This window comes from Panthera uncia, chromosome D2, assembly GCF_023721935.1.
Source record: "Panthera uncia isolate 11264 chromosome D2, Puncia_PCG_1.0, whole genome shotgun sequence".
NCBI classification, from domain to species: domain Eukaryota; kingdom Metazoa; phylum Chordata; class Mammalia; order Carnivora; family Felidae; genus Panthera; species Panthera uncia.
Genome location: NC_064818.1, coordinates 1,333,480 through 1,399,017, shown reverse-complemented (window position 1 = coordinate 1,399,017; position 65,538 = coordinate 1,333,480). Strand labels below are relative to the sequence as shown.

The following is a 65,538-nucleotide window of genomic DNA, read 5'->3' as shown; positions in this document are numbered from 1 at the left end:
TAACCAGCACCCCACCCCATGATGATCCCCTGTAACCACCACCCCACGCCATGATGATCCCTTTTAACCAGCACCCCACCTGATGATGACCTCCTTTAACCAGCACCACACCCCATGATGAACCCCTTTAACCAGCACCCCACCCCATGATGATACCTTTAACTGGGACCAACCCCATGATCCCCTTTAACCAGGACTTACCCCATGATGATCCCTTTTAACCAGAACCCACCCCATGATGATCCCCCTCCTCAGCTAGTTATCCTCTCCCCAGTGCTGTATTTTTATTCTCAGCACTTTTTGCTGCTATGTTTTATTTATCAGTCTGTTCAACACCTGCACTGAAGTGTAAGCAGCAGAATAGGGTAGAGGAAAAAAGAAGTCCTGAGCACACAACTACCACGCAGGGACGTAGGGAATTTAGTGCAATGGGCTCCTCGGATTAGGAAGTGATAGGAGCAAGGAAATAAAGCTGAAAAACAGGAAAAACAAAACAAACAAAAATCACATATCTGCAATGGTATTTTGCCTCAATACTTGTTGATTGGAGTTCACTTCGTATAGTTATGCGTCACACAGAAAATACCAGGAAAGCGAATGGAGTCTAAAACCCAATACCACATTATGCTAATACTTACAGTTTATTTTACGCAGTTACCTCCATTTTGCAGTGTTTATTTAGGCCCAAGACATTTTGGAAAAAGCCTTCTGGCATCGTAAAAAGAATGTGAGTTTGGGGAAAAGAAATGCTGACGTTCTCTGTATCTGACTTCTTTGACAATTCTGAAAGTAGTCTCTCATCTGAATTATTTTTATAAATCGCTACTGGGAGAAGTGTGTGCTATTGTGTGTGACTGGCAAGTAAGCGTGTCCTGAGACGCTGCACAAAAGAGCAGAGTCGAATGTGAACTGGAGATGACGTGTACCAGATGCGCCGACGGCCACGCTGGACGAGCCCGGGCCAGCGCGGTGCTTGGCAGGGAGGCCTGGCGTCCCGTCCACACCTGCTGTTGGCTTCTGGTGATGCACCAGGTTCTCAGGATGGCTGCTTGTGCAGCAGCGAGGGAGGGACTGTACGGTGGGCACATTCATCTGTGAGTGCCTCAACGTGCCTCAGTGGGCTGCATCACTACTTGGCGTCCAGCTCCTGGACCGTCCGTGTTTACGAGACACAAAGGGGAAAACCTGGCTAAAGTCAGTGCTTTTCTTCCTAAACGTTTTGAGGAAATGATGCTCAACATCACTCATCATCAGGGAAGCACAAATCAAAATCACGATGAGATACCACCTCACACCTGTCAGAATGGCTAAAATCAACAACAGGTGTTGGTGGGGAAGTAGAGAAAGGGCAACCCTCTTCCACCGCTGGTGGGAATGCTAACTGGGGCAGCCGCTCTGGAAAACAGTGCGGAGGTGCCTCAAAAAGTTAAAAATAGAACTATCCTATGACCCAGCAATTGCACTACTGGGTATTTACCCCCAAAATATAAAAACACTAATTCAGAGATGCATGTAACCCAACGTTTATAGCAGAATTATTTACAACAGCCCAATTATGTAAACAGCCCAAGTGTCCATCGGCTGATGAATGAAGAAGCGTAATGTATACACAATGGAATATTATTCACACATAAAGAAGAATGAAACCTTGCCATTTGCAACTACGTGGATGCAACTAGAGTGTACGATGTTAAGTGAAATAAGTCCGTCAGAGAAAGACAAATACCATATGATTTCACTCACGTTTGGAATTTAAGAAACAAACGAGCAAAGGCAGGAAAAGAGAGGGGGCAAACCAAGAAACAGACTCTTCACCACAGAGCACTGATGGTCACCAGAGGGGAGGTCGGTGGGGTTTGGGTGAAACAGGGGATGGGGACTGAGGAGGGCACTTGTCTGACAGAAAAACATAAAAACAAATAAATACAAAAGGGAAAAAAAGAACTCAATTTGCACATTCCCATTCTTCGTTTTCTTAAAGCCACACAAAGGCAAACAGAAATAAGACTTCAGGGAAACTGCAGCCATAATAACCCACTCCTAAAAACAGGTACTTGGCACGAATTTATATTTAAATCAACCATCAATCCATCAGGACATAATTTCTAAACTTAGTAACATATAACCTTCCCAGTTTAACCTCCCAACCACCATATGCATAGCGTCATGCTTTTTACCAAACAAGGTGCATTATTTGATGTTTAACCATATAAACACCTTGGGATTATGTTCCTTCAGCCCACGAATTATATTTTAAATACCAAAGACAATTCTTAGGGGCACCTGGGTGGCTTAGTCGGTTGAGTGTCCAACTTCGGCTCAGGTCATGATCTCACAGTTCATGAGTTTGAGCCCCACGTCGGGGCTAGAGCCTGGTTCGGATTCTGTGTCTCCCTCTCTCTCGGCCCCTCGGCCCCTCCTTAGCTCTCACTCACACTCTGTCTCTGTCAAAGATAAATAAACTTTAAATAAATAAATACATACATACAAACCAAAGACAATTCTTACAAATGGGGAACAGTGCTGGTAACCCATAAATACTGAAGGGCGAAAACTTAAACAGTGAAAATAACATCACTGTCTCAGCAGTTCTAGAAACACACAGCTACATTCTCTCATTTATACTGTATTTGGTATAAAGTATATCCTTTCGTGTAGTATGTGATATTTAAATACAAACAGTTGACTTGGGAAAATTTTGCTATGGGCTAACACTCAACCCATCGAACTTTGCATGACTTTTTATACAAATCAAAATAAACTTTTAAAATATATGAGTAATACATGCAAAGAGTCAAATGTTCAGACAATAACAAAGATATCGAGATAAAAAGGCTATGATGAAGGAAAAAAAAGTTTTGAGAAAACTTTTAACCCTGATGATAAAATCTTGGGGCGCCTGGGTGGCTCAGTCGGTTAAGTGTCCAACTTAGCTCAGGTCACGATCTCACAGTTTGTGGGTTCGAGCCCCGCATCAGGCTCTGTTTTGGCACCTTGGAGCCTGAAGCCTGTTTCGGATTCTGTGTGTCCCTCTCTCTCCGCCCCTCCCCCATTCACGCTCTGTCTCTGTCTCTCAAAAATAAACCAACATTAAAAAAAAAATTTTTTTGAAATCTTAATGTGTGAGTCACATGGGCTGGAGAGGAAATAACATCTCTTGCCCTTAAATATCATACTTCATAGGTTCTGAGGTTTTTGAGGGAAACCGTACCAAACGTCTACCTCCTCAAGTGGAGGCAGCCTTCATGAGGGAAAGGTCTCACGCGTACGTTAGAAATCTGCAAGAGAAACTGAATGGCAGTATCTTTGGGAGGAAAATCCAAATGAGGTCATTTGAGAGTGGCTGCTCCCGTTTGTCCTAAGATCCGAGATGAGAACTGAGTTTAATATAAGAACCAGAAAAAAACTCTCCTTTTCCTCACAAAAATACATTTCCAGGAGAGGATTAGAAAACGAGTTTTACTGTCAGCAGCTCCGACAATTACTGAATATCCAGCTTTTCAGAGACCAGCTTCTTTTCCGTCCAGACCTCCTGGCGCCCACTGCACAGGGCGTCGGGACCTCGGGCTGTAAGCTCTCCTTTATCAACTAACCAGTCATTTTCAATCTCGCTGAGCCTCAGTTCCCCTATCTTTAATTTTTTTTAATGTTTATTCATTTCTGACAGACAGAGAGAGAGACAGAGTGCAAGCAGGGAGAGAGGGAGACACAGAATCCAAAGTAGGCTCCAGGCTCTGAGCCCGACACGGGGCTCGAACTCACAGACGGTGAGATCATGACCTGAGCCAAAGTCGGACACTTAACTGACTGAGCCACCCAGGTGCCCCCTAACTATCTGTAAAATAGGGTAAAGTGTCTTAAAATCTGAACTCTTGACAGATAAAATGAAAGCAGTGTATTTAGCACGGCGTTTGGTTCCCAGATAGCAGCCTGGATTAACAAACGTAAGGGAGGACATTCCTTTGTGGTTTCAAATGTTCCTGATCAGAACCAACGTGGCCAATGCCTGGCCTCACACATCACTGACGGGTCACTAATTACAGAATCAGCATGAAGGAGCAAGACAGCAAGGAGCCCAGGCCACCCGGGACGTGCGTCCTGGGCGACAGTCACTTCCACGCTCCCCCACGTGGGCAGCTCTTCTCCCGGTCTACACCACCCCCAGGTCTCTGTTCCAAAGGCTGGCTGCTCACGTCTTTGATAACAACGTGATTTCTGCAGTCAGTTTACCTGACACAACAATTTCAAATGCAAGTCACGTGGAGGCACACGAAAAAGAGACAAGGCACCGGCAGTTGCCAATGTGAGTTGGAGAATCACTCATGATCAGAAGCCACGTGAATCATCTGTGACACATTATATCACAAAGGCGCACCAGTGGCTCTGACAAACCAGAGTGTACATGGATCATCAGGACACGAAGAAACTAAGTCACGTTTTTCCACACAACGCGCTTGGAAAAAGTACCTTCTAGGAACTCTGCATGGGCAGAAAGGAATCCCAGAGGGGGTAGTATTCTCATGGAGACTTCGGGCAAATTATACTAAAGTCATCATTTCTCCCCTTTCTCACAGTTGACTGGCCAAAACTGGGCTGATAAAAATTTCCTACCTAATGTGTATGCATTCACTTTATATTCCAATTCTCCACAAAAAAAAAAAAAAATAGGATTTATAAATGTTTACTATGAATTTTCTGGAGACCTTACATACGGTTTTCTAGAATAGAGTTTTGAACATTGTTCCTTCTTTTTGTGTTTGCTTTTTGTTCAGCTTTGAGAAATAATTGACAAATAAAATTGTAATATATTTGAAGTGTACCGTGTGATGATTTGATACACGTGTACATTGTGGAAGGATTCCCGCCAAGTTGATGAACACACCCATCATCCTACCTATTGACCTTTTTATGGGGGGGAGGGTGCAAAGGGGAGAACACTTATGTTCTAGTCTGTTAGCAGATTCCAATCACGCAATACCGTCATGTGAACTCCAGTTATCAGTGCACATTCGATCATGAGACCTTACTCATCTTGTAACTGACAGTCTGAGCCCTTTTGCCAACTTCTCCCTATGTCTCTCCTCCCCAGCCAGGCAACCTCTATCCTAGTCTCCGTTTCTACAAGTTTGACTTTTTTAGATTTCTCATGATACCTCATGCTCTTAAGATTGCTTTGATATTCACGATCTTTTGTGGTTTCATAAGAACGCCAATTTTTTTCTCATTTCTGCGAAAAACGCTTTTGGGATTGTGATAAAGATTGAATGCAATTTGTAGACTGGTTGGGCAGCATGGATATCTTACGATATTTATTCTTCCATTTATCCCAATCCATGAACATCTGTACCTGAAGCTAAAATGTACGGGTCAAGGAGTGGTGTGGTGTGGTGTGGTGTGGTGTGGTGTGGTGTGGTGTGGTGGTTAGGAGTGACCTATCTCATTATCATTCTCAGGATCCAGCGCATAATCTATACTTCTCTCCCCTATTAAATCAGTCTATGTAAACAGGTTCTGTCTTGGAGGAAGGCTGGGTGGGGGACATTCTTCGTAGCAGAGACTTGAATTTCGACAAATAGAAAGCTATGACAACCGATGGTTATTTGAGTTTCTCCTGCCAGTAGACCGGCAGGTGGCCAAGAGATAAAATACTCTACTACCGGAAGCCACTAACCCTTCGGTCGGGAGGTGGGATTGTGACAAGCAAGGACAAAGGTGGGTGTATCCGGAGCTCAGGAGATTCACTGGGGTCCCTCCTGGGCCATCCAGCCTCTGCGAAGACCTTCAGTGGGCAACTGTAGGAATCACGGTCTGGGAGCACAGAACCCAGATGTCCGTACACACGAATATCTTGATCACTTTGCGGAGCGGGCAACCTAGATCGTCACGTGTGTTGATGCTGGCTGCGGTAAATCTGGAATCTGTGGTACAAAAGGGAAAACCTGAGTGCAATACGAGAACTCCGTGTTATTTTTTAACAGTGCATGTGATTTTACAATTATTATTTAAAAACAAAGAGTTTTTGTAGGTGTGTAGTACAATCCTGAGCGGCCGTGACCTTGCTAAAGCAAGGATGAGCCCTGAGGAGCGGAACGTGAGACCAAGGCGGGCATGGGGTGCCGAGAGGGGGCCGCAGAAGCCGCCGGTGCCCTGCTCGCTCTGCTCTAGCGCTGCCTTGTCTTGTACGGAACTCTGGCAGCTGAACACACTGTGCAAGCAGAGAAAGGACCAGGAAGGTCATCCTCTGAGCAACCCGAACACAGGACGACCGGCAAACACATATCCAGCCTGGCTTTCCTGCCGCCTGGCACACCGTACACGTTTTACACGCTGGCCCAGAGATGCGAGCGGTGGTGCCCTGATCACCTGCAGCGGCAGTGCAGGAAGGGCCTCCCTCCTTTCCCTCTCCCGTGCTTTCCACACTCAAGGCCAAAGCTCCAGAGAACCGCCTCCCGAATTACATGTGCTCAGACCCTTATGGCAGGTGGTCTGCTTGAGCCAAAGACAATTTACGCTATGACTGTATCTGAGGGGACTTACTTTTGCCTCCAGCACTTTAAGGAATATCTGGAATAGGAGACAAACATGTTTGACCACACGGCATGTTGGGAAACAAAATTAAGAGCACAGCACTCTCGCTTTATTCCTGTTTCCAGGTAGGTGTGCGGGACTTGTAAGTATGCTTGCCCCCTTATTTAAGTCCCCCAGTTTTGCTGACACTCTTGGCAGCTCTGAAGGCTGGAAGTGGCCCAAGCCGTCTGGTGTGTCCCCCAGCCTTCATGCTCATCCCCTAATTCTTCCATGATCAAGAAGGTGATCTCTCTTGGCTCTTCTGAGGACCCACAGGTGCACAGGAATTACCTCCCCTGGGGCACATTCTGTCCTGGAAACATGATCCCAGGTCTCTCCATGTGTGACAAAGGGAATAGATCGGGATTTTATTTTTTTTAATGTTTATTTATTTTTGGGAGACAGAGACAGCGCGTGAGCAGGGGAGGGGCAGAGAGAGGGGGAGACACAATCTGAAGTGGGCTCCAGGCTCTGAGCTGCCAGCACAGAGCCCGACGCAGGGCTTGAACCCACAAAGTGTGAGATCATGACCTGAGCCGAAGTCGGATGCCCAAGCGACTGCACCACCTAGGTGCCCCTCCAGTCGGGATTATTTTTGTTAGGGTCATCATATTTCCTCCTCTTGCATCCTTTCTGTCCAGGCCAGAAAGCTCTTTATTGTGCAAAATCATTGCTTCCTGACATTCTTATCCCGTTCAGTTCTGCAACCTTAACTGTCTACATCCACCACTGTGAATTGATCTTATTTCTAATAGTATTTCATTGAAACCACAGAACGTTAGAGTTGGAGAGACCTTTGGTTCCCCCAGCATATAGATGAGGACAGCGCGGTTCTGACGGCCTAGTTCACGGATGAAGACGGTCGCTCACATAACCTCAGGGGATCACTAAGGAGGACAGTAAGTTCACGACAGAGCTAAGACCTGAACAAATCAGAGTTTGACTGTGTTCCAGGGACGAGACAGACAGAACGTGAAAACACTGACATGGCATGCATATGCAACATGCAGTCGATTTTTCACTCTTAACCAAGCCAGAGGACAGCTGTTAATTCATCAGCGCAATACTTCTAATTGCATTGGTTGTAAGACTCACATGATTGTGAAGATATTAAAATGTAAAAGTGGGCATGTTAGAATTCCGTGATGATTGACATTTACAGAATGTCATATCCAAGTGGCACACGTATATTACCGAATCCTCACAACTTTTGTCGGTCTGCTCTATTACAAAATTAAGTCCTCCTCTATACCAGTAACCCAACACTGAACTACTTGGAAATTATTTCTTCACTCTTTTAAAATTAAGAGTCCAGGGGTGCCTGGGTGGCTCAGTCGGTTAAGCGGCCGACTTCGGCTCAGGTCGCGATCTCGCGGTCTGCGAGTTCGAGCCCCACGTCGGGCTCTGGGCTGACAGCTCAGAGCCTGGAGCCTGTTTCAGATTCTGTGTCTCCCTCTCTCTCTGACCCTCCCCCGTTCATGCTCTGTCTCTCTCTGTCTCAAAAATAAATAAATGTTAAAATAAATAAATAAATAAATAATCTTAAAAAAAATAAAAATAAAATAAAATTAAGAGTCCAAATAAGTCTTACCTGTCATGTCACTACAGAAAATAAATAAATAAATAAATAAATAAATAAATAAATAAATAAATAAATGCCACTGGTTCACACATTTTATTTTACATTAACATTATCTGGAGTATTTATTAAACAGAGATTCACGTGGGGTGCCTGGGGGGCTCAGTCGGTGAAGCAAACGACTCTTTGATTTTGGCTCAGGTCATGATCTCATGGTTCATGAGTTCGAGCTCTGCGTCGGGCTCTGTGCTGGCAGTGCGAGGCCTGCATGGGAATTTTTCTCTCTCTCCCTCTCTCTCTGCCCGTCCCCTGCTCATCCTCACTCTCTCTCTCAATAAATAAAATCAACATTTAGAAAAATCCCACAGACTAAAGGCCTTCACTCAGTAATCGGGGGCGGGAACTCAGAATATTCTAAGAAGTTCCCTGCGGATGCTGCTGGTCTTCAGAGGATGCTTTAATTGGCATTTGCTTAACTGTCCTTTTTTACATTTTGTGTACATTAGTCTTTTGAGAGTTAAAAAGTCATCTTGCACGAGCGAGTTATCTAATTTGCGTGTTCTACAGTTTACATAGAGCTCGAGGGCCTATCAGTCTGTGTGCTCTCTGGTCACAGACACTAATAGGTGCCGTGATACGGGCACCGGGGTTCACAGTGTGAGCGGTCGCCTGAGGAGAACGGGGTGCAAACTGGTAAAAAGGGCCACCAAACTTAAGCCTCCAAAGCGCAGAGCAGGGCCCCAGAGGGAGTCGCCTTGAAGCTGTAATAGCAGAAAAACGAACAAAGAACAAGGTGCCGCTGTGCTTCTGCCATGTTTCTGCAACTGGCGGCTCTTCTGTTCATGCCCCATGACTTCCTGAGCGGGTGCAATGTGCCCACCGTCTTGCACATGCAACAGGCCCCTTTATCCCTTATTTCCCACCCACCACCCGCAAAGGGGATCACATAGTAGAAAGCACACTCTTCTCTGTAGTCACTGGCATTAGGGTGTGAAAGGGAAAACTGTCACCAGAGCTACAGGACCCAGAGAACAAAGGACTCCCTCGTCACAAGTACAGTAGCACATTCTTTAGGCCTTCTAGCCTCCTCCTCTCCCCTACACATACCTTCCAAGACCACTGCAAAGGACGCAGCGCTTCTGACATTAGATAATCTTGTTATTTAAGAAACGGTGAGGGCAGAACACCACAGAGAATAGGTTGGAATAATTTGGTCAGGTCTCCAAAGCTAACATGTAATGAGGCCTTTTCTATTTATCATAACATCCTAGGCAGCTGCCAAATGATCTCATATTTATTAAGTTACTTGTAACTAGTGTATGAATAAGAGACTCAAAGACAGATCCGAAAGCGTAACAGCTTTGGAGTTAGGAATAGGATAGGAAGAAAGAAAAGGACGGAAGGAGGGAGGAGAGGAGGGGTGGAGAAGGGAAGGAAAGAAGGAACCAAACACGCAGACTGAGTCCTAGTTGGGTCACATGTTCTAGGCAAGCTCTTGAGAAATTACTCGAATGTTCACAGCTCCATTCTCTGCTTTTTAAAAACACCTGGTTTTCGAGTTTGTTGTAAACCTTAAATAAGATCAATATGGATCCCATCTGGCGGCATTCTAACAAGATCAACTGTTTCGAGTTTGATGAGAGCTTACAAATATTAATATAGCAAGATACTTGGTGTATATTAAAATTTTACAGCTGCAGCCTAATTATTTGTTTGATGCCTGACCGCTCCAGGATCTTCATCACTTGTCCTGCCCTCTAATAGCAGTGTCTCTGGTATTCGTCACAGATCATTTTAAAATTCCTTCTCAAACTGCTGCATCTTATCAAGTATATTTAGTCTATGTAAATTTTTTATTAGCAATTATCTGGACTAATTTCTATCTTATTTTATACATTCCTTTACTACGTATTTATTTTTCTTTTCAGGCTTCTATTGGATAGGATGTTTTTTCCCAGAGACAAAAAACTTTATTACTCACAGCACACTGAGTAGCAAAAGCATCCCGCTCCTCGGGGCCCAGTCCCACGGGGCCAACGTGGAGGGCCCTAGTGTGAGCTACACATACAGTGGGTTTGTCACATCGGAGGAGCACAGGCCATGGGAGGCCATGGGGGTCATCTTTTACAGAAGACAGCGAACAAACCCACTTTCTCCTAGAGAGGTCACTTCCTTCCTCAAGGTGGCTGGCTGCACATACAACCCTGAGAAATCGCCCAGGCAGGGTGGTCGGACTGTGCATTCTTGCCATGCCCAGCAGTGATGCTCAGGCAAGGGCTGTTTGCCTGCCCCAATATCTGACCCTGCACATTCCTGGCGGAACTTGAATATTTCTTCACATGAGTATACAGCTCCATCTGTCATCCTGATCAATCTGACCAACAGAGAGTCGGGCTAAAGATATTTAATTTGTCCTGCACAGAGTATAATTATGGCTATTATCAATAGTACTTCCAGCAGCAAGATGAGGCCAACCCATGCACCGGCTTCAACCAGGCTGCCCAGTCACTTGTGAGTCCCAGGGGGACGAGTAGGTCTTATTCAGACATCCAGGATATAGTCCAAGGCAGCATTCAGGGATCAGAACAAGACTGTGGATATTTGGAGGGCAGGTTCTGACTGCTCACCCTGACTTCCTGCCAGCTGGGGGCAAGCTACTCCGGGCGCACACGCACGACTGTTTGCCCCACGGCTTGGGCTTCAGCAAAAGCAAAAGTTGCTGAGCTTAGAGATGAAATTGACTGAAATGAATCGCAAGGCATCATCTAAGCCATCCCCTGCAAGTTGTAAGGTTTCAAGTCTCCAAAGTTCCAAAATAGGTGCAGGAGGCAGGTTCCACCAGGGCAATGTGTTGCCCTGGTGGGCCGACTGATTCCTGGTGCCTCCTACTCTGCCTGCTTCCCAGGGTCCTCTCCCTCAAGTGTCTGCATCAGCTACGTCTCAGGGGGGAGCCAGGACGAAGCCAGAAGGACACCCCATGGGGGCTCAGAAGGATGGGGCCAAAAGGACACCCCACTGGGGCCGAAAGGACAGAAGCAGAAGGACACCCCACAGGGGTGGAAGGACGGCACCGGAAGGATACCCCACGGGGGCCGGAAGGTCAGAGGCGGAAGGAAACCCCTGGTGGGCGGCAGGATGGAGACGGAAGGACACCCCACCGGGGTCGGTAGGATACCAACAGAAGGACACGACCATACTTTCTCACACTTGGGTCTCTTGTATTTTGCCTGAATCCAACTTATGCAAATGATAGAATTCATTTCTGAATGAATGATGGATTCAGCATTTATACTTCAGCATTTATACTTCAGGTCTCTTTTCTCTATCGTTGCTGACATTAATGAGCAGAAGTGACATAACCAACGGTGCCACATGCGTGAAAACATGAGCTAAAGAACTATCTGAAAATAACAGAAGATAGTGGCATTTCACGTTTTAATAGGATAAGGAAATAAATGGCAACACCTATTATACATTTATAAAGTGTAACAACCTTCAATTATGTATAAATTATAAGCAAACAGAACAGCATATTGATCAAAAGAAATATTTGTGGCTACTATTCATGAACATTACATTTTAACATGGAAAGTAAACTGTTTATAGAATTTTGTTTCCTTTTAGAAGCCTCTTCAAGTATATTCTGTGTTCTATTTTCCATGCTATGATTTCCGAAAATAAAGAAGAATCTCCTTTTGTACACAAATTTTCTTCATGGCAGTGTTAAACACACAGGCCTCAAGTCCTAAAATAACCAATAATAATTTTTTTTCGGCAGTAAGCAATATTAAAGCAAACTTATTTTCTCTGGGAATTGAAGGGCCAGTTTGTGAGTTTTCTGGATGTTTCTTGCATTTGAATACCATTGAGTTCCTTCCACCTTTATGAGCCTAGTTTATCTTTCTAGTGACCCTGAAGTTGTTTGTGGTGAGTAAGTTAAGGAATTCCCTGAGCTTGCACCAATCAGTTAACAAGGCCCAGGACAAAAGCGCCCGAGAATAGATAAACAGGGCAAAAGTGCCTCAGCATAGTATAAAAGCAGAAAGCTGCTTCCACAGGACTAAAGCCTCCAGAATAGGTAAACAGATAAAACAGGGCATACCACCATAGCAAGGTGAAACTTCCAGGAGCTAATTAGTGAAAGAAAGGAGCCTTGTTGACCCTGCAGTAGCAGGCACCATCTGTCTTAGCCCCTAGACCAGTTAAGATGAACAGATACGCGCCTGGTGCCTGCTATAAACAGCCATGTGCCCCGCGCCAGAATTTTGTTTTGGACTGACCCAAACCCCTAACACCGCATATCTTCGTAACCCCCTTTCCCTCACACAAGAGTTAATGTTCACAGTTTCACTGTCTCTTTGTGCATGTCCATCACGCTTGTAAGCCTTCTGATCCTAATAAAGACGGAGCAAGGACGCTTCCTCCCTTGTTTCCTCCTGGACATTAGCCTCCCTCACAGTTAATTCTGCACCCGATCTCTTGCTGGACAAGAGATTACTCCAGCCTCAAAGGCTGCAACAGTTGTTCACTGTTTTTTTTTTTTTTTCCTTCCATATTTTCTTAGGTTACATTCCTTCCATATTTTCTTATATTACGGATTTTTCTGCCATATTCTTATAACCTTATTTATCAAAGAATTTGAGCCATATTCTCCTAGGCCAGAATCAAAGGATAGTTGAGGTGTATCATATAGTATTATTCTCCAAAGATGCTCCCTGCCAACAATGAGCCTTTCCTCCAGGAAAATGTCCAGAGATGGGTCTGTTTTACCCTCAGGGAAAAGTTCACAGACAACCTGTAACACTCTGTGAAAGGCTGGGGCAGGTGCATACTGATTTAAGAATCGGATTCTGTTTCCTTAGGTCCCAGTAACTTGTTCCAGTGCCCTCTTCACTATTTTCATAAGGGCTGCCTGTTGACCTAATCCAAAGTGCTCCAGGTAGCTGTGTCCTGAGTAGGTACACAGAAAACTCTTCTCATGCTCACTTATACTGTATCAAATTTTAAATTACTATCTTCTACACTATAAAACCATAGAGTTAGATAAAACAGAGCCTTTAAAAAACATTTACTTTAACATTCTCATTTTACAGATAAGATGACTGAGTCTCCAAAACACTAGTGTTGTTATTCACCAGGTTTGGAACATGAATCCATGCTTCTCGAAAGCAGAGTCACCACCCCCTGCACTAAGACATGTGCCTTCAGGGTGAAATACAGTCTTCAATCACAGCAAGGGAATTGATACGTCCTAGTCATCAATTTCAGTGGTGTAACCATATGTACGCCACATGCAAAAGTGAGAGGGAACAGCTGGCTGGAAAAGAAGGAAGCTCTTACTGCATGAACAGTAAGTGCTGCTGCCGATGATTTCCAGGACAGAACACAATGTAAACAGAGTGCAACAGACAGAGGTATAAGCCAGATGGGGGACTGAGATGTTCCAGGCCCTACTTCCCTCCCTTAAACATTAAAATACACACACACACACTCTACCAAGACTGAATCGTTAAGAGATAAATCTGAATAAATCTCTAACAGGTTGACTGAATCAGTAATCAAAACCTCCCAACAAAGAAAAGCCCAGCCCAGTGTCTCCAATGGATTCTGCCAAACATTTAAAAAGGAATTAAGCCAATCCTTTTCAAATTCTTCCAAAACATTGAAGAGGAGGAAACACTTCTGCTAGAGATTGTTTGTGTCCTCCTAGAATTCATATGTTGAAATCTTAACATCCAAAGTGATGATATTAAAAGTTGGGGTCTTTGAAAGGCGATTAGGTCATGATGATGGAGACCTCAGGAATGGGATTCTCGCCCTTATACAAGAGAACCCACAGAGCTCCCTCATCCTTCTATCACGTAAGGACCTAATGAGGTCAGGGGTATGAATGAGAAAGAGGGTCCTTGCCAGACACTGAATCTTCCGGCACCTTGATCTTGGATTCTTCAGTCTCAACAACTGTGAAAAATAAATTTCTGTTGCTTATAAGCCACCAGTTCATGGTATTTTTGTTACAGCAGCCTGAACTAAGACAACTTCCTAATTCATTCTATGCAGCTAGCATTACTCTGATATCAAAGTGAGACAAAGAAAAACAGTAACAACAAACCTACAGACAATTATTTCTCATGAACATCGATGCAAGAATCTTCAACAAAATACCATCAACCAAAATTCAAATTATGTATTAAGAGAACTATTCACAAAACCAAGTAGGATTTACTCCTGGAATGCAAAAATGGTTTAACATAAAAAAAACGTTAAAAGGGGCGCCTGGGTGGCGCAGTCGGTTAAGCCTCCGACTTCAGCCAGGTCACGATCTCGCGGTCCGTGAGTTCGAGCCCCGCGTCAGGCTCTGGGCTGACGGCTCGGAGCCTGGAGCCTGCTTCAGATTCTGTGTCTCCCTCTCTCTCTGCCCCTCCCCCGTTCATGCTCTGTCTCTCTCTGTCCCAAAAAAAAAAAAAAAAAAAAAAAAAAAAAAATGGTTTAACATATGAAAATCAAACAATGACATAAACCACATTAACAGAATGGAATAAAAAAAATGATTATCTCAATTGATTAAAAAAAAAAAAAGCTCTTGACAAAATAAAACACTCCTTCATGATAAAAGCACTCAACAAACTAGAAGAAAACCCTCTAACAAAATAAAGGTAATATATGAAAAATGCATGGTAACCACCAAATTCAAAAGTAAAAATCTGAAAGTTTTTCCTCTAAGATCAGGAACAAGGCAAGGATCCCCTCTTTCTGCTTTTATTCAACATAGTAATGGAAGTCCTAGCCAGAGCAACTAGACAAGAAAAAGAAGTAAGAGGCATCCAAATAAAAGAGGAAGAAATAAAATTATTTTTGTTCACAGATAACACGATCTTACAGGCAGAAAACCCTAAATATTCCACACCAAAAAAAAAAAAAAAAAAAAAAAAAAAATCCAAAAAATTTCCCAAAAAAAAAAAAAAAAAAAAAAGAATAAACAAATTCAGTAATGTTACCAAAAATATAATAAATCCTCACATGTATGGTAAAATATTAGACAATGGTACCATGACCATTCGATGGGAAAAGGGCCCTTTTCAACAAATGGTGTTGGAAAACCAGATACTTGTGTGCAGAAGGATGAAGTTAGACTCTTACTTATACCATATACAAACTGACTCAAAGTGGATCAAAGGCTCAAATCTAAGAACTAATTAAACTCTGAAACTTTTAGAAGAAAACACAGAGGGAAAGCTTCACTACATTTGATTTGGTACTGTTTTCTTGGATAGGACACCAAAATCAAGGCAACAACAAAAAATTAGGTAAGTTGGATTTTATCAAAATTAAAAACACTTAATATTAAAATATTTTAAAAAAAATTTTTTTTTCAACGTTTTTTATTTATTTTTGGGACAGAGAGAGACAGAGCATGAATGGGGTAGGGGCAGAGAGAGAGGGAGACACAGAATCGGAAACAGGCTCCAGGCTCCGAGCCATCAGCCCAGAGCCTGACGCGGGGCTCGAACTCACGGACCGCGAGATCGTGACCTGGCTGAAGTCGGACGCTTAACCGACTGCGCCACCCAGGCGCCCCTAAAATATTTTTTAAAAAGGTGCATCAGGGCACCTGGGTGGCTCAGTCAGTGAAGCATCTGACTTTTGATTTCAGCGCAGATCATGATCTCATGGTTCATGAGATCGAGCCCCTCATCAGGCTCTGTGCTGTCAGCACAGATTCTCTCTCTCGCTCCCTTTCTCTCTGCTCCTACCCTGCTCTCTCTCTTAAAATAAATATACATTAAAGAAAAAATATATTTGTGCATCAATGGCTGTAATAGAGCAAAAAGGTGACTCATGGAATGGGAGAACATATCTGCATATCATATATCCAATAAGAGATTAATATAGAAAATACAGAGCTCCTACAATTCAGCAGCAAAAAAATCAAATGACCTGATTAAAAAACAGTCACAGGACTGAACAGACATTTCACCTAAAAAATGACCAACTAGTTAGTATATGAAAAGATGCTCGACACTGGTCACTGGTAATTGATGGGGAAACGCACATCAAAACCATGAGATACTACTTCATACCCATTAGTGTGGCTATTATCAAAAACAACAAAAAAAGCTAGAAAGTAACAAGTTTTGGTGAAGATGTAGCATAACTGGAACCTCTGTGCATAGCTGGTGGAAACGTAAGATGGTGCACCCACTGTGGAAAACAGTATGGTAGTTTCTCCAAAAATTGAGCCTAGGATTACCTTATTATCCAGCAATTCCACTTCTGGAATTTCAGAAGAAGTGAACACAGGGACTCCTATGGATATTTGTACATACACATTCATAGCAACGTTGTTCAAAAGAGCCTAAACGTGAAGCAACCTAAGTGCCCACTGATGAATGAACAAACACACAAAATGTGATACATACATACAGGAGGAGAATGTTATTCAGACTGAATGAAGAAAAATTTGACATTGAAAATACCGTGCTAAAAGTAAGCCGGCCACAGAGGAACAAGTGTTGTGGGATTCTACTTATATTCAGTCTCATAATAACTCTAAATATATTAAGTCTCATAATAAGTCTCATAAATTCATAGACACAAAGTAGATGGTGGTTGTCAGGGGCTGGCATACTGTTACTGGGTAAGGAGTTTCGGTCTGGGAACATGAAAAAGTTCTGGAGGCAGACAGTGGTGACTGTTGTACAACAGTGTGACTGCACTAAATGCCACTTAATTGTACACTTGTAGTTAGAATGGCAAATTTTGTCATGTATGCTTTTCCACCATAAAAAAATTCCAACATCTGAGACGCCTAGGTGGGTCAGTCGGTCAAGCATCCAACTCTTGATCTCAGCTCAGGACATGAAGTCACAGTTCACGAGTTCAAGCCCCGCGTCAGGCTCTGCACTGACAACGTGGAGCCTGCTTGGGATTCTCTCTCTGCCCCTCCTTGACTGTCTCTCTCTCAAAATAAACATTTTTTTAAAAATTGCAAGATCTATATATTTCAAAATGTTACGTTGTAGTACGAATAACCTCTCTCCTTCATTTGGAGATTTCCTGCAAGGCTGCATCTGCCCTAATTCGTGTGCAATTTTAAACATATCTTGACCCGTGCCTGGCTTGAACCGAGTCCGAGCCCCTGAGAAATAAGGTTCACAGGTTATAAGAAGAATAAGGAAAGAAACAACTCTCAGGTACCTGTAATGCGAGGGGCAGTGTATTCTGTAGTAAGAATACACAAATAAGGAAGAGAGAGTGTCAGCGATAATTTCCCTAAAACATGGGGAGTGCCAGGTGGAACCGGGCCCGGGGTGCAGAAGGTCACAGGAGCAATCTTGGGGCTCTGGTCTGAGATGCGCCAAAGATTGCTGAGGTAAGAACAGCTTTTCAAAAGGTTTGTCAAAGCATCGCAAATATATTACATATTTTTAAGGTAACAATCATAAAGTTGTGATAGTTTCACTGTCTATAAAACAACTTCTAACTGCTGATAAATGTGTACTCCACTGAAGTGTTATGAAAACATCAGTGGAAACACCGGAGAGGAGAGAGTACCAATTAGGAACAGACACGATCAAAACATTTCATATTTAAAGTTTTCTTGCATTTCCACCGCTAACAGGTTGCCATGGCAACTCAGTCATCTGGAGATCCTCCGAGATTAGATTAAAACACCATACTGTTCAAAGTCAACATTTTCACTTTTACTAATTATACTTTTAACAAAAAGATGACAATTATTTGAGATTCATTAATTTTTTTTAATTTTTTTTTTCAATGTTTTTTATTTATTTTTGGGACAGAGAGAGACAGAGCATGAACGGGGGAGGGGCAGAGAGAGAGGGAGACACAGAATCGGAAACAGGCTCCAGGCTCCGAGCCATCAGCCCAGAGCCTGACGCGGGGCTCGAACTCACGGACCGCGAGATCGTGACCTGGCTGAAGTCGGAGGCTTAACCGACTGCGCCACCCAGGCGCCCCGAGATTCATTAATTTTTTTAAAAGATACTGTTGCTCATAGGGAAAGTCTTGGAGACCACTGAGGTCAGGAAGAGTCTGTGACAAACGGCCGCCCCCGAACCCTCACCACCACCACCCCCCAACAGCTCTCAGCCCCCCACCCATGCGGGCTGCAGGGGGAGTCGGTGTGGGCTGGCTGAGGCCTGGGGAGCGCAGAGTGGGCAGAGACTTCATCACAAAGGAAATATCAAACAGAACAGGACCAGGACCGCAGGTGAGACACGTGACTTCCGGAAATCAGAGCAAGGAGGAAGGAGCTCTTAGCTTTCAGAAGTCTTCCCAGGAGCCCCCGAGTCCAGGCCCAGCACGTGGGCCTGGGGACCGTCGGAGGGAACTCGCGGGGCAGAGGGTCACAAGCCCCCCGGGAGGCTATACCTGTGTCACCGTGGGGGAGACGCAGCGACGGAGCAAGCCCGGGACCCGAGGCGCCTGTCACTGGTGTGTCACTCGGACGTGTTGCCGGGGCCCCAGGTGACAGGTGAGCACATCACACACCTGGTTGCAGGGCAGGGCCCGGCTGGGAGGGGTGGGGTGCAGCCGTCCCTCCGCTTGGTTCCCCTGGGACGCAGGGACGTCAGAGGCCCCACGCACTCCTGGCTGCTCCCGAAGGGGCAGGGCTGAAGGTTCCGGGGGTGGGGGGGGGGGGGGGCGCACCTGCCTCCCCAGGTGAGGAGCCACAGCGGCATCCGAGCCCAGCGTTCCAGTGCCGCCCGCAGGCTTGTCTCCCAAGAGGAAGATGCGTGGAGTGACAAGGGACAAGTGGCCGTTTCCGGGCACACGATCCTGTCACCGCAGACACCTGCCCGGGCACCAGGAGCGGATGCAGACGGCGGGGCCAGCAGGATCACGTGCCTGCCACCTGACACAGCTCTGTCCTCGCTCGGCGCAGGAGCACGGTGGGGGCCTGGGCAGGGCCACCGGCAGGCCTGGACTCCCGTCTCAGCCGGGCTGCACCCGTGGGGCCTCACTCAGCGCAGACGAGCTTCAGGTCCGGGGACATCTCATCACGTTCTACTTCTGCCTACGACAAACTCCGGCAAGTCGGCTCTTCGGAGACGGAAACGTGCACTCCCCGATCAGGAGGTGTGCCCGTCCTGCACAACTCCGCAGGTGCGTGTGTTACACACTGCGCTCGCACAAGCCCGCCGTCACACCTCCTCCAGCACAAGTTCCACTGCCTCAGGACCACCCCCTCGGCCTCAGGCTGCGTCTCCTGCCACCACCGCGTCCTGTCATCCCACCAGGCCCCAGCCGTCCCTGGAGACCAGGCCCTCCCTTCCCTCCCGCCTCCCCAGTCCTGCTCAAAACGGGTCTGTCCATGGCTTCCGGGTCTCCAGCCCAGCAAGCCGGTAGCGCCGACTGTGCCAAGATCGTCATGGGAATCATGCAGCGTTTCTCACGAAACAGCCCCTAAATCCACTGCGTCATAATCACGGGAGGGGGTTGGCAAATTTGCAAAATCTGAACAGGGGATTGGGAACTGGAATCTTCAGAGACAGCTGAAATCGACATTTAAAAAAAAACACGTCTGGGCCACTTGGGTGGCTCAGTTGCTTGGGCGTCTGACTTCGGCTCAGGTCATATCTCACAGCTCATGAATTCGAGCCCCTCCACGGGCTCTGTGCCGACAGCTCGGAGCCTGGAGCCTGGAGCCTGCCTCAGATTCTGTGTCTCCCTCTCTCTCTGCCCCTTGCCCGTTCCTGTTCTGTCTCTGTCTCTCAAAAATGAATAAATGTTAAAACAAAACAAAACAAACAACAACAACAAAAACCTCAACATGAGTTTACTGCACATCACACTTTAAAGTTAGCTATCTGTCTCCCCAGATAACACATCTGGGTCACTGCAGGGAGTCACTGTATGTGCCAGTGACCCGTGGAAAGAAACCGAGCTCGATGGCCCCGAATATCCTGGCTGCTGCTACAGTCGGTTTGTTTCTGTAGGTGAAACCACAGATCCTCAGTTATTTATACTATAATCGGTAACAACGCGATGTAACTAGTTAATGCCTAAAACCATTAAATGTCTATTACCTATGAACTAATAATCCTGATTTAAAACTGTACACCACAGGGGCACCTGGGTGGCTCAGTCGTTAAACGTCCAACTTCGGCTCAGGTCATGATCTCGCGGTTTGTGGGTTCGAGCCCCGCGTGGGGCTCTGTGCTGACAGCTAGCTCAGAGCCTGGAGCCTGTCTTCAGCTTCTGTGTCTCCCTTTCTTTCTCTGTCCCTCCCGTGCTTTCTCTCAAAAATAAATAAAACATAAAAAAAATTAAAATTTATGCTGACAAAACTGCTATTTTCACTAAGATAATCTAAAAGATGACAAAATCAGTATGAAAATAAATGGATAATAGTTTAAACATCTATTTGCTTTTGTCTCTTACCTTCCAACTACTTTTTTAAAAATCTTTTTTAATGTTTATTTTTGAGAGAGAGCCAGAAACAGACAGGGGGAGGGGCAGAGAGCAAATCTCCATGCAGAGCGTGGGGCCTGTGACCCGGGAATCATGACTCGAGCAGAGATCAAGCATCAGATGCCCAACCCCCGGGACACTCAGGTGCCCCAAGGATGGAGAGTGTTCATCCACATTCCTCCCAAGCATGTATACTTCTGTGGGGACAGAGATGCCTGGAGGAAGACAGATTTTTAATTTTTCTATAATTTTTTATTATATATAATTTCATATACTTAACCATCTAGGAAATATTAGATAGGCTTCACCTGACATTGAACAAAATGAGTGCACTCTGTTCTTAATACAAAATTTAAGGGGCGCCTGGGTGGCGCAGTCGGTTAAGCGTCCGACTTCAGCCAGGTCACGATCTCACAGTCCGTGAGTTCGAGCCCCGCATCAGGCTCTGGGCTGATGGCTCGGAGCCTGGAGCCTGTTTCCGATTCTGTGTCTCCCTCTCTCTCTGACCCTCCCCCGTTCATGCTCTGCCTCTCTCTGTCCCAAAAATAAATAAAAAACATTGAAAAAAAAAAAAAAAATTTAAAATGAGCCAGGCTGTCCATTCAGCTTCCTTAGAGGTAAACTAGATTCACAGATAAAAAATAGCAGACCATGGATAGCAATCAGTCTTACAATGAAGTGAGGAAGGTTCCCCGTAGCTTCCGGGTGACTTCATGATTGAAATAAATGACTCCTTAAGAAATAACACAAGATAAAATTAAGCTATAAAGAAAGAACAATGCCTGCCTTCAGTTTAGAATTTATGTAAATGCACGTACACTTAAAAAATATGACACTCCAGATACTTCGCCAGGAAAAACAAAACACAACACTAAACAGCTTTATAACTTAAGTTTCCAAACTAAAATTAAATATTATAACCTGTCTGACCACAAAAACTGATTTTATGGATGAGTCACTTAAAGACATCTCCTTTAAATCGCGCTCTCGTTGACTGGGAACCAAGGTCTAGAGACAGGTGAACTACAAGGCAAAGGCCACACCTTCTCCCCCATGGGCAGAGTGACCCCCGCAGCAGCTATACAGGCTGCCGAGGAGGGGCCCTGTCTCCAGCAGCACCTGCATGTCTGAGGACCACCCAAGACCGGGGGAGGGACAGGACAGGGAAAGAGGAAGACGACAGTGGCAAAGCGCCGTGAAGAAACGGGCCTCATGCCATCTGCTTCAGGACGTCAGCAGCAGGATGGCCCTGGGCCCCTGGAGGATACCACACCAGGCCCAGAGGGACCCCCAGAGCCCCAGGCGCCTAGCCCACAACTGCCCGGGCTCTGCCACCAGCTCCCTGTGCGCACGCGTCTGCCAGAGGAGTCAAAGGAGAAACCACGCTCCAGCTACAGAGCCACCTTCCAAAAGAAACAAGGTTCCTAATGGCCAAACCGTTGAACTGTAAGATCCACAGTCAACAGAAAACCCTACTTAAGGACGGCGACTGATACTTCAGAGGCTGAAGCACAAGTGCATGTCTCCCAACACTATGAACGATCCCAGACACGTGGTGTCACAGACAGTAATCCTCCAGCAACACAACTCAATGGTATGGAAAACTGCAATCCGATAACAAATTCAGAACAGCAGTCATGAAGAAATTCAACAAGCTCCAAGAAAACTCAGAACAGTAATTCAGTGAACTCAGGAACAAAATTAATGAACAGAGCACTTCTTTACAAAAGAGAGTAACATTATAAGGCAAAACCAAGCAAATTCTGGAACTGAAGAATTCAATAAAGGAGGGGAGGAAGGAAGCATCGCTCCAGACAGAAGAAAGAACAAGTAACCTCGAGGACACAGAGAGAGTGCAGCTCAATGAGGAGGCGAACGAAGATTGTAAAGTAGGGCAGAAACCCTACAAGAGCCATCAGTTTCCATCAGAAAGGTCAAAAGGGCAAATGGAAGAGTGACTGGTATACCAGAAGGACAAGAGGAGAAGGGGACAGTCTACTTAATAGCTGGGAACTTCCCAAACCTGGGAAGAAATTGGCACAGGTTCACAAAACTACTAGAACACCCTATTATCTCAATGTGAAAAGACCTCCAAGACACATTACAATGAAACTGTCGAAAATCAACGGTAAAGAATCTTTCTTTAAAAAATTTTTAATGTTTATTTATATTTGAGAGAGAGAGAGAGAGAGAGAGAGAGAGCACGAGCACAAGGCAGGGAGGGACAGAGAAAGAGGGAGACACAGAATCCAAAACAGGCTCCAGGCTCCGAACTGTCAGCACAGAGCCCGACGCAGGGGCTCAAACCCACAAACCCTGCGATCATGACCTGAGTCGAAGTTAGATGCTTAACAAACTGAGCTATCCAGGCACCCCTCAATGATAAAGAATCTTTTTTTTTTTTTCTTTTTAAATTTTTTTTTTTCAACGTTTTTTCTTTATTTTTGGGAGAGAGAGAGACAGAGCATGAACGGGGGAGGGGCAGAGAGAGAGGGAGACACAGAATCGGAAACAGGCTCCAGGCTCCGAGCCATCAGCCCAGAGCCTGACGCGGGGCTCGAACTCACGGACCGCGAGATCATGACCTGGCTGAAGTCGGACGCTTAACCGACTGCGCCACCCAGGCGCCCCAATGATAAAGAATCTTAAAGGCAGCCAGGGAACGTAACCCTTAAAAAGAACCCTGTTAGGCTCTCAGCAGAAGCCCTACGGGCCAGGAGAGAGTGGAATGGCACATTCAAAGTACTGACAGAGAAAACTGGCCAGCCAACTATACTTTACGTGGCAAAACCACCCTTCAGATACGAAGGAGAAATAAAGGCATCCCCAGATAAATAAAAGCTGAGGAAGGTTGCCAACCACAAGAGTTGACTTGCAAGAAATGCTAACAGGAGTTCTTCAAGCTGAAATGCAAGTGCTAATCGGTGACACGAAAGCAGGACAGTGCACTGCACTTGGGTAGGTGAGAAGTAAACAGCCAGAATTAGAAAACTAACTCTGTATTGGAAAAGCACCGTGGCCACTTAACTACAGTAAAAACACTCTATAATGTAATAAATTCACAGCATAAAATAGGTAAACTGTGACATTAAAAACATAAAAGAGGAGGAGTAATAGGGTGGAGCCTTTCCAGGGGAATGATGATAAGCTGCTTTCAGCATCAAAGAACTTTTATCTGAGATGTTTTACATAAACCTCATGGTAACCACAAAGCAACAATCTAGATTCACAAACCATTAGAAAAAGAGGGCACTGAACACATTACCATGGAAAACAACCAGAAGGAAAACAGTAAGATGGCGTTTCTAAGTCCTTACACATCAATAATCGCTCCAATGTAAGGAGACCGAATTATCCAGTCAAAAGACACAGAGTGACTAACGGATAAAAATAATAAGACCCAACTCTAAGCCGCCAAAAGAGACTCGTTTCAGCTCTCCACACAAATGGCTCAAAGTGAAGAGATGGAAGAAGATACTCCGTGCAAGTGGAAATCAAAAATACGGCCAGGGCAGCCATACTTACATCAGACAAGACAGACTTCAAGCCAAAAACAGTGACAAGAGACAAAGAAGGCTGCTATATGATGATAAGAGGGTCAATACATCAAGAAGATAAAATGATCATAAACATATAGGTACCCACCATTGGGACACCTAAGTACGGTAAGCAAATACGAACAGATATGAAGGGAGAAATAGACGATAATACAAAAATAGTAGTGAACGTCACTACTCTGCTGTCAGTTATGGATAGATGATCCAGACAGAAAATCAACAAAATAAACACTGGAAATGAACCACACTTTATACCAAATGACTTAACCCACACAGATACAACATTCCATCCAATAGCATCAGAATACACATTCTTCTCAAATGCACGTGGACCAGATTGTGACAGGACACAAAACAAATCTTAGCAAATGTAAGGAGACTGAAACCATACCAAGGTTTTTTTTTTTTTTCCTCACCACAATGGTATGAAGTAGGAATCAACAAGAGAAAAGGTAGAAATTCTACAAATATGTGGAAACTGAACGACACACTTCTGAACAACCAGTGGGTCAAAGGAAACATCAAAAGGGAAATAAAAAATTATCTTGAAACAAAGGAAAATGGAAATATATCAAATCTTATGGGATGCTACAAAAGCAGCTCTGAGAGGAAAGTTTAGTGTTATGTGCATCTGTTAATTAGATCTCAAATAAAAACCTAATTTTACACCTCAAGGAACTAGAAAAAGAACAAATTACGTCCAAAGTTAGCAGAAAGGAGATAATAATGATCACAGTAGAAATCAGTGAAATAGAGACCAGAAAAACAATGGAAAGGATCAATGAAATTAAAAGCTGGTTTTTCAAAAAGGTAAATAAAATTGACAAACCTTTTGCTAGACTAATTAAAAAAGGGAGAAGACTCCAATAAAATTAGAAATCAACTGACACTACAGAAATACACAGGATCTTAAGAGACTACTATAAACAATTATATGCCAACAAATATAACCTACAAGAAATGGATGAATTTCTAGTAACACAGCGTATGCAAAGACTGAATAAGGAAGAAACAGAAAATCTGAACAGACCAATAACTAGTAGTAAAGTAATTGAATCAGTAATCAAAAACCTAACACAGAAAACTCCAGAACCAGGTGATTTCACTGGTGAATTTTACCAAAATTAAAGAAGAATTAACACCAAGTCTTCTCACACTGTTCCAAAAAAATTAAAGACCAGGGAACACCTCCAAATTGATTCTATGAAGCCAAAATTACCATGTAACCAAAGTCAGAAGAGAACACTACAAGAAAGGAAAATTAAAGACTAACATCCATGATGAATATAGATGCAAACATTGTCAATAAAATATTGACAAACTAAATTCAAGAACACATTAAATAACATAAAAATGATTATATACCATGACCAAGTGGGATTTATCTCTGGATGCAAGGATGGTTCAAACACATACAAATCAATAAATGTAATACAGCACATTAACAGAATGAAAGACTTTTTTTTAATTTTTTTTTTTTTAAACGTTTTTTATTTATTTTTGGGACAGAGAGAGACAGAGCATGAACGGGGGAGGGGCAGAGAGAGAGGGAGACACAGAATCGGAAACAGGCTCCAGGCTCCGAGCCATCAGCCCAGAGCCTGACGCGGGGCTCGAACTCACGGACCGCGAGATCGTGACCTGGCTGAAGTCGGACGCTTAACCGACTGCGCCACCCAGGCGCCCCAGAATGAAAGATTTAAATAATCACATAATAACCACAATAGATGATGAAAGGGCATTTGACAAAATGCACCATCCTTTCATGATAAAACTCTTAACAGATTGGGTACCAAAGAAACATGACATATAAAAGGCCACATATAACAAACCCATAGCTAACATTACACTCAATAGAGAAAAATTGAAAGTTTTTCCTCTGAGATCAAGAAAAAGACAAGGATGCCCACTCTCACCCCTCTTAATCAATACAGTAATGAAGTCCTAGCTAGAGCATTTAGTCAAGACAAATAAAAGGCATCCAAATTGGGAAAGAAAAAGTAAAACTGTCATTATTTGTGAATGATTTCATTTTGTATATACAAAATCCCAAAGACTCTACCAAAAAACTGTTGGAACTTCAGTAAAGTTGCAGGATATAAAATCAACATACAACAATCAGTTGCAACTCTATATACTGATGATGTAACATCCACAAAAGAAATAAAGAAAACTATCCTATTCACAATAGCTTCAAAAACAATAAAATACCTAGGAATAAATTTGATCAAGGAAGTGAAAATCTGTACATTCAAAAATACAAGACCTTGCTGGAAGAAGTTGAAGAATACACAAACAAATGGAAAGACATCTTGTACGTGGATTGAAAGAATAGTTGAAATGCCCGTACTACCCAAATTCATCTATAGATTCAACACAATCCCCATCAGAATTCCAATGGCTTCAAGTAAACTAAAAAGAAAAAAGAAAAAAATCCTAAAATTTGTATGGAACCGCAAAAGGCCCTGAATAGCTAAAGCGATACTGGAGAAAGAACAAAGCTGGAGGCACCTCACACGTCCTGACTATACTACAAACCACAGTAATGATACAATATGCCACTGGCATAAAAAATAGACACGTAGACCTAGAGAACAGAATACAGAGCTCAGAATTAAACTTCCACACGAAGAGGTAACAAGTGTGGTGAGGATGTGGAGAAAAGGGAACCTTTCCGCTGATGGTGGGAATGTACATTGGTTCAACTCCATCTCTGTGTGTACACCCAAAGGAAATGAAAACGGGGTGTCCAAGAGAGATCTGCACTCCCCCGTTCACTGCAGCATTCGTCACAATAGCCAAGATGTGGACATAACCTAAATGTTCATTGTTGGATGAATGCATAAAGAAGCAGATACGTTACACGTTATATAAAATAGTCTCCATATATATCGTACATATCCAGGTACCTACACATATCATTATCTATTATCCAGTGATGTTAAAGAACATCTGCCATCTGAGACGTGGATGGACCTTGAGCAGTTAAGCTAAGTGAGGTATGTCAGGCAAAGGCAGGTAATGTATGGGATCACTCATGTGGAATCTAAAAATGCCGAACTCATGAAAACAGATCAGAATGATGACTACAAAGGACAGGGGCGGGGAAAACAGGATGGACACTGTTTGAAGGGACAGACTTGTAACGGGTAGTAAAGAAGCCCTAGAAATCTAATGCACAGAACAAAGGAACCCAGACAACACTGTTATATAATCACCAAGCTTGCTAAGAGCCTAGAACTTAAGTATTCTAACCACTGAAAGGAATGATTATTAATGTGACAGAGGTACTAATTATGGTAGCTTCACACAACAATGGCAATCATACTACAGTATATAAACACATCAAATGAACATGTTGTACACCTTAAATGTATACAACGTTACGTCAAATATATTTTTATTAAAAAACGGAAGAGTAACTGACACATAGGTACTCTGAAATGTTCATTAAGTGCGTGATCAATAAATACTAACAGAACACAACTACCAGGGAGTTAGTACAATTCTGAATCTGCATGTAATTAACAACTTAGTCTCAAAACATAAAGGAATGAATGAATATGACTGCGTATGTGTGTGTGTGCGTGCACACACACACACACAATTTCAGAAAAAGAACAAACAAGGCAAGAAATTTGCCAGAAATTGTAAACCTTGTAAAGAAAATCTCACCACCACTGGCCAGACCATCCCCTGTTCGAGCTGGACAATGGCAAGGCTAAATTGCAGGCACTGTGACTCACACCAGTAACACTGTTGTATAATGTCGAAAACAAGCAAACCCAATTCCATTATTTAGCTATAAAACAAATTGTTTTCCTTGAGGCACATGGAACTCCATAGTTTCAGTGTTTCGCCTACATAAAAGATATACCACATGCAATAATGACTACTAGAATTACCTGAATATCTACTAGCCCTTTCTTTCTGTTGTTATAAACGTAACATTGTTTTTCACTGCCTACTTCTTTAGACCACTGCCACCACCACCCTAACAGAGTTAATTAGTTCACTGGATCCTGAAAACTAAAAATCCCTGAGATGGGATAGAGATAGATGGAAGGGGGAAAATGGAAAATCTCTTCTTACGGTAGCAACCACATTTCTGTTTTAATCAAACAATATTTGTCTTATTCTTTCTCAAAAGAGTAAGAACAGCCTGTTGCCGGCACCAACAGTGACAAGACTCCTAACATAAAGCTCCTCTCATCTTTACATTCCGGAAGTCTCCGAATATTGTTCAATGTAATCATTAACACCAAAGTTATGGTAGTCACAGGGTAGTGTTTAAAAACCGCAGTCATTTTGATAATTGATGGGAAATAGTTCACCATTCTTTATCACAAACATTTTAAATTATGGCTGAGGATTTTTCCCGTTTTCAACTGTAAGTCCCTAAAACCTTGATAAGTAGCCTACACCCGAGGCACAGTGAGTGATGTTGTGTTGTGATACTTTCCAAAATTCTCACGGAGTCATGAGCCTCCAGTAACACACCAGACAACAGTGACTGTGGGACAGGCCATCCATCAGTCTAGTTGTTCCGCACTTGTCCTGACGGTAACTGTCACCAGCCGAGACCACTACGTCATTGAGCTGCTCTAGTGACGGTCTTCGTGGGTAGAACATGAGAGCTCGTAATCGTGATCACTACTGCACTTAGTGTGAAGCACCAGCATTCTAGAACAGAGGTCCATTCTGGAGCCTGAATGGATTTCAGCCCTCTGCTTGCTGCCACTGTGGCACGTGCAGGAGCAGGCAGTGGATGCTCAGGGAGACTGTTCACCTCCACACAGTGAAGGCAGCGGTACCGCTTGCTACAAGGGCATGTGCCAGGATTCACAAAGCCCTCCCCGGGGGCGGGTCTTCCCTGAGAGTTTCTATTTCACTGGGTTAAAAGGGGCTTGGAGATTTTTTGCCAAAGGAGGAAAAAACCTTGTTCAGCAGGTTTCCTTGGCTCCTGGGTAAAGGCTTGGCCTCCCCCAGCCATCAAGGTAAAGGCCTCCCTGACAGTGTGATCCAGGCTCTGCCCGGCCTCTTGTGCTCCTGAGGTCACTGGGGTCACTTTCTGTGCTTTACTGAGGACGTGGCCATCCCGGTGCTGCTGAACATGCCAGCCCTCACTCCATGAGAACAGTCAGTACTGCTTGTTAGAGTTAGTTTTTCCTTCCTGTCTCTGAATGTAAACTCAGATTGTCTTTATCATCTTCCTTTTTTTTCTTTTAATTCTCAAAACTTATGTTGAGCACACAGCTGACATTCAATAAATGATGAAATCTGCCTCTGGATAATTGCATTTGTTTGAAATTGAGTTCAACAGGCAGCTCTTTGAGAAATCTTCCCTGAATATAATGCAATGAGCATTTCCTAAGTCCTTTTAAATTACGAGGGCACTGGTGTGAGTTCATTTGTGGACGAAAGTTACGCATATTCCTGAACAGAGGAATCAGAGCCAGTGTGAATGACAGGACCTGTGTCCGAGAAAAGGAGCCTGAAACCACTTCCCCCATCTGATCCGCGAGTTCTCCACCCGTTTTAGGTGTGGATGTGTACGTGTCCACGTGTTTATGTGACAAGTATGACGTACTCTGAACACACCCCTCCTTCGCGTGTTGAAAAAGGCACACCGGAACAAGGATCAGCATCTCGGTCGCCATCAAGAGCAGAATCTAAACACGAAATCTGCGTGTCTTTCCCACACAGTCCTGACTTCATGGTGACCAAGCAAAACAACCAGAGATAACGCTAAACTTCACTAAATGGATTACTTTAATCCCTCTTTTAACTCTAGAACATCTGGCCCAGGTAATCCAGACTTTACAAATATGGAGATGGTGGACGACTGGCCTCTGTGCCCGGAGTGTTTTCCCTCAAAGACATGCAAAACATGACTTCTTGTCCACTGCTAAGTTATATGAAAAACTTGGGAATTTAATATACCTCCTTTTTAAGCTAGTATTTTAATTAATGAAACATGCTCACTGTTTATGATTGGTTTGTAAGATCAGACCTGAAGTTTTTGCAATGTAATTTCATAACACTGAGAATCATGAGGATATTTTAAACTCATTCTTTCCTAAGACAAACCTCACTTTGATTACTCCAACTCACATTAGCTTCTCCTGTGATTTTTTATAGTATGTGTAAATAGAACACTTCCGTACCAGATTGCGTATACACATATAGATTTTTTATGGTTTAGTTCTTTTATAATGTTTATACGCGACAATCTCCTATAGTTCTGGATTTACTCCTTTTTCCTATTTCAAAATGCAATTTTAGGTATATAGTAATCAATCCATTTAAGTAATTATCAACTCCTCACTAGGGCGTGACAAAGAAGAAATGCACGATGAACTAAATCACGCGTGTCCACATAGGTGTGTCTGCTGGAGTCCATCTGACAGTTTAGAAGTTATAGGTACATGGGAACAGGCATCCGACACCTAATCTGGTATACTGAGAGCTCTGTGAAGATTTTCCTAACTACGTCAACAGTTATATAAATTCAATTTAACAACATAAATAAAAGAATGTACATGCCCTCAAAAAACTATTTAATAAGTCCTGAAAACAAACTAAAAGATATTGATTCCTGAGACTGAGATCTAATGCCTAGGTTATCCCAAATTTCAAAAGCAAAGTTTATCAAGACCCCAACACTAAATTCCTCAGAGCCCAGTGCTCAAACTAGCAAAAGGGGCATTTAAAGACTGGGTTAGGAATAATAATGAAATTAATTTATTTCATCCTGTGTATTTAAAAAAAATTTTTTTAATGTTTATTTGAGAGAAAGACAGAGACAGAGTGTGAGCAGGGGAAGGGCAGAGTGAGAGGGAGAGACACAGAACTTGAAGTAGGCTCCAGGCTCTAAGCTGTCAGCACAGAGCCCCATAAGGGGCTCGATCTCACAAACTGCAAGACAATAACCTGAAGTCGGATGCTTAACTGACTGAGCCACCCAGTGGCCCCTCACCCTCTGCATTTATTTCTTTTAACATTTATTTTTTTGAGAGACAGAGGAAGACAGAGCACGAGTGGGGGAGGGGTACAGATAGGGGAGGACACAGAATCCAAAGCAGGCTCCAGGCTCCAGGCTCCAAGCCATCAGCACAGAGCCCGGCATGGGGCTCGGACCACAAGATCATGACCTGGGCAGAAGTCGCATGCTTAACTGAGCCACCCAGGCGCCCCCTCATCCTCTGTATTTTAAAACTTACGCATAATTGCCTCAAAGAAGACCCATAAAAATTACAATACAAAAAGTTGCATAAATTCTGTAAGATAGGAATGGCGTGTATTAACCAGAATGGCCAGAATAGCTTTCTTTAATTATTATGTAATTTGTTATTATTTAACACATATCATATTTTATATTATTCTATTTTAGAATAGCTTTCTTTTCACAGTAGGGTAGAATATCCAAAGTGAAATCTCGGCTTTACAAATTTTAAAATTGTAAAGATAGAATGCAAAGGATTAACTTTGCTGAAACCATCCAAGTGTTGACAAGAATTATCTTCCTGGTGGAAACAGTCACATAAAAATAGAATTCAATAAAGAATTGTAGGGTGGCACCTTGGAAAGGAGGATAATGAAAGAACATTAAAGCAGTATTAAAATACAGCCAAAAGCTTGTGCTTTTGAAAGAGAAAATAGAAAAAAGTCTTTGAGAAATACGAATGAAAAAGAGTCTTCAACCAGCAAGAATGAGAAGTAGGAGAGACACAAGGAACATTAGTGCGTCCATGAGCTACTAAACGAAAACACACCCACCCTCTCCCCCTGTGACCAGCCACCAAGTATTCGCAACAGCGAAGTTCAATAAAAATGGACACTTGGTAGTAAAACTACATAAACCACACGAAGAAACAAGGAGCACATGAGGAAGGTGAGGACCTAGGCAGGCCCGCAAAGATGGAAACTACGCACCCTTCCAACGCCGGGGAAAGACCGGAACATGTTGGATGAGGGTCAGAAAGGATCAGCTCGAACTGTAGGCCCGAATAACACAACAACTCCAAATAACGTAGACTGGGGTCTAACGGAGCTGCTTAAAAATTAATGACAAAAAATGAAATTAACGATTATCCAATAGGTTAGTAACATAGTTAACAAAAGAGATTTAAACAAAGAAAATGCATCCTAGAGAGAAAAAAGTAACTATAAATATGGAAGAACGTTTATAGAACATGAAGAACAAAGTTAGAAAATCTAATTGATGTCTAACTCGTGTGGAAGCTTATACAGAAGATACTGAAAATACTCCTAAACTGTTGGAAAGACTGGCGATTTCAGATTTAGAAAGCCCAACAAACCACAAGCATTGTGAATGAACGAATGAACGAACGAATGAACGAACGAATGAACGAACCAGATGTACAGGAAGAACTTTCAGCGGCCAGCTGACTTCCCATCAGCAACAGTGAAAGCTAGAGTCATGTTCTAAACAAAAGCCCTTGTGCCCTAAGCATTCTCCACGCAATGAAAACCTCTTTCCAGAATGAGAACAGAATAAAAGCATTTCACAGTAAGAAACAGTGAAGTGTTGCACAGCCTACCGACCCTATAACTAAAAGAAAGTCTGACACATGTATTTCAGATGGGAAATCACCCCACCATGTGAAAGCTCTGACATATAAAATCAGGCAGGCAGAAAACCAAAGTGAATGAGTAAACATGACCAGAAAATGTAGGGAAGAGTCAGTCCGCTTTGTGAGGAGAGAACAGGCTGGAAGTAATGAACCGAACGGAAACATCTTACTAGTCAAGAGTGTGCTGACCCATCAGTGGTGCTAAGCTTCCTTCCTTGTTCAAGATCGAGACTCTTACACTTAACTTTAGACGTTATTAACTCAAAAGCTAAACTGGGGTAGCAACCAGTGACAACCTTCAGAAGAAAAAAGATAAAAGGAATGAAAACAAAATGATAAAAAAATAAAATCAAAGATAGAAAAATTATGAAACTGGCTTTTAAAAAAATCATTCTTTAATGTGGTATAAAAGCAATAAAAATAAAAAGTGGGGGCACCTGGATGGCTCAGATGTTTGAGCGTCTGACTCCTGATTTCTGCCTCAGATCATGATCTGCTGGTTCACGGGATCGAGCCCAAATGACGCTCTGTGCTCACAGCTCGGAGACTGCTTGGGATTCTCTCTTTCTGCCTCTCCCCTGCTCTCGTTCGCTCGCTCTCTAAAAACACAGCACGACACAAGGACGAAGAGAAGTTGAAACTCACAAGGCTGTCAGAGAGGCGCACGAGGCAAAGGTACACAGGGAGCTGCAGTTTTCTTGGTACCGACGCAGGCAGATCGCAAGGCTAAGAGACACTCACCCGTCAACAGTGGTACAGCCCGGCTCAGAGGAAGACCCACGTGTAAACTTGTGCCCTAACACAGTAGGCGCAGGGCAGGGGAAGCAGAATCTACCAGAATCATAAGGAGATCATACTCGGGAGACCTGAACACACCTCTCAGGAGATGACATTCAGAAAACAAAAAATTTGGTATCCGGGAGACAAAAACTGAAAAAATAACAAGCAAAATGTGACAGACACATAGAAACCACCACAAGGGACAATTCCAAAACAGACGTCCTTTCAAACCCCTGTGAAGCACAAAAAAAGAAAAGACAAGAGACCACATTCCTGGTTCTACCCGCATCCCTTGCCACCTTCCAAAGATTTCTTATATAGATGACATTCTCTGACCAAATTAGAGTAGACTTAGAAAGATTATCCTCCCATGCAGAGAAAACTGCAAAAGTACTTTTCTAAGAAACTCACAAATCAAACAATGGGAAATAGAAAATTCTATGAACTGAATGTGAACATATTTAGAGAAAGCCACAAGAAATGTGTAGCCTTACATTTTACTCAAGAAAACAAAGAACCAGATACACAAGTGTATTACCTGATAAAAATTAAAAGTTCACAAAACAAGTACATCTTCTCCACGTAGAAACAGAAGGTAGGAAATGGCCAAGCCAGGCCTACGGGCCAATGAACCAGAGCAGACACAAACAAGAGCTGGTCACAAAAGGCAATTCTGAATCTTTAAATATCTGAAAATGAATGCACAGCTGAAGACAGATCAAAGGGAACATCAGATACGGCACAAAAATATCAGGAATACACATTAGGCCACCCTGCAACAGTGTGCACACGTTAAAAGAATAAAAAATATACTATGACGGTACACCAATATGCTTGAGAAATGAGAAATTCCTAGAAAAACGTAACAGTAGCTGGGAAGCGGGAAATTAAAGCTAGCAAAGAAAAAGCAAAGCAGTGTTTCGCCACAGAAGAATATCATGTTTAAAAGGAAAACACTATTCTTAACCAGAAGAGTTTCTCTGGTGCTGGACTGAGCCGATGTTCCGTGTTAGTTGCCATGGAGACTTCGGTTAGGACAGCGCAATGGCGTCCAGACCAGCGGTTCAGGGACTGGCCTCCGTCCCTCCAGCAGGTGGAAAAGAGAGCAAGTCCCCGGCAGGCAGCAGGCCCACAGGCCCACAGGCCCAAGTGCGTGTATGAGACCAGGGTCCCAGGATGGTCCGTAGGGGACCGGGAGCACAGGGCACCGCTACAGCCAGACCCTGCTCCTCTCGGCGAATAAGGCCCGGTCCCCTAGCTGGTCGGTCAGTCTTGCAGCCACACTGGCCGGTGCAACACCAGCCCGCCCTCCCCTACGCCTCACGGGCGCACTGGCTCCGCCCCCACTCGGGGAGGGAAGCCTGCTTGCCAGAAGTTCGGGTGTGCTCGTGTGATCACTGCTCGTCCACCCAGCTCTTCCCTGACTGGACTGGGAGCGGCCTGGGGGGCTCCGGGGACTGTGTCTTCCTGTCCCTGCGGGCTCCACCAGCCACCAGCGCGAGGCACCGGGCAACCCCACAGCATCCCAACCGCACCCTAGCGCCCCTTAGCAGCTCTCCTCCCCAGGGCCGATGTGCCTGCTGTCCCGTGTAGAAATCCCAGGGCCCACAAGGCCACAGAGATAAGGCAGAAGGTCGGGGAGGGAGCCCCCCAGCAAGAAGAGGGGTGAGTGGGACTGGGCACCTGGGAGCTAGAAGCCTGCTCCCTCACACATGGTAGACTGAGAAGCGTCCTCAATCCTGACCCCTCACTCAACCCTGAGGGGTCTTCAAACACCTCTGAGATCAGACCTATCTCACACCTAAACAACGGGGCCAACACATCTGAAAGAACACTAGGGAACTCGGGCCCTCAGAGAAGCAGAGCCCAGAGCAGGACTCAAAGACCTCCCTCCGTCTCCACCTGCCGGAAGGCGTCTGAAAACACAGCCCCCGAGGCTCTTCCCAGAGCCGCTGGGGTCCCGCTCACGCAGGAAGGTCCCCTCCTCATATGGACGACGGGTCTTCCGCTGGGGTGGTCGCTGGTGTCTCTCACACGGCAGTCCTCACACTCCCCACAGGGACGCGCTGTCCCCCAGAGAGCAGTGCCCCCAGTGTGCCCACACCAGCCACACACTCAAGAGCAACGGAGACAGTGAACACGGAAACACACACCCAAATACGGACAGAAGTAGGAGCTCAGGCAGACACAGGGCTTCTCTCTGCTCTCAGGGCTGCTCTTCATCCCGGTTGGTCTGTGCGGACCACACTCTGCGGGCAGGTGTGCGCGGCCAAGCCAGACCCGCGGCTGCCGGCCCCGGCTCGCAGCAAGGGGCCAGCCTGAGGCAGGGACGCCATCACCACTTCCGTCACTGCGCCACGTCCAACCGCCTTGCACGAAGCATCCTCCTCCTCCAGTGAATACGCTCGGCGAGCTGGATTCCCGTGGGTTTGGACAAGCAGCGTCAGGGCTGCCAGCCAGGCCCCTCCCCACCCATTTGCTCTCTGTCCACACTGGTCCCGGCACCTGCTGTACCGCTAGCTCCACGTGTGGCTCTGCCCACCGACCGACATGTGACCATGGACACAAAAGGGGGAACAGACAGAGCTCCAGGCTCAGGAGCCCACCCCACCCCGGTCCCGGTCAGAAACCAGGCTGCACTCCAGAGCCCCGAGCATCCCGCAACAAGGATGGGGGCGGGGGACGGTGAGCAGACAGACAGCGTTCGCCCAGGGCAGGCTGGGCACGGAGCGAGGTGCTAGGCCTCAGCCACAAGATGAATCCTTGCTCCTTCCCACTTCCAGCCCCCGAGGGACAACAGCTCAGACACAGAGAGGTGGACTGAGGCCGCCCCTCCCTCCATACCTGCAGTCCAGGGACGCCGTGCAGCTCTAGCTTCCTTTCCCGTGGCGCTGCCCCTCAGGGAGCCACGGCGAGCCTACGTCCACAGCAGGCGGTGGGCCGTCAGCCTTGGGGACACACGGTGCGGGTGATGGGTCAGGCCTGGCTCCCAGCTCCTCTGTCCACCGCCCTGCCCCCGGCCCACCTCTCACTCACCTCGGATGGCCCAGCCCCGTCTCTCCCCACGGCATCCCCGGTGTTCCGCTGCTGGGGCTCATCCTCGGCAGGGTCCAGCTTCCGTGGGGGCTCTGTCTCTGCCTCGGGAAACGGCAGCTGACCCTGCAGGGTGTGCAGCAGCTGGAGGAAGGTCTGGTGCCTGCAGAGAAGAGGTGGCTGGTGAGGGAGGAAAACTGGGCCACACGGGGGTGTGCAGCCCACTCTCCCAGCCTCACCTCTGTAGCCTGTCCCGTTCCTGCCCCGCCTGCTGCCGTAGGGCTCCAAGCTCCTGATGCAGACGCCGGAGCTCCTGCTGGGCCCCCGTTTGCCGCAGCCTCACCTCCGCAGAAGCTTCCGCCAGCTGCTGCAGACGCTTCTCCTACCGGAGTGAGAGCAAAACGCCTCAGCAGGTGTGGAGGTCCTTCAGCCACACTCTTAATCCCCAGCCTAGGCACGACTTGGGGTGCAGATCCACAGAGGGAAAGAGGAACTCTACTCACTTTAGGGGAAACAGGGGCCTAGAGAGGACTAGGGGTCAGAACGAGCTATTCTAGTGCAAAGTGTTCAGAGGAAAGGGGCACACAAACGAACGTTAGTCTGTGATGTGCCAAGTACTGTTTTAAGCACTTGCTATACTGATGACGTCATCCACCTGGCTTATGGAGTAGACAAAGAAACAGCACAGGAAGTCAGGGGACACCCAAGGTCCTAACACTGTCAGTGGCGAGGCTGCGATTTAACTCCCTGCTGGTGCCCGAGCAGCGAGGCCTCACAGAGAAGGGGGTGAAGGTTTTCCGGGCAGAGGACGTAGGAAGAGGACCTGGCCCGTGGGGGGAGGCCTCACAGAGGAGAAGGGAATGGAGGTTTCCAGGGCAGAGGACGTGGCCAGTGCCGCGCAGGGGTGCAGAAGGGACACTCCCCCAGGGGCCTGGACCCACCTGGTGCAGCCGCCACTGCTCCTGGGCTGTTCTCAGCTTCTCCATGGCCACTTGCTTCTGCAATGAAGGGGAACAAAGAAGGAAGAGTGTTTCTCTGGTTGGATTTGGGAGGTGGCCAGGGGTCCACCCCAGCATGCCTGCCCTCCTCTCCCTCCTCCTGGCCCCACCTTGGCCTGGAGCTGTTCAAGGGCTTCCTGGAGCTGCGCCCGCTTCCTCTGGGCCTCCTCTATCCTGGGCAAGGCCAGGCTCAGGGCCCTGGTGATGGCCTCCACATGCTCTTGGTAGGTGGCCTTCAGCTCTTTCCACTGCTCCTTGGCAGCAATTGCCTTCTGCCCTGAAAGGAGCCACCGAAGACAAGAACAAAGATGAGACTGGCCTGCCTGTCTGCCTGCCACACTGGGGCCTCTGTCCTCCCATCAGCCAAATTGCTGACCTGACACACCTCCACCCCAACCCCCTTCCTGCTCACGGCTGGCGTCTTCAGAAGCCAAGGGCTCTGGTCCCTGGGCAGTGTCCTCCCGAGCCAGGAAGTTCTGCAGGAAGTCTACCACCTGCAGCTGGCTGCACAGCAGCTTGTCTTTCTTCCGGGAGTCCTGTTCAGAGAGAGGGCAGAAGAGGGACATCTGCCGAGTACCCCCACGAGGGGACCCCGGAGCTTCCCTAGCTCCCAGGCTTGCCCATACCATCACAAACTCCGCCAGGAGCTGGGCCGGCAGCTCCGCCTCCTCTTGCAGGCCTGTAGGCTCCAGGACGTGTGCCAGCTTGCCCAGGGCCCTGCCGGAGCAAGAAAAAGGGGAAAATTGGACACTCCTGGGGCGCTAGTCCTGGCGGACCTGTGCACACAGAAGCATTCGCAGGTGCGCAACAACGCTGGGTCTTGCCCTAACCAGAATCTACAGGAAGGTCTGCAGTGCTGTCTGGGGATGGAAGGGATAGTAAAAACAAGCAGAGCAGGGGGAGTCAGGATAAGGGGCTAGGATCTCAGGCAGAAAAGGTCTCACGGAAGAGGAACCACTGGGTGGAAGGTCTGAAGGCCATCAGGGAATACGGGACAGGGAAGGAAAGGGGCAGCGCTCCGATGGGCAGCTGGGGGTCGCGGGCAGGGGACACTTGGGGGCGGGGATCGGACAGAGAGCTGGGTGCCTGCTCTAGGCTCTGCGAGCCGCCTCACCAGCAGGCAGGGATGCGGGTAGAACAGTCCCCCGGAGAGTGCGCGCTGACACAGGCCAGACCAAAATTAAGTGACCCTCCCAGACATCTGATGCCTGGACGGTGTTACCCGCTAGGGGACGCGGGGTCTTCAGGGATGGAGAGGCCTCCAGGACCCAGCTGGGTGGCGTGCAGGGAGGGGGGAGATGCCTGTCTGCACGCCCCGCGGCGAAGTCCAGGGACTCGGGGTCCGCAGGGACGGAGAGCCCCCTGGACCCAGCCGGGGTGCGTGCAGGGAGAGGGGGGTGCCTGCCTACACGTACCGCGGCGAGGTCCAGGGACTCGGGGTCCTCAGGGATGAAGCGGCCCCCGGGACCCAGCCGGGGTGCGTGCAGGGAGAGGGGGGTGCCTGCCTACACGTCCCGCGGCGAGGTCCAGGGACCCCGGGAGTACTCGGGGTCCCGCAAGGTCCTCCCAGCCCGCCCCCGGCGGCCACCCGGCAGCACACACTCACTCTAGCGCGGGGCCCCGCACCCCGTCTTCCGCCACCTCCATCCCGCCGACAGCTCGCTCCCGCTCTTCCGCGTCCAGCCCTCAATGAGCTTTGAATTCGCCGCTGTGAGCACCGGGGCAGGCGATTGGCTACCGGGCCAGTGGGCGGGAAGCGAGGGTCAGCGTGAACTCTGATTGGCAGGCGCCGACGAGCCGTTGGAGTGATGGCTGTTTGGCGCCGGCGCGGTCTTGGCTGGGCGTGGCCGGCGCGCCGGCGCTCTGCGCCTGCGCGCCCTGCCCGTAGGCGGTGCTGGAGCCTGGGGGCGTGGCGTGGGCCGGGCAGCGCCGTTGAGCTGGTTTTCGTCCAGCGGGAAACCGAGGGCCAAGCTTGAGTTTGGGCTCTGGGGAGACACTCGGCATCCAGTTGGCTTAAACTATGTTGGGGTGAAGGAAAGCACTGGGTCTACCTCCCCAGATGCTTGCCTTAGTCGGGAAGAACACGTATCCCGGAAGCGCATTGGTCTTCGGGCGGGGGCCGGGGGCCGCCCAGGAGGTGGGGGTCCGCCCACCAGTCGGCCGGGGTCCGCCCCCCCGGGCCCTCCCGGAACTGGCCGGGAACGTGGAATAAACAGCCGGGGCAGTTTCCTCCCATCGGGATGGGAGCCTCAGCGGCCGCGGGCCCTGCGCTGAGAGCTCAGACCCGTGTGTCTTCGCGGCAGGGAGCAGGTAGCGCTGGACTGCGAGCACATCACCGAGTAAGTGGCAGGCCAGAGCAAAGTAATATTTATAGAAACAAAAATGTCCAGCTGCCAGCGTCACACAATTTACAGTGTCCAGCAGCCAAATAAAAACTACCAAGTTTGCAAAAAACGAGGTAAAGAAAATCCATAGTGAGAAGTAAAAAAAAAAAAAAAAATCACTGATCAGAGCAAATAGAATCAAACAGGCAAGGATATTAAAAACAGTTATGTTCAAAAAATAAGAAGAGATAATGAAAAAGATGATAAAAGGTGAGGACGTGCGGAAAGCGGAATGTTCACGTTGCTGGTGGGAATATGAAATGATGCATCTGGGGGCGCCTGGCTGGCTCAGGTGCCTGTGTCCCACTCTTGATTTCAGGTCAGGTCATGATCTCACAGTTGGTGTGTTTGGGTCCCCCCTCCCCCACTCTGCTTTGAATTCTGCCTCCCTCTCTCCCTGCCCCTCCCCCACTCACTCTCAAAAAAAAAAAAAAACCATTAAAGAAAAACTTACAATGATCACCTAGGGGGCACCTGGGGGGCTCAGTCGGTTAAGGGTAGGACTTCGGATCAGGTCATGATCTCATGGTTTCTGGGTTTAAGCCCCCGTGGGGTTGTGTGCTGACAATTCGGAGCCAGGAGCCTGTTTTGGATTCTGTGTCTCCCTCTGTCTCTGCTCCTCCCCTGCTTGCACTCTGTCTCTCTCTGTCTCTGAAAAGTAAAACGTTTAAAAAAAGTTTTTTTTTTAAATGATTCATCTGCCTGGGGAAACAGTATAGTTGTTCCTCAAAATGTTAAACATGAGTGACCATATGGACCACAGTTCTTCATGTAGGGATAGATCTGAGAGGAATGAAACTGTGGTCACAAAAACTTACACACGTGTGCCCACAGCAGCATGATTTACAAAAGTCAAACAGTAGAAACAATCCAAATGTCCATCAGCTGGTGAACTGGAAACCATCTGCATCCACTCAATGGGGTATTTTCAGAAATAAAAGAATGAGATATACTTACTGAAGCATGGATGAACGTCGAAAACATTGTGGTAAGCGGCAGAAACCAGTCACAAAAGAGTAGATGTTGTATGATTCCATCTACATGAAATACCCAGATGAGGCACTTGTAGAGAATCAGAAAGCGACTAGTGGTCATCCAGGGTTGGGGTGGGGGCAGGGGAGCAGGAGGGTGGGGAGATGGGCATCGGTGGCCTGCTGAGAGCAACTGCAGGAGGACATGGGGTTTCTTTTAGGAGGTAAATGTGGAGAAGGTTACATTTTCTAAAATGTGGAGAAGGTTACATAATTGTATATAAAAGCTATTCAAGGGGTGCCTGGGTGGCTCCATCTGTTAAGTATCAGACCCATAATTTCTGCTAGGGTCGCGACCTCAGGGGTCTTGGGTTGGAGCAGCGCACTCTGCTTAACCCCCCCCCCTACTTTCTCTCTCTCTAAACAAACATTAAAACATTTAAAAACTATCCCAAGACGTACCATGATTGCACAGCTTGAAATCATCCATAGGAGAAAACCTTGAAAGCAGCTTTGTGTGGGAGGATATGTTATATACAAAGGAACAACAATAAGGATTGCAGTAACTTTCTTATTGCAACCATGGAAAAAACATGACACTAGAGCAGCATCTTCAAAGCACTGCTAGAAAGTTACGGGAAACATACCTTCCAAAAACAAAGGTTAAGTAAAGACACTTCAGACATACAAAAGCTGAAGGAATTTGTCATTAGCAGATCCATGCTACAAGAAATGGGCGAGGCATCTTTTAACTTAGAAGGAAACATTAGATTGAAATCTGAATGTATACAAAGAAATGGACAGTGCCAGAAATGGCAACTACATGAATAAAAATGTCTTTTTTTTACCACTAAATCTTTTTTTAAAAGTTAATAAACTATATTAATAAAAATAGCAATCGGGGGAATTATATGCGCAAGTAAAATGTAGCCCAAAAAAAAAGTGTGGGGAGAAAAGAAACACAAGTAAACTACACATCTTTGTTGTTTATTTAAAGTTGTGTGTGAGGTGAAAGTAGACTGGGCTAAAGATAAAGCTGTGGACTGTGATCTCTTTAAGAAGCGGTGTGACCTGCCCCAGGGAGGCCACTAGTGAGTCACTCCCTAGTATAATCTGTTTGAGTGAAGGTGAAACTTGTGACTTGTTTCTAAACAACAGAATATAGTACTGGTGATGGGGTATCAATCTGTTGATTAGGCTGCATTAAGCAAATCACACACTCGTATGATGCCCTTTCGTTATATAATGTTCCCCAGCAAACCAAAGGAGAGAGCTCTCCTGCCGGCCTCGGAGAAGCAAACAGGCTGGTTGCAAAGGCCAGCAGCGAGGATCACGTGGGATCCAGGGCTGGAGAAGAGATCCTAGCAGATAGCTTGGCCCTCCGTCACACAACCACGAGAGGCTGAACTCTGCCAACAGTCTAGATAAGCTTGGAAGCCGATTCTTCCCTAATTGAGCCTCCCGAGAAGAACGCTGCTGGGTTAACATCTTGATTGCAACCTTAGAGTCCCCCGAGAAGAATGTAAAAATCCTGTCCCAGAGAAACTGCCTGAGATCCTGACCTACAGAAACTGAGACATGACATGTGAGTGTTGTTTCAAGATGCTAAATTGTGGTGATTTGTTGTACAGCAATAGAAAACTAATATAAGCAACTCCTAAAATATGAAAGTAAAGAGTCACAGCTAATAACCCCCCAAAAAAGATAAATTTGAATCTGAATAATACCACATTTGAAAGAAGGCAGGAAAAGGAAAGGAGGAAAAGATGAGGGAAACAGAAAACAAATAGCAAAACGATAGACTTTAAGGCTAATTGTATGAATAGTTACATTAACTGTAAGTGCCTTAAATACACAAAAGGCAGAGATGATCAGATTGGATCCAAAAACAAAACAATTACATTAAGAAATGCACTAAATATAAAGACAAATAGATACAAGTAAAAGGGTGGGAACACTTTACCGTGCTAATGCTAATTAAAAGAATGTTAGGGTGGTTATTTTAGTATATATACATATACTCAAAACAAAACATACTACCAGAAATAAAAAAAGGTAATTTCATAGTGATAAAGTGGTCAGCTCATCATTTGAATTTAATAATCATAAAAGTTTATGCACACCTAATAAGAAACCGTCAAAACATATGAATCAAACCTAGCTGACTTGCAAGGAGAAATGACTGAGGTTTAATACATCTATAGTCACAGTTAGAATTTCAGTAAGCCATTTACAATATTTGATAGAATACTACCCCTAACAGGAGACTATCCATTCTTCCCCAGTGCACATCACATGGTCAAACAAGTCCATACTATTGGTCATAAAATGCATCTTATAAATGAGTAGAACCATGCAAAGTGTGTTTTATTTCTGTAAAGGATCTAAATAATTTCCTCTATGTTTTAAAAATGATGATGTACTCTAAAGAGCAACTGTTTTTAATTTTTTTTAAATTAAGGTTAACTCTTAATCTTTCTTTAGATTTCTGCTCAAAATCCTTTACCTATGAGCCTAGATGAAGCCTCTTTATCATAGGTTCACAAAACTCTGTGGACTTTTTAATACTGACTACAGTTAATTGTTACATTTCATTACAGAATTATTTGAAAATTTTTTTTAACATTTATTCATTTTTGACAGAGAGAGAGAGAGACAGAGCTTGAGCGGGGGAGGGGCAGAGAGAGAGGGAGACAGAATCTGAAGCAGGCTCCTGGCTCTGAGCTGTCAGCACAGAGCCCATCGTGGGGCTCAAACGCACCAACTGCGAGATCATGACCTGAGCCGAAGTTGGATGCTTAACCCACTGAGCCAACAAGGCACCCTGAATTTATAGAATTATTTGATTGATATCTTTCTCCTTTCCTAATCAGCAAGCTCACTGAGGGTGTGAGATGGATATATGTTTGCTCATAACCAATGGTAAGCAATTAACAATAATTTGTTACATGCACGTTATAAGAGAGGTAGTTTATGCCAGGTCTTAGTAGGCTGTTTTAAGGATGCTAGTTTTATCATAAGAGGAATTAAAAGCTATTGAAGGTTTCTTGGTTATTAGATGGCAAGTCAGATTTCAGTATAGTAAATTTAAACCTGAATTCTGGGTAAAAAAAAAAAAAAAAAAAGAAAAGAAAAGAAGAAAGAAAGAAAAGACTGGGAGATGATACCATTCCATTAGTTTTAGAAAAGATGAGAACATTTGTGGAGGATGACTCTGTCTGGTGCAGGGGCAGTGGAGGTGGGAATAACTTGATGTGTTCAAGTGGAATAATCCATACATGTTATGATTGAGTGGATCTGGATACACTGAAATTGCTAAACTGTGTATCAAGTATGAGCTTAGATTTCTGACTCTGCGACAGGATGAATTATGTTATAATTTCTTAGATAATGGTTCTAACAAGAAGAGAGTCCTGTGTGGGGAATGACAAGGAAAGATCCTTGACTTGTTCCTGTTGACCTTCTAGGAATTTTGGCTAACCAAATAGGTATTTTTAAGGCACATGGACAAGTAAGCTTAGGGTGTGGAAGAAGGTCAGAACAGGAAATATATGTTTCATAGTTGTAAATATACAGGAACTTGAAACCATGGAAATGGATGCCATTCTCTAGGTTGACAATATATAGTGAAAAGGAACAGATGGCTGGAACCAGTATAGTTGAGCAACCCTGGTAGCTTATGGATTTATGGAGAAAAGATTGTTTTTAATGAAAGAGAAAAGTCTAGAGTGGTAAAAGAAAATGCAATCAAGTGTGGTGTGCTGTTAGTCAAGGGAAAAGATGGTTTCCAAAAAAGAGAAATACTGAGAGGTCGAGTAAGATGGGGTGGAAGTTACCAGCTGGATTTAACAGCAGGGTGATTGTTAGTATTTATTGAGAGAAATGTTTGATAAAGCGGTAAGAACCTAGAAGCCAGATTATATAGAGTGAATACAGAGCAGATTATATAGAAGCATTAAAGCAAAGAAATGGAGGTATGTACTATGGAAAGTTCTCAGAAAAAATTTGGCAGAATGCATTGGGATGCATTCGTGCCAACTCTCAAATCGGTAGTTTTGCACTGAGGTTTTAATAAAGCTCCCCTGTGATTTGTGTTTTGTACATACTTCTAGTCTAATGAGAAATGCTTTCCCTGTGCTAGCAGTGAGGAATCTTCCTGGGGGGCCTGGTGGCTCAGTTGGTTGAAAATCCGACTCTTAATTTTGGCTCAGGTCATGATCTCACAGTCGTGAGATCGAGCCCCGCATCAGGCTCTGTGCTAAGCAATGAGCACGGAGCCTGCTTGGGATTCTTTCTCTCCACCTCCCTCTTCCCCTTCCCCAAATCGTTCTCTCCCTCTCTCTCAAAATAAGTAAATGAACATGTAAAAAAGTTTTCCGTGGAAATATTGACTTTCGAATCATTTTTTCCCCAAATATAGTAAATGACCTCACTTTAGGTCTAAATTTAAATATTGTTAGGGTAAACTAAGTAAAATGAAAAATTTAGTTTCTAAATGACATTAGCCACATTTCAACGCTCAGTGGCAATGTATGCCTAATGGTTTCCATATCAGACAATACAAATTTTATAATCTTTCCATTGGTAGAAAGTTCAATTGGACAGTAATGGTTCAAAGAAACTTTTAGGTACATTAGATATGAATACCCTGTATTTTAAGTGCACAAAGTTTACATTTACATTAATTTCAACATAACCAACAGGTTAAAATAATTCCATAGTTTAGAAAACGTCACATTTGCAGCAAAGAAGTTGCAAATACACAAATTGTGTTTACAGCTTTAAAGAGTGCTTGTTTGCAGCTAATCAAACTCTGATGCCCTCCATAAATTATATATAGAAATTTTGTTTCACTCTTCCTCTGTTGCAGAAAATAATAGCACAACTAGGAAGGAAGTGAAGTGAATTCCCTTCCCATGTAATTGATATGGGCATTATATTTTCATTATTAGGATGGTAACATCTATTCAGTCACTGAACAAATGGAAGATAAAAAATAAAGCATATGTTCCTGGAAACAAAATTTCCTCACTCATGTTGAAGCTTTTATGTAGCGCATGTGAAATGGTTTTGAAAATAGTACTTATGTTAGCATTCAAATGGAACATCAACTGTTTTATTGGGATGCATGAAGTGATTATGGAGCAGATTCATCTGAAATTCATAGAGCATTAAGTAAATATAAGTAATGTCATAAGACAGATCTTTGCAATTGTCTACAGAAAAATGCCTCTAGTACTTTATAAAACATTAAAGACAATATATCATATTTTAGAAGCTGATTTCCCATTGCACAGAAACTTCTGGTTGGTATGTCCAGCTCTCCCAGCATTGTTTTAGGACTTGAAGTTGTGTTTCCAGACTTTGTCCTGTGGCAAGTTCCTCTAAGTGAGTCATGGGAAATCCAATGAATAAAACACTATATATAAATAGGTCTGTATATTCATATACACATTACCTATCTATCTCTCTATCTATCTACCTTTTGATCGATCGATCTCTATCTTCACACATATCTTCATATGTGTGTTTGTGTATCTTACACCATAAACATTAGCTGAAAAGTAATATTTTAAAATCTCTTAAATTTTCTTCTATAATTTTAACACTAGACCCTTTTCTCTACAGAATCACTGACTTTTTTGCTTTCCACATCACATATCACACACAGATTACTAAAATGTAATTCCATTGTGATTTGCATTAATTCAGAGGCTGCAATAATAGTGATTTAGGTAAATAAAGCACATGCGCCAGGATATTTTCAAAAAATCCCTAAATATGTATTAAATTGTATTCATTATGAGTGATATAACTGTCAAGAGTGTTTTCTCTTTCCTATATGCCTAAACATAGGAATATTTCTATGTTTATATCATTTTAGACCATTGGCTGATGGATTTTTTTTCTATGTCTCAAATATTCTCCAAGTAGGACTTCAGAACTCACACAATTTAGCTTGCTGAATTTGTTAAAGTTATTTTGGTAATAGTAACTTATAGGGTGTTTTTCAATAGCTAGTATTATGAAATACATAGTGAAAATTTTATTTAAAAATTTGATAAATGTTCCTTTGGTGCAGGTGTTTTAATGCATTAAGGCAAATTGTATATCTGATTGGAACATCTACGTAGTAAGCTAATCATATGGCAGAATACAGTTATTCTAAAGGTGTTCATAGCGGCTCAAAGTCTTGAGGAAAACTTTGTGTTTATCAACCAATAAACTAATAAATATTATCAACCAATAATATTTGAAGTGTGTGTTGTGTGCGTGTGTGTGTGTATGTGTGTGTGTGTGTCTTCATTTTTGCTCTAGGAATAAGGACTTCCAGTTGGCTTACTTAATTTTTAAAATAGCTTTATTGAAATATGACTTATTAATTAAAATGTAAAATTCAATGATGTTATTATATTTACAAGATTGTACAATCAGTTTTGTCATTTCCTTCGCCCCTACGAGATCTGTTTTGCCTGTTGGCACTGAATCCCTGTTCCTGCCCAGAGTCCCAGACCAGCAGTGATGTATTTTTTTGCCTCTATAGAGACTTGCCTTTCTTGGAGAGTCCAGAATCATAGTATACGTAGAGTTTGCTTGCATCTGGCTTCTTTGCCTTAGCACAATGTTGTAAGGGTGCTCCATATTGTAGAATGCATCGGGAATTTGTCCCTTTTTACTGATGAATGTATTCCAATGTATAGACATACCACATGCAGATTATCTGTTCACCAGTGAAATTGGAAATTGGATTGTTTCTAGTTATTGACATTTATGAATAACGCTGCTCTGAAAATTCCCTAAAAAGTTTTTACGCAAACAGGTGTATATTGCTCTTGAGTAGATACCTAGTAATGGAGGTGTGCCCAGTAGTTTCAAGTATAACCATCTAGTGGGTATAAAGTGGTATCTTGTGGTTTTAATGTGCATTTTCCTCTAAAGACTAATGAGGATGACCATCTTTTCATATCTTTATTATCCATTTGCATACCTTCCTGGGTAAAATATCTTTTCAAATGTTCTGCTCATTTAAAAAAATGGTTATTGGGGTGCCTGGGTGGCTCAGTCGGTTGAGTGTCTGACTTCAGCTCAGGTCATGATCTTGGGGTCCGTGAGTTTGAGCCCAGCGCTGGGCTCTGTGCTGACAGCTCAGAGCCTGGAGCCTGCTTCCGATTCTGTGTGTCCCTCTCTCTGACCCTCCCCCGTTCATGCTCTGTCTCTCTCCGTCTCAAAAATAAATAAACGTTAAAAAAAATTTTTTTTTTAAATAAAAAAATGGTTATTTGTTTAGTTAGTGTTGAGCCGTAAGAGTTATTTCTATCCTACATAGAAGTCTTTTCTATCGGGTATATGATTTGAAAATATCTTTTTCCCAGCCTGTGGCTTGTCTTTCATTTTCTTAACCGTGTCTTTTAAACTGTTAAGAATACTTTGGCTAGCAGAAGTTATAAAATGTTTTTTTTTCTGTTTTCTTCTCAAAGACTTTTAGTTTTAATCCTTGCATTTACATTTATGATTCATTTTGAGTTAATTTTTGTGAACAGTGTGTGGTACGAGTCTAAATTCATCTATGTGAATACAGACGCCCCAGTTATTATACCACCACTTGTCAAGACAACTATTCTTTCGGCATGTAATTGTCTCGGCACCTTTTGCTAAAAATCAATTGGCCATAATACATTGTGTTTCCTGAACTGTCGATTCTGTTTCATTGATCAACTTTCTTATTCTTACAGTGGCACTACATTGTTCGGACTACTGCACCTTCCTAATCCATTTAGAAATTGGGAAGTATGTGTCTTGTAGCTTTTTCTTCATTTCCAGAAACGACTTGGCAATTCTAGATCCTTCGCATTCCTAGATATGCGGTGGCTGATCTATTTCTCCCAAAAGGCCTGGTGGGGAATGTTATGGATTGCACTGAATTAGGCTGGAAGATATGTGGTCTGGTTTCCATTTGCCTGGTTTTTCTTTTGTTTTTGTTTTTTATTTTTGTTTGTTTTTGGGGGGGTTTTGTTTGCTTGTTTGCTTGCTTGCTTGCTTTTTTACCTTGTTGGTACCACTGTGTGACATTTCATAGCTTGGCTGCCAGTAATTTTTAGAGAAGACTTAGTCCCCTTACTCAAGAGACACGGGATCAACCGTTACCAGGTATCCTGGAGCTGGTGACACCAAATTCCAGGCCAGTAAACTCTTGTTTCTCCGGATAAATATCTTAAACACAAACAGGGTTGGACCAGTTAGACTTCTGGAAAGAATTTTATATTCAAGTCAAAGAACTTGACACAATTACTCAACTTGTTTAAAAGAAAGTAGGCATGGGGGCACCTGGGTGGCTCAGTCGGTTGAGCATCTGACTTCGGCTCAGGTCGTGATCTCGCAGTTCATGAGTTCAAGCACCGCATCAGGCTCTGTCCTGACAGCTCAGGGCCTGGAGCCTCCTTCGGATACTGCGTCTCCGTCTCTCTCTGCTCCTCCTCTGCTCACACTCTGTCTGTCTCTCTCTCAAAAAAATAAACATTTAAAAAATTAAAAAAAAAAAAAAGAAGGTAGGCATGAAGATTGAATACTTCAGTAACAGGACACCAATATATATTGACAAAGTCAAGACATATTAGGTACTTTTCTCCTTCATAAAAATGTAAAAAAAAAACAAAACCCTACCCTCTCTGAAAATTTCATGACCCAATCATCTTAGTGTTTTGAAAAAAGCAACATCAAATTCTAAACCAAGGTGCATATTTTGAGATTTGGAAAAGAAAATGGACCACGCCTGGCACCTGTAGAAACCTTGTGCCGGATGGATGAAGTTCACATTTATTAATCCGAAAGCTCTAAACTCGAATTTTAAAAGTAATAAATATTCTCTCACTTAACTGCCACCCAGAAGCTCTCTGAACTTTTATTATTCCAAACTAATAGGACACAGAAGCTCAAGAAAGCATAACCAGAGTAACTTAACCAAGCCCACAGAGCTAGTAAGTTGCAAAACTAAATCTGGAAAAAATCTGTGCAACACCAAAGTCTGCTCTTTCCGTTACCTGCGCTCAGTGGAGTTACCTGCACCCACCTGAGGGGTTTGGGCCATGACACCAGGCTTTGTGGAAGACTGTCTTCCCTCCAGGCGTCAGCATCTTAAGCCCTCCCTGGTTCTCAGTAAAAGGTTTAAAGTGGATTTGAAGTTGCTTTGCTCTTTTGTTCCTGTCCCGTTCTACGTACTTGCATTAGTAGTGGTTTCCCCCCAAAACAGAGATGCCTTATATTTTGGTTTCTAGAACTTTAAAAACTTTATTTACTGATAGCTTCAGACACTGAGAAGGTGGAGAGGGCCTAATCACCTGTCAGTTACAGCGCTCCAACAACCAGCTTATTCATCATTTTATACCTTCAACTATATTTTCTATACATTTCAGATGATTGAAGATATTTCATCAGAGGAGATTAGTTGTTCCCTGAGGTGCTGAAAACCAGGTCTCTGACAGCACAGTTCATAGCAAAATGCAAAGAACGTGGTCTTTGTACTAAGAGATTGGGATTCAATCTTAGTTTAACTATTTGGGAGATTTGTGACCTTGGACAATTTAAGTAAAATCAAGAATTTGATTTCCTCATTTATTAAATAGGGATAGTGATGAGCAGCTTTCTTGTGAAAAACCAAGCTAAATGATTTTTGGAAGGTGTCCTGATGTGTGTCTGGCACAGAGGCTAATGTTAACATGAGCTCCCACTTCCATAAGCCTCCTTTGAGAGCCATATTTGCACAGAGTCAGAACATGACTGGCTGCAGGAACTCTTAGGAACAGCCTGTCGTGTAAGTGCTCTCAGTAAATGCTTCAGTGTATACCACATGGATTAGACTTGTTTTCCAGTGAACTCTCTCTCTCCCAGCTGCATAAATGTTCAGCACGATTTACAGTCTTTACCTCTCATGGTTTCCCATCATTCACTTTTTAATGTCGACTTGCTCAATAAACTTCAAACTCGAATTTTGGTTTCACTAAAACAGCAATTAAGAAATAACCTTCCCCAGGGCGCCAGGTGGCTCAGTCCGTTAAGCGTCCGACTTCAGCTCAGGTCATGATCTTGTGGTCTGTGAGTTCAGGACACGCATCCGGCTCTGTGCTGACGGCTCAGAGCCTGGAGCCTGCTTCCGATTCTGTGTCTCCCTCTCCCTCTGCCCCTGACCCACTCGCGTTCTGTCTCTGTCTCTCTCTCTCTCTCAAAAATCAATAAACATTAAAAATTTTTTGGAAAAACAGAAAAAAGAAACACCCTTCCGAGCCTTACCCTTGAACTCATAAAGCTATTATTACTACTTGCCCATGAACTGTGGTGTTGAGAGTTGGCAATAGTTTAGAGTCAGCTACAGCCGGGCTTTGCTGGAGTTTTCAGATCAACACACGACTTCTCATTTTAGAGGAAGCTCCATGTGTAGCGTGTAAATTGAGAATCATAAGGCAAATCTTACCTTGCTTTGCTAGTTCCAGGTGCATAGATTGTCACTTGCACCCTGTTCTGTTCCTTCTTTTAGTCTGTCATTCTATCAAAACTCAGCATCCGTGCTATTTGGACACAGACCATCAACCAAACTGCGAGACCTCCATAAGGAAGGATGTCTCGCTAGGAACCAAATGCCCACGAAAGCCTTTTGAATCGTTTCTAATCATGATCTGACCGTCCAGCTTCCTACGCTTTGTTTTCTGACAGTCGTGAACCAAAACACGGGGACAAAAGCCTGAAAGTTAAAGGGATTATTTTCAGTTCTCAAACTCATGTTTATGGATCTGTTGCACTTCTAATCATGTTTAGATTGTCCCTGTTTCTTTCCCTCTAATTTTCAAGGGAGAAAATTTCTCTTCATATAAATATTTTCCTTTCATTTCAACAAGAGTTATGTTTCCCTTCGCAGATGAAGCTGAGTGCTGGGCTGATTTGGTTTTTACCGCTCAGTAGCCACGGAGATTCACCGAGGGATTGCTGTGTCCCACAGGCATGAAAGCTAGGGGCTTGGGGAAGCCTAATTCGGGGATTTCCCCCATTTCATTCATAGCCATCTACTGTCCAATATTGCAATATTTCCACAGAGATTGCCGATCCCTGTGAAACTTTTTTTCTGTTTAAACATGATAATGGGGAGAAAAGTCACAAATCTTCAGGTAACTTTACATTTGCATTAAATAAGGTGCATTAAATGATGAAACTCAGTCTCTCCTGGCCGTTTCCAATATCTCTTTGTATCGCAAAGAGACACGATTTCCAAAAGCAACATGATTTGGACAGTTTTTTGGTTTCCGAGGAAGTGAAAATGTTTAAAAATCTTGGTGATTGCAATAAAGGCTTTCACTATTTCAATGTCACAGTGTACTGTGCCATTTTAAAAGTAGCAATTTACTGGTATTTTTGTCAGTTCTAAATATATGGCTATCAATATTTTTTAAATTAAGGTATACAAAGGTACTTATTTCCAGTATTAAAAGTTTTAAATGAATAAAGGTGCATCAAAAACTCTCCACTCATTAAAAATTTCCCAATTATTGTGTTACTTTAATGCTATTTCCCTTGGTATCTCTAGAAATTCTATCACTATAAACTTTGTCAAATACAAACAGTATTGTATGTGGGAAAGGGAAAGATTCTCTACATTTGAGAAATTTATTACTAATTAATAGCTGACCGTGCCCCTTAGATATGGTGAAAATTTACCACGTTTATTCCTTTGAGAAAGAAGGACGCACACTACAAAAATGACGTGATTAACGCGTCTGTTGTAAGTGTTCATCCAGGACATAACTATTCCGCAAAGCTCCCAGGTGGGGTTGACACCTCTGAATACACCATGGAGTGGGAAAAATAACACCAAGTAAGCCATACGCTGAAAACAAAATAGAAATTAAAGACCGAAAAACAAATCCAGCTATTCTAGATTTCAAGGGTGACTTAGCTGAGTTCCCATACCCGAGTCACTCGACCTCTCTGGCTCTTACCTCTAAAATGGGAATAATTCTTTCTGAGGCTAAAGGCAAGGGGCTGTGAACGTCTTTGTGGGCTTCATTCCTACCGTTATTTGTGTTCATAAATTCTGGAAGCCTGGCTCTTCATCTTATAATTGTTACGATTATTCACTTTCTTCTGCTGAGACGGTTTAAACGTTGAATTCAGCCTATTTATTTCCTTGATTTTTTCCCATAATCAAAACGAAACCAAACTGTGTTCCAGCCATAAGTCCTTTTTACCCTTTACTCTCCTTCCTGGCTCTGGTTTTACACAGACAAATTCCTGCATAACTGCAGATTTTAATAACTAATTACAGCAACGCAGGATATGTATGCATCATATGGTTAGACACCCACTCACCTCTTAATATCTGCCAACATGTTTACTTTGTTTCTGACTTCACTGATTTTGATATCTTCTCCAAAACTGACTCCCCTTCTCTGCAGACAGTGTATATTCTCCATGTTGCTAAGCTCAGGACTCGTATTTGCACGTTCAGAGTCCCATTAGTGCCCCTGCTAAAGGGAAGACTGTACGTCTGTAGTCGTTTCATTGCCTTTGGAAGTGAGAGGGGCCGTCAAGAACTCAGAACTTTCAGTCTTCCGTCTCCCCCTTCTCTCTATGTGTGCAAATAGACATTTCACACAGATAGGAATTTTAGCTACCTTCTCTTTACACTGAGCTTGAAAAGAGGTTTGTGGGGTCTGGGATTGCGTGGCTGTGGCCAGCCTTCATGGATATCTAACTTGTTTGTATGTTATAAGTTTGTTTTTGTCTTTTTTGGTGATCATCGGTTGCTTTGTGAAAAGATAAATATTGGAAACAAAGGTTAGAGAGTAAGATGATGTAGAGTTTTTCAGCATTTTTATTCATGGGGTTTGTTTTCTGAATCTTCCTTTTCCTTTTTCCTTTCTATTTTATGGTGAAGTGTAACTGTTTTCCCAAGTTTTTAAAATTGAAGATTCATTTTCCTTTATCAATCAGATGGAAGGTCTTCTCATACTGTACAGATCATTTTGTGACCCATCATAATTTATTCATCAGTGTTGTATGTTATTTTTGCAAATATCACTTGTAGTATATTTCGGAGGTCTTTATTATTGTACATTGAGATTCTCAATTTTTACCATTATGAGTAGAACATACGTAGTTGCTTGAATATGAATTGGTAATAAAATTAAGAGGGGAAAGAAACAAACTGCCTGAAGAAAAGTTGAAAGATGGTATCCGCTGCTGGACACACTGTCGCTTTTGGCCGTTTCGGGTGTGGTGGTCGCAGAAGGGGTAAAGCAGAAGAAAAGGAGGCAGGTGGGGTCAGCCTGAGGACACGCTCAGACCTGGACGGCTGGACTGGAGGGAGCTACACATCAGCTGAAGACAGAGAGCGCGGGGGGGGGGGGGGGGCGATGGACCCTGGAAATGGCAGCACGGCAGCCAGGGTGACCTGGTTACCTTCTTGACATTGTAGCAAGACCAGGAGCCGCTTCCCTGCACCGGCTTCCCTCTCCCAATCTCCACAAAGGTGGTCCAAGTGGTCCAAGCGGTAGGGACTTGACTTTGGAGTTGGGAAGTGGTGATAGATCAGATAGAGGGAGTTGGGGGTGGGGTAGACTTGAGGAGGGTGAGTTCAGAGAGGAGAGCTCTCCCCTGAGTCTGAGGAAGAAGTCGGAGAAAACAGTATTCCCTTCTCTTACTCAAAAAACATAACGTAGGGGCGCCTGGGTGGCGCAGTCGGTTAAGCGTCCGACTTCAGCCAGGTCACGATCTCGCGGTCCTTGAGTTTGAGCCCCGCGTCAGGCTCTGGGCTGATGGCTCGGAGCCTGGAGCCTGTTTCCGATTCTGCGTCTCCCTCTCTCTCTGCCCCTCCCCCGTTCATGCTCTGTCTCTCTCTGTCCCAAAAATAAATAAAAAAACGTTGAAAAAAATTTAAAAAAAAAAACAAAAAAAAAACAAAAAAAACATAACGTAGAATGTGGACTTTGCCTCGGGGTTCAGGTTTGAGTGGACGTTCTGAAAGGGCTCCAGAGAACCGTCTGGAGAGGCTGACAGGTCCTTTGCAGGCCCAGTGCCTACAGGCTGGTGTGTGACAGGTACGAGGCTGGTGTGCCCAACTGGTGGGAGGCTGGTGTGCCAGGTTGCAGGCTGGCCTCTGACAGGTGCGAGGTGGGCGTGTGGCAGGTGTGAGGCTGGTGCCTCTGAAGGGCAGTGTGCAGGCAGAGGCAGTGGGTGAGCTCCGCATTTGTGGGGGGGGGGGGGAAACAGTGCCCTTTCTGATGGCACGGAAGACATGCGTGCGACTTAAATCAGCTCCGTAGTGACCCTGCCAAGGGGGAGAACTGCAGGGGACCATGTCCCCCAGCAGGAGCGCCTATCTTGGAGGGGAGTCTGGAGAGAGGAGCAGGAAGCAGGCACAGGGCAGGGGGAGAGAGTGCCCGTGCCCTCCCCCTGGCCCCCATTCAGTCCCTTAGGTGCCCGGAACGCAGGGGGACAGGGAGGAGTACACGTGTGTGTAGGAGCCCTGCAGCTACAAGCTCCCCCGTCCCCACACTTTCCAGAGCTGTATCATCCAACCTGGAACATTAAATCCACAGAGGCACTGAAACTTTAATCACCAAACTGGGCTCTTCAAAGCCAAAAAAAAAAAAAAAAAAAAAAAGGAGAAAAGGAAAAGAAGGAATGCTTGTCCATCTCTGATGTTCATCTGACTTGCACCAGGACAGCAGTGTTGGTTGTTAAAAACAGAATCCCTCTGTTGTGGCAAGAGTGTGTTCTGTCCCAGCCGCAGCAGGAACCTCCCCCGATTCTCTGGATGCCCCTGACCCCCCACCCCCAGTCCCCAGCCCCCAAGCAGCACTGAGCAAGTCCTGACACAGAGCCTCACATGGCCTGGGGTCTCTAGAACTGCAGGTCCTGTTGGCTCTGACCGGGCAGTGCCCACACAGGACGTCTTATCCCATATGTGAATATGGCTCGGGCCAGAACAACTGAGAAAATTGCGGCTTTGAGAAGCAAAGGTTTCCAAGGTATGAAACTAACAGTTGATGAGCTTGATTCTCACACCCCGTTGTGACTCCAAGGCCCGTTCTCTATCTTGATGTAAACAGGCCACCTCGTTTTATGACATTGCACTTTGTTGTGCTTCACAGATAGTGCTTGAAGATGGTGCCAACGCGTGTCGCACAAATTGAAGATTTGCGCCAACGCGTGTCGAGCAAGTCTATCAGTCCATGTTTCTGTGACGTGTTTGGGGAATTCTTGCAATATTTCAAATTTTTCCTATTATTTATTTGTTCTGCTGATATGATCTGTGATCAGTGATCTTTGAAGTTACTATTCTAATTGTTTTCAGACACCGCAGAACATGCCCATATGAGATGGCGACTTACTTGACAAATGTGTGTGGGTTCTGACTGCCCCACCGACCAGCCGTTCCCCCGCCTCCCTCTCCTCAGGCCTCTCGATTCCCCGGGACACAACAATACTGAAATCAGGACAGTTAATACTCCTACAGTAATGGCCGCTCGGTGTTCAAGTGACAGGAAGAGTCACGGGTCTGTCACGAATCACAAACTAGGAAGGAGTCAGCTCAGAGAGGAAGGTGTGTCCAAAGCTGAGACAGGCTGACAGCGAGGCCAAGGGATGCACCAAACATCAGCCAAGTGGAGGACCCAGAGGACAGGCTCCTGAAGCAAAGGACAGGTGCTTCTCCAGTGAGCGCACGGATGGCAAGAAAGCCACACAGCCTACTGCTGATACGGAGAAAGGTTGTGTGGTCTGGACTTACGATCGAACCGGCCCCGACGTTCCTTCAGGCAAAGCCTAACCCAGAACAAGGCCCTTCACTTCTATGCAGGCTGAGAGGTGAGGAGACTGCAGAGGAGAAGTCTGAAGCGAGCAGAGGTTGGTTCGTGACCTTTAAGGAGGGAAGCCACCTCCATGACATAAAGGCCCCAGGCAAAGCCGTGGGTGCTGATGTAGAAGCTGTAGGAAGTCATCCAGAAGATCCAGCTGAGAGAGTGAGTGAAGGTGGCCACACCGAACAAGACTTTCAGTGTGGATGAAACAGCCTCCTGTTGTGAGAAGATGCCATCCAGCACTGTCATAGCTGGAGACGAGAAGTCTGTGCCTGGCTTCAAGGCTTCAAGGGACAGGCTGATGCTCTCGTTAGGGGCTGATGCAGCTGGTGACGTGCAGTTGAAGCCAGTGCTCGTGTACCGGTCCAGAAATCCTAGAACCCCTAAGGATCCTGCTAAATCCCCTCTGCCTGGGCTCTATTGACGGAGCAGCAAAGCCTGGATGACAGCACATCTGTTCACAACATGGTTGGCTGAGTGTTCAGAGCCCTCTGTTGAGACCTGATGCTCAGTTCAAATACAGCTGCTCACTGGCAATGCATCTGGTCACCCATGAGCTCTGATGAGAATGTACAATGAGATTAATGCTGTTTTCATGCGTGCTAACACAGCATCCGTCCTGTAGCCCATGGATCAGGAGTCCTTTCAACCCAAGTCTTATTATTTAAGAAATACACTTCATAAGGCTCTAGTTGCCATAGATAGTGATTCCTCCGATGGATCTGGGTAAAGAAAATGCAGAACCTTCTGGAATGGACTCATAATTCCAGATGTCAATAAGACCATTCATGATTCATGGGGAGAGGTGGTCATCAACATGACCAGGAGTCTGGAAGAGGTTGATTCCAACCCTCATGGAGGACAGTGAGTGTCTCAAGACCTCAGGGGAGGAAGTCACTGCAGATGTGGTGAACCAGCAAGAGAACTGGACTCAGAAGTGGAGCCTGAAGGTGGGACTAAACGTCTGCATCACCTGACACAACTCCAATGGACAAGTTACTTCCTACGGACGAACCAAGAAGTGGCTTCTTGAGATGGAATCTAGTCCCGGTGAAGGTGCTGTGAAGACTGTTGAGATGACAACACAGAACATCACGTGAACTCAGTCGAGAAAGCAGTGGCAGGTTGGAGAGGACAGACTCCAGTTCCGAGAGAAGTTCTACTGGGGGTTGGATGCTATCAAACCGTCACCCGCTACAGAGAAATCGTTCACGAAAGAAGAGTCAACGGGTGCTGCCAACTTCACTGTTGTCTTACTCTAAAAACTTCCCATGGCCGCCCCAGCCACCTAGGTGCCCTGAACAATCTCCTTTCTTAATTTTGCTTTTTCAAAGTGGACTTTTCTAGTGGTGGTTTCACCTTACCTTCACAGTAAACTACCTTCGTGGAGAGTAACAGAGTTGAGTGTTTAAATGACTTTATCACGAGGCTTAGCAACCGTCAGTAGAATGTGCAACATTGAGTGAACGTCAAACATACAGAAATTACTAGAATTCGATCTGTTAACTCTTGATTCTGCTTGAGCAAAGGGGTTTCAAGTTCCTGTTGCCAAATATTTCCATTGCGCAGAATGCTAAAGGTATTTTTCTTTGTGAGTTACCATCTGCTAAAATTAAGTCAGTTAAAATTATATCTCTTATTGTTTATTAACAAAGTGGATATAGTTTAAAAAATGAATTAGCAAACAAGTAATCACTGGCTACAGTCCATGTAACAAAGCTTTCACTTGGTCGTTCTAGCTACAAAATCCTATCGTCTGAAGGTCAAAAGACACATTTGGAAGGTACAAATACCAAGTCCAAGGCCAGGCAGTTGAAAATTATAGCCACACACAATACCCAGTGTGACATGTTGGATGTTAAATGCAATACGATTCATTTGAGATTGGATGGCCATTGTCAATCCAGATCACTGTTTGATCTGCAATTTATATTGAGATGAAGCAGAGAGAAATTTTCTGCCTCAGCTTCCTGGCTTTTAACACAATGTTTCACAGATGTCTGACCTTTGGGTTCTAATGTGATAATGCGGCTTCCCCTGAACAAAAGCCTAAAAGCTGATTGTCAGACAGAAGTTGTTTTTCAAAGAATGATCCCAAATTGTATACAAAAAAAAAAAAAGATACCATGTATTTTTTTTTTTTTATTATTAAATGCCTACACATGTCAAACATAGTTTCTCCCAGGGACATTTCAAGAATAATAGATAAATATAAAATGTTAAAAGCAGAAATTCATTTCTTTTTAAAGTTTAATCACTTGAGAAAAATGTTTGCTTCTTCTTGGGAGGTACTTTCATTCTTTATCACTGTCGTCATTTTTCTGGAAGCTTCTTCGCACACGTTGTTGTCACACGGGCTCATGGTTTCTTTTCCTTCTGTATTATTTCTATTCCACATCATTTGCTCACTCAAGTGTCTGGGTGATGCCTTCACACCCTTCTCCACAGTCTCGCCCTACGATAGCCGACACGCTGAGCTCTGATCGCTTTCCCGGCCTCCTCCTCAGACATTCCCAAGTTGATTCACAATAGGAAGATGGAAAAAAAGCCATTGTCTATATTTGACAACTTTTTATCAACTAGAATTAACCAATATCCTCAATATGAGTGAGAGCTGTTTTTTAGCCCTTAAGTGAAGTGTTCATGTTGGTGTCAGTGTCTTTAAAAAATTTTTAGGTTTGTTTATTTATTTATTTTAAGAGAGAGCAAGCAAACAGGGAGGGGCAGAGAAAGAAGGGAGAGAGAGAATCTCAAGCAGGCTCCACACTGTCAGCATGGGGCCTGTGGTGGGGCTTGAACTCATGAACCATGAGATCAAGACTTAAGCAGAAACCAAGAGCTGGATGCTGAACCGACTGAGCCACCCAGGCGCCCATTGTCGGTGTACTTGAACTTGTGGTTCTGAGCGGTATCCATTCTCTACCCTCTTACTTGGTAAAGGGCCTGGGGGTGGCAGGGAGCGCGTCTTCACTCAGCTCGTAACCCTGTGGAACCGTCCTTCGATGTAAGAGAATGTTCCCTCCTTGCTGTTTGCGTGCTCTCCTGCTGTTTTACGGGAATCTCTTCTAACTCCGTTGTTGGTTAGTCTTTTAACCCCCTTCTTATCTGTTCAGATACATCTTGCCTTGGAATTAATTAGCAAATATTCCTCACCATAGAGGCTCCTTCTTCTTCTTTTTCCCCACCAGCGGCTGTAACACTCAGAGGCCAACCATCAGCAAAGGGTGAACAGAGGACACCATGTTCTACCCTCCCTGCAGCCAGATGCTCCCGCTTGACCCTCCTAGAAGCTTCCACCTGCCTCGGTTCCCCAAGTCACCCCACTCGGCTGCCATTTCCCCGCACCTGTCCTCGACCTTGAACCCACTGCCCCTGTGTGCATGCCTTCTGTCTTCCTGATCTCTCCCCGACTTCGGACTCTTTCCTCCTATTCCACATCCTGATGCTACATTTCCTTTTCTGTGCTTCCCGGATAGCTGTGCCCCCCAAGATGCCGCCACAGGCGTGCCTGCGTGAAAGCCACTTTCGCTTATGCTGATGCGTGAGCTTCGCTCTTGCAAACTCTCCCTTCAGAACCTCCATGGAGGTAGTTCCTCTGTGTCTTGATCCCAGATCCTCTTGACTAGCTTGGTGCAGAATTTACTTGTGCACAGAAATGCCAAGGCCTCTTTCTTCTCACTATCTTCCTCCTTTATCCTCCCCAACCAAACTCAAGTCTCTGTTTTCTTGGAAGCATTTCTTATCCGTAGCTTTCTGTGCTGAGTCATCATCATTTTTCCCTCGCTGACGGATGATACATCACCATTTCCCAACAGCACTCATCCATCTTGTAACATTCCATCTCCAAACTGTGACCATCCAGGTAATAACTAGACTCTTATAGACGTAGTTAATGTCTTCTGTGTTTCACATGATTTCTCTCTGGTGTGTGTGTGTGTGTGTGTGTGTGTGTGACAGATCTTTAGTACAGTTTTCTCTCCTCGGCTATAATTTATGCTCTATTCTCTAAGGTTTTTCAAAGTTTATATTAATTCTGTTTTTATATGTGAAGTCCCAGCCATAGCCTGTTGTTTTATAATCCACATGTTTTATGCAGATGACCATTCTTACGGATTTTCAAAACACCATAGAGGCACTTCTAAATTCAACAAACTTTATAAAACCAAGTCACGACGCTGGGAATAAAGATGCAAACAATTTTTATCTACCCTCAAGGAGCTGACGGTACGCTGGGATTACGGGGAAGTACGTGAGATAGTTCTATTTTGAGGAGAGTTACGATGGAGGGAGGGAGGCAGAGGATGTTGGGAGAAGCCAGAAAAGAAGCACTAAGTGCAGTCAGAGGGGATGAGCGCCTGGTTGGTGAGTTAGTTCCCCGAGGACAGAGATTCTGAAGGCCTACTGTGCCCCATCCGGGCGATTCTCGGTGCACACTGCACCTGTGTGCCTAGGAAATACCCGGTGAATGAATGTATAAATTGACACACGTGCAGATATCTGGAGTGTCGTAGTGGCTAGAACTGTGCCCAACATCAGCAAATCAGGGATGGAGAGGGCACTGAGGGTTGGGGGGCCGCGGGAAGTTTGCCGTGACACATTTGTCAGATTCTGACCTGCCATGTGAAAAACGGATGTGGTTGGTAGAGAGGAGGTGCAGAGGAGGCTGTGAAGACCCTCAGGTGCTCGGGTGATGCAAGGAGAGGGCGTGGTGGCCGGGTGGACCGGACACGGCGGTGGGGAGGACAGCCCTCACCCCGAGTGATGAGCATGCGGGGAACGAGTACAGGGAAAGGAGAGTCCAGATTTGTGGTCCCTCTGAATAACTTCTTCTCCCCCTAAGGGGATTTGGCATATCCTCTGGGGAACGTGCCAGAGGAGGGTCTGTTCCCTCCTCCCTGGGCAAGCCCCCCAGGTCCTCGGCGTCTTCTCACTCCGTGCATCCGTCTACACTCGGGCTCTGTCTCCCTGAGATGTTCCTCCCCACCTCCAGTGGGGGAGAGCCGAGATGTCACCCTCTTCTGTTGCCCAGAGGGAACCATGCCTAGCTCCCCACCCCCGTGCGTGGAGTCTCTCTCCAAACCTTTCCCGTCCCCATCCCTGCTCGGTCTTAGCCACTTCAGCAGCAGATTTCTGTGAGGAGTTTTGCCTGTGATCGTATCCCTCAGTAGAATCCCTATAAACAAAAACTGCTACTTCAAATGAGATGGGAATTTTTGGAGTTAACTGCTCCCACTTGAATTCACGTTTCAGATAGTTGTTGACAGTTGCCAAGTACACGTATGCCTTTCTTTGGGGCTCCGGGGGGACTTAGTTGGTTAAGCGTCTGACTCTTGCTTTCAGCTCAGGTCTTGATTTCACGGTTTGTGAGTTCAAGCCCGGCATCGGGCTCTGCGCTCACGGCACAGACAGAGCCTGCTTTGGATTTTCTCTCTGCTCCTCCCCTGCACTCTCTCTCTCTTTGTCTCTTTCTCTCAAAACAAATAAGCAAGCTTAAAGAATGTATTTATGCATTTAATTGGCCTCTGGTTTTTCCAGATGTTTTGCTGCTTTGATGTGGAGAGGGTCGACTATAGCAGTGGCTGCTTACAGCCAGAGCGAGCTCTGGGCTACAGCCCCTCCGCGAGGGTACTTTCTCTCCTCTCACCCTAGAGATGCTTTCCCCCTTGAAATTGCAGCGGAGTGTTTATCAAAAGGCGATACGCAGATGAGTGTATTTATGATTAACAGACCAATGTCCCAACAGCAGGATTCAAGCAGACGGCAGGGATTCACTATTAACATGTCAAGATATCTCTTTTGACTGAATAATACATTTATAGAGGAAAAGGACATCAATTTAGTCAGTTGGAATACACCTGGATGAGAGATCAATGTAAATTTTTGAGTGAGTCGTTTCTCACTCCAGAGAAGCTGAGACCAAAATGTTCACATTATTAACTTTTAAAGGCAAGAAAGGACATTCTTGAGATTTCCTTCTTAGGGGCACGATGACAGAATTTCAGAGTATGTGAAAATATAAATATTTGCTTTTATCTTCTTACGGAAATTCTAGATATGCTCCATTTCTAGCCCTTTGTAAATGAGGAAAATATGCAGCCAAGTATTTATCATATTTTTGTTTCTAGTGTATTTTTTTTTCCAGCGAATGAAAACAAACAAGCTTCTTGTGATAGAAAATGCCCCTGCTTTCTAATCAAACAGAGCAAGCTGACAGTATTGATGCAACCAGCCGTGAACGGTTTTTGTCATCTCATCACATGCTCACCTGAGGGGGAAAACACAGATAATGAGGAGAGAAGCTCCTGGGTTACAAATAGATTTCAGATCAAGATGCGGCTAGAATGGTTCTCAACCCGCCACGAGCATTGGGGCCGAATAAGTCCAGAGAGGAGGTGCTGGCATCTGAGCGGGCGCCCTGGTGTTTCCACGGGCAGTTTCCCTCATCCGCCTGTGCTGTCTTGATGTCCTGACAGGCTACACATCTTTTCCTCCCTTTCCCACTTTTAAAGAATCCCAGTTTAGACAAAAACTTATGTTGTCACCCCAATTATGGATAGAAATGCAAAAAAATAATAGCTGGATAACTTCAGTTTTACATCAGTTACTCTGATTCTTTTTAACCCTGGAATTCGAGAGCTAGGGTGAAAGGTAATTGTTTTTAAAAAGTATTTGGCTCTTGGGGCGCCTGGGTGGCTCGGTCGGTTAAGCGTTTGCCTTTGGCTCAGGTCATGATCTCGCAGTCCGTGAGTTCAAGCCCCGCGTCAGGCTCTGTGCTGACAGCTCAGAGCCTGGAGCCTGCTTCAGATTCTGTGTCTCCCTCTCTCTCTGACCCTCCCCCGCTCATGCTCTGTCTCTGTCTCAAAAATAAATACACATTAAAAAAAAATTAAAGAAAAAACTATTTGGCTTTTCTTGACCTTTGATTCACACATGCTCTGGCAAATTAGTCTTTCTTTCCCATGGTGAAAGTCTTTGCTAAATGTTACTCCCTTACCAAGACAAACACTTTGGAAGTAACAGATTGGAGAGCAGGTGCATCTATTGTTTCCAAGACAATAGAATGAAAGATTGTCCTTGGTCGACTCAAAATAGAAAAATTGTGGGTTTTTCCTCCAGCACTGGGAAAAAGATGAAAGGATATGGATGCTCTCTGCGAAAAGTGAGGGTTCACTTGACCTGTTAGTCAGCCCTCTGCTCCTCTGGAATCTTCTCCGGTCCTCTGAGCACTTCCTCCAAATGCCCCAGCCTCCCGACTAGTTTCCGCCTCATGGGCCACACTTTTGGGTCTTTGTGCTCTGACTTCAGCTACAACCCTTGCAAACAGTATCCAAAAGAAAATCGCTAGTCAAATTTTCCTCTCCTTCCCTGAATTTCTAGCTCTAGTGAATTTCTGCAGTGGACGTGAATAGCACCCTACCCTCAGGGTGTTAAAATGTTTTTAAAGACTGGGGCGCCTGAGGGTCTCAGTCAGTTGAGCATTGACTCTTGATCTCAGCTCAGGTCTTGATCTTAGGGTCGTGAGTTCAAGCCCCACAGTGGGCTCTGCACTGAGCATGAAGCCTACTTTGAAAAAATAAAATAAATAAAATAAAATAAAATAAAATAAAATAAATAGAAATATTTTTAAAAGCCCAATATCTTTTATTGCTTTTTTCTTGATCCTCTGGATGTTTGAGTCTTTATTCAGGATGTGATAACATCCTGAACTATACAAACCTCAATCGTGATCACATACAAGTATGTGTGAGATTTTGCGTGTTCTAAATTCCAGTACCCAAAGCCTCAGTGCCCAGAAAACCCAGTCTGTCCTCGAAGTCGTTGCCCGCATTTGTCCCAGGATATCACTGGGGAAGGATGTGGGGCTGGGTACACGGTTTTGTATTTTCTAATTGGATTCGTTCAGTTCAACTGCTGCCAGATTTACCTGGAAATACACAGGCAGCCTTAAAAATATTTATGCTAACGAGAGGTCCATAAATAATTTGGCAATTATGTTTTCTATATTTACATGTTAATTTTTATGGGCTCAGTAAGTGCAGCTAATGGCTTTTTTCTTTTTTCTTTTTTTTTTTTTTTTGGTCTATGCTTTAATGTAGAAATTTATTAGTCGCATGAATGAATCAAAATATAATTTAAAATAAAAGCCATGAATAACCCATCTGCTTACCCTTAATTACCCACACACTTAATGTGAGTTTTTAATATTCATGTGTTTGTGCAGAAAGTAGAGGAAGTCAGTGCTGACCAAAGAGAAGCAAGTATTTAGAAGGAAGCAATGAGAAGTCTGTGCATTTATTCTGTTATTTCCTTTTAGACTCCCGTGAAAATCTTCCCATAGCAGCGAGATGGTTCTCTGGGTTCTCTTTCGAATAGCAAACAGTATTTTTTATGACTTGAGTCTATGTTGGATGAGCATTACGCTGTGTGTCTAATGGAGGCAGGAGGGTAGTAAAATATATAACTAGAAAAAATATATTTGTATATAAAATCTAAATCAGAAAAGGTATATGTGAATGTATATATTTAAAGTCTGAGCAGCAAAAGTGCTTTCTCTGGAGAATGTACGCCCAGTGCGCGCGCACACACACGTTATCACAAAGGAAAAGTTAAAATACACCTTCTATTTTTCGAAGTCTTTGCCTTGTCAAATCTAAACAGAGAACATATGCTTTCAGAAGATATAATTTGTGGGAAATGGCAGAGCTAGGAAAGAATCTGATAGGATTTATGTAGCTAAATAAGATCTTTACGACAACACAGCAAAATTTTAAGGAAATTAATTTGCTTTG

General features: G+C 44.6%; 1 protein-coding gene across 2 annotated transcripts; it reads right to left on the bottom strand.

The window, feature by feature from the left end:
• Positions 1 to 5,416: 5,416 nt before the first annotated feature.
• On the bottom strand, positions 5,417 to 39,262 carry ZWINT (ZW10 interacting kinetochore protein). 2 transcript variants are annotated; one of them, XM_049644938.1, is made up of 9 exons: positions 39,156 to 39,262; positions 38,176 to 38,266; positions 37,962 to 38,085; positions 37,660 to 37,826; positions 37,493 to 37,549; positions 36,791 to 36,933; positions 36,555 to 36,714; positions 36,363 to 36,466; positions 5,417 to 5,918 (listed from the first exon to the last, which is right to left on the bottom strand). In XM_049644938.1, exons 1-8 carry the CDS (start codon positions 39,194 to 39,196, stop codon positions 36,389 to 36,391), a joined length of 861 nt encoding a protein of 286 aa, XP_049500895.1. In that variant the 5' UTR covers positions 39,197 to 39,262; the 3' UTR covers positions 5,417 to 5,918; positions 36,363 to 36,388. The 2 variants fall into 2 exon arrangements, with proteins under 2 accessions (XP_049500895.1, XP_049500894.1); XM_049644937.1 differs by having other exon boundaries at positions 37,962 to 38,266.
• Positions 39,263 to 65,538: the final 26,276 nt, after the last annotated feature.

Excerpts from the sequence above, each read along its gene's own strand:
- ZWINT (XM_049644937.1), bottom strand. The coding sequence starts at position 39,196 with ATGGAGGTGGCGGAAGACGGGGTGCGGGGCCCCGCGCTAGA. Across the intron at positions 38,267-39,155 it reads GTGCGGGGCCCCGCGCTAGA|GGCCCTGGGCAAGCTGGCAC; the intron begins GTGAGTGTGTGC and ends TTGCTCCGGCAG. Across the intron at positions 36,467-36,554 it reads ACGGGGCTGGGCCATCCGAG|GCTGACGGCCCACCGCCTGC; the intron begins GTGAGTGAGAGG and ends TGTGTCCCCAAG.